This window comes from Salvia miltiorrhiza, chromosome 4 (assembly GCF_028751815.1).
Source record: "Salvia miltiorrhiza cultivar Shanhuang (shh) chromosome 4, IMPLAD_Smil_shh, whole genome shotgun sequence".
Taxonomy (NCBI): domain Eukaryota; kingdom Viridiplantae; phylum Streptophyta; class Magnoliopsida; order Lamiales; family Lamiaceae; genus Salvia; species Salvia miltiorrhiza.
The window spans coordinates 33,444,542-33,516,630 of NC_080390.1; the positions used below are offsets into that span (position 1 = coordinate 33,444,542).

The 72,089-nt window shown below is 37.2% G+C and overlaps 4 protein-coding genes and 4 long non-coding RNA genes across 11 annotated transcripts; 3 read left to right on the top strand and 5 right to left on the bottom strand.

The window, feature by feature from the left end:
* The first annotated feature begins 1,379 nt into the window (after window positions 1–1,379).
* On the top strand, window positions 1,380–2,023 carry LOC131023328 (cyclin-dependent kinase G-2-like). The gene is made up of 2 exons (XM_057952872.1): window positions 1,380–1,613; window positions 1,685–2,023. The coding sequence occupies exons 1-2, from the start codon at window positions 1,380–1,382 to the stop codon at window positions 2,021–2,023; spliced, it is 573 nt and encodes a 190-aa protein (XP_057808855.1).
* A 1,134-nt stretch (window positions 2,024–3,157) lies between these two features.
* LOC131021238 (uncharacterized) lies at window positions 3,158–5,322 on the bottom strand. Its single transcript, XR_009100900.1, has 2 exons — window positions 4,027–5,322; window positions 3,158–3,406 (listed from the first exon to the last, which is right to left on the bottom strand). It is a non-coding gene; the product is annotated as an uncharacterized LOC131021238 (long non-coding RNA).
* Window positions 5,323–14,977: 9,655 nt separating this feature from the next.
* LOC131021239 (uncharacterized) lies at window positions 14,978–18,849 on the bottom strand. The gene is made up of 3 exons (XR_009100901.1): window positions 17,423–18,849; window positions 15,821–15,898; window positions 14,978–15,307 (listed from the first exon to the last, which is right to left on the bottom strand). It is a non-coding gene; the product is annotated as an uncharacterized LOC131021239 (long non-coding RNA).
* Window positions 18,850–23,286: 4,437 nt separating this feature from the next.
* On the bottom strand, window positions 23,287–28,245 carry LOC131021240 (uncharacterized). The gene is made up of 3 exons (XR_009100902.1): window positions 27,454–28,245; window positions 25,858–25,935; window positions 23,287–25,344 (listed from the first exon to the last, which is right to left on the bottom strand). It is a non-coding gene; the product is annotated as an uncharacterized LOC131021240 (long non-coding RNA).
* A 4,340-nt stretch (window positions 28,246–32,585) lies between these two features.
* On the bottom strand, window positions 32,586–34,277 carry LOC131021241 (uncharacterized). The gene is made up of 2 exons (XR_009100903.1): window positions 33,487–34,277; window positions 32,586–32,866 (listed from the first exon to the last, which is right to left on the bottom strand). It is a non-coding gene; the product is annotated as an uncharacterized LOC131021241 (long non-coding RNA).
* A 6,429-nt stretch (window positions 34,278–40,706) lies between these two features.
* Window positions 40,707–41,610, top strand: LOC131023329 (uncharacterized). The gene is made up of 3 exons (XM_057952873.1): window positions 40,707–40,935; window positions 41,099–41,308; window positions 41,408–41,610. Exons 1-3 carry the CDS (start codon window positions 40,707–40,709, stop codon window positions 41,608–41,610), a joined length of 642 nt encoding a protein of 213 aa, XP_057808856.1.
* Window positions 41,611–42,693: 1,083 nt separating this feature from the next.
* On the bottom strand, window positions 42,694–49,742 carry LOC131021242 (uncharacterized). Of its 4 annotated transcripts, none has more exons than XM_057950350.1 (16): window positions 49,571–49,742; window positions 48,602–49,006; window positions 48,372–48,457; window positions 47,920–48,074; window positions 47,596–47,660; window positions 47,250–47,438; window positions 46,385–46,436; window positions 45,654–45,857; window positions 45,400–45,530; window positions 45,073–45,262; window positions 44,854–44,913; window positions 44,521–44,775; window positions 44,096–44,354; window positions 43,822–44,027; window positions 43,314–43,364; window positions 42,694–43,101 (listed from the first exon to the last, which is right to left on the bottom strand). In XM_057950350.1, exons 2-16 carry the CDS (start codon window positions 48,670–48,672, stop codon window positions 42,811–42,813), a joined length of 2,265 nt encoding a protein of 754 aa, XP_057806333.1. In that variant the 5' UTR covers window positions 48,673–49,006; window positions 49,571–49,742; the 3' UTR covers window positions 42,694–42,810. The 4 variants fall into 4 exon arrangements, with proteins under 4 accessions (XP_057806333.1, XP_057806337.1, XP_057806335.1 ...); XM_057950354.1 differs by having other exon boundaries at window positions 48,602–49,040; XM_057950352.1 differs by having other exon boundaries at window positions 49,512–49,742.
* Window positions 49,743–60,556: 10,814 nt separating this feature from the next.
* Window positions 60,557–64,906, top strand: LOC131021243 (uncharacterized). The gene is made up of 4 exons (XM_057950355.1): window positions 60,557–60,748; window positions 61,281–61,457; window positions 62,155–63,381; window positions 64,686–64,906. Exons 1-4 carry the CDS (start codon window positions 60,734–60,736, stop codon window positions 64,719–64,721), a joined length of 1,455 nt encoding a protein of 484 aa, XP_057806338.1. The 5' UTR covers window positions 60,557–60,733; the 3' UTR covers window positions 64,722–64,906.
* The last annotated feature ends 7,183 nt before the right edge of the window (window positions 64,907–72,089 follow it).

A 72,089-nucleotide genomic window follows, 5' to 3' on the forward strand; every position in this document is an offset into this window, starting at 1 on the left:
GTGACATAAAATATTTTTGTGTTATGTTAATTTATAAATTATGTTATGTTCATTTATGTTCTCGGCGAATCGCTTTTATTTTCGTTTCTTCTATGAAATTTGATTTTTTTTTTCATTTTTTTAACATAAAACAATTTGAACACGCTTTAAACAATTACGAACTCTTAAATAAACTATTTGAATTTCTCTTATTAATATAAAATATTTGACATAAAACATTTCGAATAAGCGTAAAAAAATTACGAACACCTAAATAAACTATTTGAATGTTTCTTACTAATATAAAATATTTAACATAAAGTATTTCGAACATGCATGAAAGAATTTCGAACATCTGAATAAAATATCCGAATTTATTTTATTGGCACAAATTTTATATTTTTATTGTCATGAATTATATACAATTCGAAAAGATAAGATATTCTTGAAAAGTCAACTATGTTAATAATAGATTTAGGATTACTTAATTAGGATTTACGATTATATGATTAAACTAAAAATAATAGATTTAGGATTACTTAATTATAGCAACAAAACCGTGTGAATCAAAATGTAAGTTTACGGTAATGTCCTTTTACTCATATAATGCACATGAAATTAGGAAAATTAATGGCCATTAGATGTACAAAAATCAAGGATTGAGATTAATTCTCTATTCTCTACATATTTGTCATTCTCTGTTTAACCTTTCTCTCTCTCTCTCTATATATATATACATCTACAATTAAATATATTTATTAAGATTAATGAATCTTTATATGGAATGTAATAGTTAATTAATTAATAAATGATGAAGAATATATATGGTAAGTTTTTTAAATGGAGCAATTCTAAACATGTCATGTAGATTAAAAAGAGTTGTTATTAGTTGTTATACAATAAAAAGAGTTCTACTCCTAGCATATATAGATATAGAAATATATACCTAGAGATCGAGTACGCAATCAGATCAAGTAAAAGTTGCAACAATGGCCGCTGCCGGCTATTGCAAATCTTCCAAGGTTGTCGTAAATATCACGAGAAAAAAGATAAAAGGGGTGAGAGCATTTGAATCCCCGAGCGTGTGGGGAAGATTGGACAACTACGAGACGCTGAACCCCATCTCCAGCGGCTCGTGTGGCGCCGTCTACTGGGCCCGCGACAAGAGAAGCGGCGAAATTGTGGCGATGAAGGCGGAGTTGGGCGGATTGACCGCGGCCGCAATGACGGAGATCGAGATTATGGCGTCATTGGGACGCCACCCTGCGATCGTGGAGTTGAAGGAGGCGGTGGTGGACGACTCCGGCAGGCTCTACGTGATCATGGAGCACGTCGAGTACGACCTCAACTGGTACATGCACGTGTAGAAGGAGCTGAGCGCCGCCGAGATCAAGAATTTCATGCGCCAGTTATTGATCGGTGTAAAGTTCTTGCACGACAACAAGGTGGTGCATAGGGATTTGAAACCTGATAACATCTTCATCAACACAAAAGGGGAGCTCAAGATTTGTGATTTTGGTCTGTCGCTGTGGATCCATGTGGCGGTAGCGGCCAACAACCCTTGCGCCGGGACGGTTTGGTATATAGCACCTGAGCTGCCTGAGCTGCTGGGTTCGAATCGCCCGCCCACACAGGTGCAATTTTTGTTTGTATTTTGAATTCTTGTGCAAATTAAAGCCCTCATCTTTGTTGTTGGGTTTTGAAGGTGTATCCGGAGGCAGTGGATATGTGGTCCCTTGGGTGCGTGATGGCGGAGATGCTGTTGAAGGATGGCGCCTATTGGTCGGACGAAGTGGCACCGATGGTATATAAGATTGCTGCGAAAGGCGGCGGCTCTGATAGGCTCCGGAGACAGTTCCCCGGAGCGGCGATCAGCGCAGCAGGATTCGATTTGCTGGAGAGGCTGTTGCGTCGGGATCCCAAGTATAGGATCACAGCTGAGTGTGCGTTGTGTCACCCATGGTTTGAGGAGTCTCTTGCTTCAGAATTTGGGGTTCATCCCCCTTGGATCCGCCAGTTGCGCATAGTGAAGAGACAAAGGTAACCATCCAGGGCCGATCCTAAGAAAAATGAGGCCCTGGCGAAATTATAAAAATGGGCCCTCGATATATTAGCGCATCAATATATTGAAAAATAAAATTTTTCATTACTTATGAAAAATGACTTCATCTAGCATTTTTACTTGCAAAATCATCTACAACATCGTTCAAATATATGTTATCTAAAATCTCGTAATCTCTTTTTCTATACATAACTAATATTACTCCCGTGCGATGCACGGTAAAAAATATTTATATTTTTTAGAATATTATATTTAGAAAATAAAAATCTATAAATCACTTATATTATTATATAAAATAGCTCTAATAAAGATAATAGCATTAAAATGAAGATAAAACAATCTTATAATTGGAGGCATATAAAATGAATGACCAAGATCTTGACAAAACCTTTTTAACTAACGATTATTATTATCTATTTAAAAAATTTCCATCAAAATATCTAGATATTTTTCTTTCAAATTTTCTATTAGTTTTGAAAGGGTTTTTGGAACTTTTAATTACTTTTGACTGATTTGCATTTCATAATATTTTTTTTAGGCGTTAATTGGCTGTAAATCCACAAACAATTAGTGAATTTTGCTATTTTTTCAACTATATAAAGTTGCAATATAAATACATAACTTTAGCTCATTCCGGAATTTGCCCTGAATTTTAATTTCATTATACATGACAAAATTAAAGATGATATAATATATACACATTATATTAAAATAACTTATACAAAATTTCTACTGAAATATACACATTACTAATATATATATATATATAGGGGCGCTCCAATGAGACCTCCTAATTTTAGTGAGATCTAGGGCACGATCTGGTGCGTTTATTTTATCAATCCTATGGCTGATATTGTATCTGGAGGGTGATTTTTTTTTCGCAGGGTTCGAATCCTGGAGGGAGCAGAATATTTTAAATTTTGTTATTCATCAGTATATACTGCATTGTTCATCAGTATATACGGCCATGTTCATCAGTATATATGTCTTATTCATTACGAATTTTTTAAATTTTATTTTTCATCTGTCACACCCCAATTCTTGAATGAATAAATATAATCGAGGTGCAACTAATTCATAGAAATAAACAAGGAACAACCTTGTAAAAACCCGAAATAGGATAGAAAGTCGGGCTATGCCCCTTTGGATCACAAGTTTTGTTTCATGCTTCTGACAACCGACATTCATTGGCATAAATTTAGTAGTGAAGAGTCTAAGCTTGGTCAAATATATCATTTGAAATTTAACATGAAGATCTTAAGTTGGGAAAACAAAAGACTGATATGAGTAATTGCTACAGCGGAAGTCTAACATAGGAATTTAACTCTAGCCTCAGCTCCGTCCCGTCAGCACCGGCCAGCCAACCTGAAAACATTTGAAAGTATTTTTGGGCTAAGTACTAATGTACTTAGTGGGCATGCATTTTCTGAAACATTTCATATTTTAATAAAGACAGTTTATCCAATCATACTTGACATGACTTAGAAGGTTTTAAATTGAAATAACTTCTAAGCATGTTAAAACATTTTCTTTCATTTGTGCGCACATGTCACACTCCCTTTCTGTTACTCGCTGTGATCCCGGACCTTTTAGCCACCGACGGATCTCTGTCTCCCGCTTACTTGAACTGAGGGCGTAACCCAGACAAGTTTACTTTGACCTCGGGATGCTACCCAGGCAGGCCTGATATTTCTCATGCTCCGGAACACATCCAGCCGAGCACTCTTATAACGCCTCTGGTTAGAGCCCGATGGAGATCAACCCACCGAGTCAACTAACAAGTGTACACAATTCTCAAACAACGTATTAGGTCATAAGAGAACCTCAATTGATTAACTGCGCGAGCCTTAAACAGAGCAGAGTGCACATAAACATTTTATTGGATAAACAGTTTTCATTACATTAAATAAACAATTTGCATTTCATTGAAACATTTAGAGCTTAATAACTCAATCATACTTTGTACATTTGGAAAGTAAGCCCACCTGGATAGGCAAAGCCTGAAGATCATACACATAAAAACCTGTCTTGGGAAAGCAGCGCTAATCCCCCTGGTCACAAAGCCTACAAGAAATTCTATTCTTAATAGGTCTCGTGAAGCTAATCTTAAGTCATGGTGTAGTGCTTATTATTCTATGATTCACTTAGCCGGGTTTTCAAAATTTAATGAATAAATAATTGAAAACATTTCTTTTGAGTTAAGAACACCAACAATATTCTTACTCGTCTATTTTTAATAATTGGAATTATAAATAAAACCAATTAAATCATAAATATTTTTATTGCAAAATATAATGCAAATCATGTCATGCTTAGCATATAATAAGTAATTACTTAAAATATGCACATAATAATAATATAATATTATTATGAAAATTATCCTTTAAATAAATTAATCAAACTAATAATAGTTTAATTAATTAAAAATAAGAAAGCCCAATTTAATTAATAGGAGGCAGCCCACAATTTTAAATAATTGAAGGTCCAACATTCATTTTAATAAACTGAGCCCAATTGAAAATTAATGGCCCAATTGATTTAATAAGTAAAGGCCCAAACTGAAACAAAAATAAATAAAAACTCGGCCCAACACTCAATTAAAATCGGCCCAAGTCAAGCCCACTGAAAATTAAATTAAGAACCCAGCCCATAAAAAAAAATCGGCCCATCACTCCATCTAAGCCCTAGCCCAACTCAAACCCAACCCCAAAGCCCAACCCTACACTCCACCCCCTTTTCTCCCCCCCCCCCTCAGCCGCTCACACACACACGTAACAATCACAGCAGCACCCTCCTCTCCCTCTCTCGGCTCCCTCTTCCCTCATCTCTCGCTCCCTTCTCTCTCAGCCATCAGTCCCGCCACCGCGCATCCTTCCGGCGAGGCAGCCGTCGACCGGCAGCCGCATCAACTGAAAAGACCAGCCGCCTCCCTCGGCCCCTCTCTCTTCGGCTGGTAACAGCCGCCCACCGTGGAGCTCGCCGGAGGAGCAGCAGCGACGAGCTGCCGCCACCAGCTCTCTCTCTCTGACAGTGGTCGAGCGACAACAGCCAAGGCCGCCGAGCTCTACCTCCCTCCGCTGAACTTTGGCCGACGGCAGCAGCTTCATGCCGCCACCATTGCCGCCCTCTTATCTCCCTCGGAATTCTCTCTATGACTCCCGCCGACGAGCAGCAGCCGGAGCCGCCCGCCGGAGCCCTAACCTCCACCCAGACCAGCTCCGACCAGCCACATGAACTCTCCCTCGTCCGTGGCCGGACGACAACAACAGCAAGGCTGCCGCGCCCTGGCCTCCCTCTTCCACTCTCGCCGATCTCTCGACCCCAGCAGCAGCCTCTCGAACTTCACACACACACACACCATCACACACAAAAGCATCTTATGAAAGAAAAATACTTTGATAGCTCAAGTGCTGAAAATTTCTTTTGTGTATATGTATGTAAAGATTATACTTGAAGTAAAATTTTGTCATATGGTCAGTACATAAAAGTTCATGTGTCTCTGGTATGAGGGATGACTCTTAGTGTATATATGATGCTGGATTATCGATTACCTCCGTGAAAGCAGACTGGTTTTCTCCAATTTACGGATGAGAGAGGATTTCAGATGAAGCTATTGCCTGTTGATTAGAGTTGTTATGTGTGGGTTGTGTCTGCTTGGATTATCATAGATGAAATCAATGCAGGCTTTCTGTAAAAATACAGAAGCAGAAACCTTCCGTGAAAGAAGAAAAATGATGAGCTTGTTGTTGAAAAGCTAATTGAAGAAGGGAAAAGCTCCACGGTGAGAGGTTTGTGTGAAAGATTTGGCTGATTTGCTAAGTGGAATTTTGACAGCATAAAAACAAAAGAAAGTGGAAACAAAAGAGAGTGGACAACTAAAGCAAAAGAATTTGATAAGATATAAGATGATTTGATAAGATATAAGAGGATTTAATTGTGACATGTATGAAAAAAATAATCATGATATAGGGTGGCTATTAGGAACATAAAATACCGGGACTGTAATAATACTTCAGGGTTCACTAAATAAATAGCTCGTGAAAATACTTGAATGCTAAATTAAATAAATATGCAATGCATATAAATTCAATAACTAAATTTACAAATGTTTTTGCAAATCATTTTTGTTGGAATTAAAAATAAATTCTTTTTCTCAATCCGGCGTGAATCATCTTAAATCTAAGTTCGAAAATAAATTCTAAATTTAGCTCGGGGAAACGGGGTATTACATCCCTCCCTCCTTAAAAAAAAATTTCGTCCTCGAAATTACATACCTTGATAATCTAGCTGGGTATACTAGTCTTTCATTTCATTCATCTCTTTTGTGACATTTTCCATCCTGTGATGATTCCACTTCATGATGAGAACAAAATTATTGTCTCATAAAACTTGAACCTTGCGATCAAGTATCTGGACTGGTTTTTCTTCATAACTTAAGTCCTGACTAGGACTACTTTATCTGGCTTAATCAAATGCTTTGGATTAAACACATACTTTCTTAACTGAGAGACATGAAACACATTGTGCACGTCTCCAATACTGGGTGGCAATGCCAACCTATAGGCTACAGGGCCTATCTTATCTAGGATCTCAAAAAGTCCTATATAACGGGGTCGTAACTTGCCCCTTTTTTTCTGAAACGTATAACTCCCTTTGAGGGAGAAACTTTGAGGAAAACTCGATCTCCAACATTGAATTCTAACTCCGATCGGCGTTTATCGGCGTAAGACTTTTGCCTATCTTGAGCTTCTTTGATTCTTTGCTTGATGTGGTCGACCTTCTCAACCATCTGTTGGACCAGTTCAGGACCTAACAGCTTTCTTTCACCCACTTCATCTTAGTAAAGTGATGAACTATATTTTCAGCCATACAAGGCCTCATCTGGATTATTCCAAATGTTGCTTGATAACTATTGTTATAAGCAAATTCTACGAGAGGTAACAAATCCTCCTAACTTCTACCTTTGTCTGCGACAATCGTTCGCAACAAAAATTTTAGAATCTGAATCGTTCTTTCTGACTGTCCGTTAGTCTGAGGATGGTACGTTGTGCTGAAATTCAGGTGAGTGCCCATTGCTTCTTGTAAACTTTTCCAGAAACGTGAGGTGAATCTAGTGTCACGATCTGACGTGATAGATACAGGTACACCGTGGAGGCGTACTATCTCTTTGACATATAACTTTGCAAGTTTCTCCAATCCAAATGTCATTTGAATTGGCAGAAAGTGCGCTGACTTTGATAATCGGTCCACTATGACGCTATATCTCTTTTTATTACTTTCCACCAGAAAATTTTCTTTAAATCCTGGTGCATCTTTGTTCTGCCTGGATGTGCAGTGTAAGGAGTATCATGAGCCTCGCTCATAATCTCGTTCTTTAATTCTTCTTTGTGTGGCACACACAATCTTTCACCAACCATAAGTGCGTTATCCTTTGCTTCAGTGAATCCTTTCGTTTCATTCGTTCTTGCAGCGAGACGCATCTTCTCCAAGAACCAATCTTCTCTTTGTGCTTGCACAATTCTTTCTCTTAAATCAGGTTTAGCTGTCAGCGCAGCTACACAACCCGATACTGAATCTGGGGAATAAATACTCTCTAAACTGAGTGAGGCGAAGTCACGAATCAGTTCCTTCTGCTGGGTGATGAAATACCCTAGCTTAGCCTTCGTCTTTCGACTTCGAGCATCAGCTACTACGTTCACTTTTTCTGGATGGTAACTAACGGTGTTATCATAATCCTTTACTAATTCGAGCCATCTTCAAATCCTTTTGCTCGAATGAGTACTTTAAACTCTTATGATCTGTAAAGATCTCACACTTAACTCCATAGAGGTAGTGTCTCCAAATCTTCAGCGCGTGCACAACGGCTGCTAGTTCTAAATCATGAGTTTGGTAGTTCAACTCATGGGGCTTCAATTGACGAGACGTGTATGCTATCACTTTCTGATTTTGCATCAACACGCAACCCAATCCTAGTTTCGAGGCTTCAGTGTACACCTCAAATTCTTCATTCTCCCCTGGTATTGCTAACACTGGTGCAGTAGTCAACCTAGTCTTGAGCTACTTAAAACTTTGTTTACAAGCTTCGGACCAAACATACTTAGTCCCTTTTCTTAAAAGTCGAGTCATTGGCCTAGCCAATTTCGAGAATCTTTCGATGAACCTTTTGTTGTAATCTGCTAGATCGAGAAAACTTCTGATCTTATTGACATTTGATGGTGCCTTCCATTCCTTGACTGCTTCGACCTTGGCGGGGTCTACTTTGATTCCTTCAGTCGACACTATGTGACCGAGAAACATAACTTCCTTTAACCAAAAATTCACACTTGTTGAATTTGGTAAACCATTTCTTATTGCGCAGGGTTTTAAGTACGATGCATAAGTGCTCTTCATGTTGTTCTTCGGTCTTAGAGTATACGAGGATGTCGTCGATAAACACTAAGACAAAACTATCGAGATACTGATGGAAAACTCTATTCATTAGGTCCATGAAAACTGCTGGGGCATTCGTCACATCGAAGGGCATCACTGTAAACTCGTAAAGTCCATAACGCGTTCGAAACGCTGTCTTTGGGATATCTTCTCTTTTCATCCTGAGTTGGTGGTAACCAGATCTTAGGTCAATTTTGGAAAACACACCGGCTCCTCTCAACTGATTTAACAGGTCGTCTATCCTTGGAAGAGGATATCTATTCTTATGAGCTTGCTTCAACTTCTTATAATCAATACACATCCTTAGTGTATCATCTTTTCTTTGACATCTTGAATTAGTGCTCCCCATAGTGACATACTATGTTGCATGAAATTAGGTCTGGTGAAAATTTGGTAATTCATTTGGGAAAAAATATCTTTGTACTCTCAAATCTGTTGAACTTTCTTAATTGTTTCCTTCGTCCTAAATCACCTTCTCAGATTGACTAGAGAATTCTAACATCAAACTTTTCTCATCGTCTTCGTAACTTTCACTTCGAGGATTAATGGCACTCCTTCTACCATGTAAACTCATTTTCTAATTTCCAAATGGTTATTTAATGGGGGTTTCTAAGTTTCCATTGTGGTGGCGTTCCAACTTTATTCTTGCTGTAGCTTCTGGCACTTTAGCCAAAGCATTCACTCTCTTAGCTTGAGCCTACTAGCCTTGGGGTTGGGTTATACCTTAAGTGTAGTTATAGTGTTTTCCTTCTATTTAAGGGTTTCCTCTATTTCTTTCATTCCATTTCCTTTTTCTTTACCTCCATCTTGAGGTGGTGTACATATCTTGTTTGTGCGTGAACTTTTTACTTCTCCATTTGTTGTAGTGACTTGGTGGTGAAGGTCTCGTTCATTGCTTGTTCCTTCGTAATGTCTCCCTGGTTCAGTAGAGGAATTAAATATCTCATGACGCGATTCATTCACGAACTCCTTTACGCATTTCTTATTATTGTCCGCCATGTGGACCACATATTAACAGCTGGTTGAAAACTAATGATAAACTGAGTAATTCTAATTGCTACTATACTTATCGTAATAAAGGATATTCTATTGTGACAACTATATAGTGCGAGTCTATATATTGTGATGATGCTCTACCTCAAGATCAAAAATCTTAATTGACAATCACCAAGATCTTAGTCATGTGGGCTGGCCAGACCCAACAAAACGAATCACTCAGTCAAATGGGAGCTTCGCCCCTAATCATGTCAACGTCTTATTCATGTAAGGCTTTAGTCAAACTTCTAACTTAAAACACTTACTAACAAGTACTTCATCATAAGTTACTGATACCATGAAAGTCCATTCTATGTCGTTCTAGCAAAGCTATCGCGACTAACATCATAATCATAAGCAACATAAGTTCTTATGTGAAAAACTTAATCTCACCGCTATTGAAATAGCTCAAGTGAATCCTTAGTCTTAAGGCAGTGCCTCTATGTTGTAACATCTCTATGTTAAACATTTCTATCTTACCAGTCTTTACTTAAATCGATCAAGCGGTGCTATCACGATTAACATTCTCAAAACATTCTTGGGTGGTACTCAAACAGTTTGTAAGAGGATCCACCATTCTAATCGTATAGGCAGCTAGCCTAAAACGACAACATAAAGCTTTCTCATTCATTCATTCATACTTACATACATACTTCTGTTTCTTTTGAAACCTTAACATATATGGACATTTAAAGTCCCTTTCATGAAAACTTTGCTTGTGCCGGAAAGATTCAAGGAATCTAACTCGACCATACATACATTGATTCGTTAAGGGCTCGGGTAGTCCCAAACACGAAATAACATTCATTGAGTCGTTATGGGTTCGGGTAGTCCCAAACACGACACTTATCGTTAAGGGTTCGGGTAGTCCCTAACACGATACTTAACTGGTTATATGGGTCGGAGACCCAAAATAACAATATGAAAGCGATTAGCAATTCATAACTTATAGCATATGGAAAGCGGTAAGCAATTCACATAGCATTATTAATTGAAAGCGCACACTTTTTCTTGGAAAGATTCATAACATCTGAAATACATATATGTATATTTTGAAACTATTATCGTACCTTGGTTGCGGCAGTGTGACGGTGAGCTGAGGGCTACTGACATTCTTAGAAGTCTAGAGATACTGTTCTAGACTCGACATTGAAAAGCTTATGGTTATCAGAAACATGAAAGAAAACTCATGCTCTGATACCATTCTGTCACACCCCAATTCTTGAATGAATAAATATAATCGAGGTGCAACTAATTCATAGAAATAAACAAGGAACAACCTTGTAAAAACCCGAAATAGGATAGAAAGTCGGGCTATGCCCCTTTGGATCACAAGTTTTGTTTCATACTTCTGACAACCGACATTCATTGGCATAAATTTAGTAGTGAAGAGTCTAAGCTTGGTCAAATATATCATTTGAAATTTAACATGAAGATCTTAAGTTGGGAAAACAAAAGACTGATATGAGTAATTGCTACAACGGAAGTCTAACATAGGAATTTAACTCTAGCCTCAGCTCCGTCCCGTCAGCACCGGCCAGCCAACCTGAAAACATTTGAAAGTATTTTTGGGCTAAGTACTAATGTACTTAGTGGGCATGCATTTTCTGAAACATTTCATATTTTAATAAAGACAGTTTATCCAATCATACTTGACATAACTTAGAAGGTTTTAAATTGAAATAACTTCTAAGCATGTTAAAACATTTTCTTTCATTTGTGCGCACATGTCACACTCCCTTTCTGTTACTCGTTGTGATCCCGGACCTTTTAGCCACCGACGGATCTCTGTCTCCCGCTTACTTGAACTGAGGGCGTAACCCAGACAAGTTTACTTTGACCTCGGGACGCTACCCAGGCAGGCCTGATATTTCTCATGCTCCGGAAACATCCAGCCGAGCACTCTTATAACGCCTCTGGTTAGAGCCCGATGGAGATCAACCCACCGAGTCAACTAACAAGTGTACACAATTCTCAAACAACGTATTAGGTCATAAGAGAACCTCAATTGATTAACTGCGCGAGCCTTAAACAGAGCAGAGTGCACATAAACATTTTATTGGATAAACAGTTTTCATTACATTAAATAAACAATTTGCATTTCATTGAAACATTTAGAGCTTAATAACTCAATCATACTTTGTACATTTGGAAAGTAAGCCCACCTGGATAGGCAAAGCCTGAAGATCATACACATAAAAACCTGTATTGGGAAAGCAGCGCTAATCCCCCTGGTCACAAAGCCTACAAGAAATTCTATTCTTAATAGGTCTCGTGAAGCTAATCTTAAGTCATGGTGTAGTGCTTATTATTCTATGATTCACTTAGCCGGGTTTTCAAAATTTAATGAATAAATAATTGAAAACATTTCTTTTGAGTTAAGAACACCAACAATATTCTTACTCGTCTATTTTTAATAATTGGAATTATAAATAAAACCAATTAAATCATAAATATTTTTATTGCAAAATATAATGCAAATCATGTCATGCTTAGCATATAATAAGTAATTACTTAAAATATGCACATAATAATAATATAATATTATTATGAAAATTATCCTTTAAATAAATTAATCAAACTAATAATAGTTTAATTAATTAAAAATAAGAAAGCCCAATTTAATTAATAGGAGGCAGCCCACAATTTTAAATAATTGAAGGTCCAACATTCATTTTAATAAACTGAGCCCAATTGAAAATTAATGGCCCAATTGATTTAATAAGTAAAGGCCCAAACTGAAACAAAAATAAATAAAAACTCGGCCCAACACTCAATTAAAATCGGCCCAAGTCAAGCCCACTGAAAATTAAATTAAGAACCCAGCCCATAAAAAAAAATCGGCCCATCACTCCATCTAAGCCCTAGCCCAAGTCAAACCCAACCCCAAAGCCCAACCCTACACTCCACCCCCTTTTCTCCCCCCCCCCCTCAGCCGCTCACACACACACGTAACAATCACAGCAGCACCCTTCTCTCCCTCTCTCGGCTCCCTCTTCCCTCATCTCTCGCTCCCTTCTCTCTCAGCCATCAGTCCCGCCACCGCGCATCCTTCCGGCGAGGCAGCCGTCGACCGGCAGCCGCATCAACCGAAAAGACCAGCCGCCTCCCTCGGCCCCTCTCTCTTCGGCTGGTAACAGCCGCCCACCGTGGAGCTCGCCGGAGGAGCAGCAGCGACGAGCTGCCGCCACCAGCTCTCTCTCTCTGACAGTGGTCGAGCGACAGCAGCCAAGGCCGCCGAGCTCTACCTCCCTCCGCTGAACTTTGGCCGACGACAGCAGCTTCATGCCGCCACCATCGCCGCCCTCTTATCTCCCTCGGAATTCTCTCTATGACTCCCGCCGACGAGCAGCAGCCGGAGCCGCCCGCCGGAGCCCTAACCTCCACCCAGACCAGCTCCGACCAGCCACATGAACTCTCCCTCGTCCGTGGCCGGACGACAACAACAGCAAGGCTGCCGCGCCCTGGCCTCCCTCTTCCACTCTCGCCGATCTCTCGACCCCAGCAGCAGCCTCTCGAACTTCACACACACACACACCATCACACACAAAAGCATCTTATGAAAGAAAAATACTTTGATAGCTCAAGTGCTGAAAATTTCTTTTGTGTATATGTATGTAAAGATTATACTTGAAGTAAAATTTTGTCATATGGTCAGTACATAAAAGTTCATGTGTCTCTGGTATGAGGGATGACTCTTAGTGTATATATGATGCTGGATTATCGATTACCTCCGTGAAAGCAGACTGGTTTTCTCCAATTTACGGATGAGAGAGGATTTCAGATGAAGCTATTGCCTGTTGATTAGAGTTGTTATGTGTGGGTTGTGTCTGCTTGGATTATCATAGATGAAATCAATGCAGGCTTTCTGTAAAAATACAGAAGCAGAAACCTTCCGTGAAAGAAGAAAAATGATGAGCTTGTTGTTGAAAAGCTAATTGAAGAAGGGAAAAGCTCCACGGTGAGAGGTTTGTGTGAAAGATTTGGCTGATTTGCTAAGTGGAATTTTGACAGCATAAAAACAAAAGAAAGTGGAAACAAAAGAGAGTGGACAACTAAAGCAAAAGAATTTGATAAGATATAAGATGATTTGATAAGATATAAGAGGATTTAATTGTGACATGTATGAAAAAAATAATCATGATATAGGGTGGCTATTAGGAACATAAAATACCGGGACTGTAATAATACTTCAGGGTTCACTAAATAAATAGCTCGTGAAAATACTTGAATGCTAAATTAAATAAATATGCAATGCATATAAATTCAATAACTAAATTTACAAATGTTTTTGCAAATCATTTTTGTTGGAATTAAAAATAAATTCTTTTTCTCAATCCGGCGTGAATCATCTTAAATCTAAGTTCGAAAATAAATTCTAAATTTAGCTCGGGGAAACGGGGTATTACATCCCTCCCTCCTTAAAAAAAAATTTCGTCCTCGAAATTACATACCTTGATAATCTAGCTGGGTATACTAGTCTTTCATTTCATTCATCTCTTTTGTGACATTTTCCATCCTGTGATGATTCCACTTCATGATGAGAACAAAATTATTGTCTCATAAAACTTGAACCTTGCGATCAAGTATCTGGACTGGTTTTTCTTCATAACTTAAGTCCTGACTAGGACTACTTTATCTGGCTTAATCAAATGCTTTGGATTAAACACATACTTTCTTAACTGAGAGACATGAAACACATTGTGCACGTCTCCAATACTGGGTGGCAATGCCAACCTATAGGCTACAGGGCCTATCTTATCTAGGATCTCAAAAAGTCCTATATAACGGGGTCGTAACTTGCCCCTTTTTTTCTGAAACGTATAACTCCCTTTGAGGGAGAAACTTTGAGGAAAACTCGATCTCCAACATTGAATTCTAACTCCGATCGGCGTTTATCGGCGTAAGACTTTTGCCTATCTTGAGCTTCTTTGATTCTTTGCTTGATGTGGTCGACCTTCTCAACCATCTGTTGGACCAGTTCAGGACCTAACAGCTTTCTTTCACCCACTTCATCTTAGTAAAGTGATGAACTATATTTTCAGCCATACAAGGCCTCATCTGGATTATTCCAAATGTTGCTTGATAACTATTGTTATAAGCAAATTCTACGAGAGGTAACAAATCCTCCTAACTTCTACCTTTGTCTGCGACAATCGTTCGCAACAAAAATTTTAGAATCTGAATCGTTCTTTCTGACTGTCCGTTAGTCTGAGGATGGTACGTTGTGCTGAAATTCAGCTGAGTGCCCATTGCTTCTTGTAAACTTTTCCAGAAACGTGAGGTGAATCTAGTGTCACGATCTGACGTGATAGATACAGGTACACCGTGGAGGCGTACTATCTCTTTGACATATAACTTTGCAAGTTTCTCCAATCCAAATGTCATTTGAATTGGCAGAAAGTGCGCTGATGTCACAGCCCGCCTTAACTAAGGATAGTTAAGCCGAGTGATCTACGACTAGGGATGGGATTAAAGAATAAGGGGAAGAAAGGGGCATCATTTGGAACCGTAAATCTTACTCAACCTAAGAAAACTCGTCGTATTTACTCATTAATACTCTTTTAAACAGTCTATGAAAGACAGCATAAAACTTAATTAATATCATTAATTAAGTTATACATCATATGAAACCATTCTCTTAAGACTCAAAGTATGACATAACATACTATAACATCAACAACATCTTGCAGCGGAATGTAGCTAGACATATGTATGAAGACATATTCTAGACAGGTTAACTATTTATTAACAACCCTGGAGACTCTGCTCATTGCAGCACTATCATCACATCAGCTCAACCTGCACATTTAGAAAACATATGCAGGGCTGAGTACAAAAGCACTCAGTGGGCACGTATGCCTAGGTATAAAAATACATGCTTCAAAACTGTAAATTGTCATGCCATCATAAACAGTACAGCAAGGGAGTTTTTCGCTAAAAAGGCCCAAGCTTACTAAATTCATTTGTGATTCTTAAAGTTCGTCTGCAGACTAAGTTCTCTTGTAATCTATCATATCTGGAACTTTGTGCCGGAGAGGTGGCCACCTCTCACGGACACTTGACCGGCCAACCCGCTAGATGACTCACGGTCACTGGTGTACACTAGCCCTGGCAGGATAGCTATCAACTGCTCAGGACCCGAATTCGATTTCATAATAACTGGCAAAGCCACATCAGATAGATATCATACCAAACATTGAAACATTTATGGCAAGACAACAGTTGAAATAATTTTCAGTTCAAAGATTTTGCAATGAAATTACTGTTCAAACATAACATTAAACTCATTTGATATATATGAAAGTAACCCACCTGATTAGGCAAAGCCTGAAGATCATAATCACATAACCTGTCTTGGGAAAGCAGCGCTAATCCCCCTGGTCACAAAGCCTACAAGAAATTCTATTCTTAATAGGTCTCGTGAAGCTAATCTTAAGTCATGGTGTAGTGCTTAACATTCTATGATTCACTTAGCCGGGTTTTCAAAATTTAATGAATAAATAATTGAAAACATTTCTCTTGAGTTAAGAACACCAACAATATTCTTACTCATCTTTCTTTAATAATTGGAATTATAATAATAAAACCAATTAAATCATAAATATTTTTATTGCAAAATATAATGCAATTTCATGTCATGCTCAGCATATAATAAGTAATTATTTAAAATATGCACATAATAATAATTTAATATTATTATGAAAACTAGTCTTTGAAAATAATTAATTAAACTAATTAATAGTTCAATTAATAAAATAGGGCAGCCCAATTAATTTAATTAATCAAGGCAGCCCAAAGTTTAAAAAAATTAAAACTGACCCATATGGTATTTAAATAAGGCCCATCTGTTTTAATAAAATAAAGGCCCAACTGAAAATTAACAAAGAAAATCGGCCCACAACCAAGCCCAACACCCAAACCCAACTCTCAAGCCCAACAACCCAAACCTAGCCTAACCCAAACCTCCCTCCCTTCTTCTCCCCCATCAGCCGCACACACACTTACACACACGACACAACTGCAAATCTCACTCTCTCTCTCTCCCAAGGCTCCGCCCGGCTCCCTCTCTTCTCCGGCGAAGCAGCGAACCAACCGCCTTTTCCTTGAAACACCGGCGACGGGCGCTGCCATCAGTCACCATCTTCTCTCACTCGAGGTCACCGGTCGAAGTGGCAGCAAGAAGCAACCACCACCGCCTCATCTCTGTTTTCCGACGACTCAGGGCAGCGACGACGAGGCCGCCGCCGATTCTCCCTCAGCTCTCTCTCAAACCTCGGTCACCACCGCCCACCTTCAGTCGGATATCTCTCTCTCGACTGCTCTTCCGCCAACTAGCAGCAGCGAAAGCCGCTCTTTCTTCTCCGACTCCGGCGAGTAGCAGCGATAAGCTGCTGCTCCACCGTCCGCTCAGACCCTTTCACTGTACACTCCTCTCCTCCTCGGCGACGACGAAAACGCCGCCGCCTCCCTCGGCCCCTCTTTCTCTTGGCCCATTTCCGGCGACTGCAGCAGCAAGCTACCGCCGCCTCTCCCTCAAAACTCCGGCCGACAGCAGCAGGAGGACCACCGCCGCCGACCGCATCCCTCCTCTCGACTCATACAGCCAACAACCACATCAAGGTTCGAAATCAAAGCAAGACAAAGCTCCAAGACTCTATTTTTCTTCTTCTTTTTATTCATTTTCGATTTTCATCATTGTAAAACATTTGATATGTTTGCTTAAACACATATATGAGTATATATATATATATATATATAAATGAATGTATGCATATGTGTTTATCTGTGAATGAACGAAAGGAAACATTTACATCTCCTTGTCTTTATTGTTATGCAAACTCAGTTATAGATGGACATATGAACAAACATAAAGCTGTATATGTGTGTTTTTACTGCTATGAATTGAAGAAAAACCTTGATAGGAAAGGCTGAGCTTTTTCTTGATGTTATGCCCGAGTGTTCTACTAGTTTGAGGAAGGGCTTTGAGTTGGTGTATCTTTTAGATGGCAGCATCGATTGAGCATTGAGGAAGTTGTCAAGATGTGTTATTGTGTATGTGTTTGTTGTATTGTGAGGAGATGAATATAGGTGGGCAAAACTTGGATGGGATGGAAACATGGAGTTGGTAGGTGTTCACTATAATTGTACTAACAGTATGGTTGTGTAGGAGTAGGTGGCTGTGGGAGTAGGTGGGAGTAGGTGGGTGTGGGAGTAGGTGGGAGTAATAAAATAAAATAAAAAAAAAACTTTCGGGTTGTACTATGAAAACTGTAATAATCGATCAGTGTTTGCTTAAATAAATAGCTCGTGTAGATGCTAAATGTTTAATATACAATTTAAATAAATATGAAATGCATAAGAATTTAAATGACTAACATTTACAAAAAGGATTTTGCAAATCATTTGTTGGAATTAAAATAAATTCTTTTTCTCAATCCGGCGTGAATCTTCTTAAATCTAAGTTCAAAAATACTCTAAATGTAGCTACGAGGAAAAGGGGTGTTACATTCCTCCGTCCTTATAAAAATTCCGTCCTCGGAATTGCATATTTGGTATTCTAGTTTGGGATACTAGACTTTCATTATCAGTGTGGCTACATAGCTTGATTGTTATCGCATCTTTCTAATCGTGAGAACACCATGTCTATAGTCTCGAGAACTAGTGACAAACGAACTCATTCTAATCATATTATGCTTATCGTGATAGAAGAAAAATCTTATTGTGGCAACTACATATTGAGAGTCTATACATTGGGATGACACTCTACTCGAGGTCAAAAATCTTAATTGACAAACACTAAGATCTTAGTCATGTGGGCTGTGTGTGCAGCGTGAGTTAAGTGAGATAGAGGGATAGTGGGCGGTTGGGTGGGGTAGTCATGGGTAGGGTAGGTTAGATCTTTTAGGATATTATCCCACTTAGTCGTTAAATATCCCGTTTTGTCTCGTTTTTAACGACTAACTACCCATACTCTTTGTTACTCGCCCTCTCAACCTCTACTCACTTTCATTGCACTCGTAATTCTATATAAATATAGAAAACGCAAGCTCGTTCTCGAAATTCTGATAAACGAGCTCGGTTCGTTTATCGAGAAAATTCGGTTCACTATTCACTCGTCGTCCAAAAATAAAAACTTTCATTATTGAACTCGTATCGAAAAACTAAGAATATTTCTCGACGACGTGCACGTAAAATTTTGAAAGTCAACAAAAAGACGAAATAGCAGTATTTTACTATTCATCGTCAAAAAGTCAAAATTTTCAAAAACGTCTTAACGGACTCAGATCTCACTTCCGAGTTCACCGTTCTCATTCAAATAATTATCTCGAATTATTCGAATACTCAAACTCAATTTCGGATATAAAATCTCACATCATCCAAACATCATCAAAAGAACATCTCAACATCTTTTTTTTTTTTTTTAAAGAAAAAAAAAACTTCATAACTCATCATCTATGTACAAAGTAATCAAACAAGGGATCTATACCCTAATTACTCAAACTTAAGCAATTAAACACGTCATTAAAAGCCCGGGTATTACATACCTTCCCCCTTAAAATAAATTTCGTCCCGAAATTTGTACCTCCTGCAAATGTTTCGGGTACTTCTCTCACACCTTATCCTTAAGCTCTCTTTCCATTTTTTTCTAACTATCATATCTCCATTGGACCTTATCCAATGCAATCGACTTATTACTCAATTGCCGAATTTTATGATTTAGCATCATCTGAGGTCTCTCTTCATAACTCAAGTCTGGTTCTAAGATCACTTCTTCTTAGTAAACCACATAGTTTGGGTCGAAAAAAAAAATATATATATATCCTCTCAATTGTGACACGTGAAACACGTTATGCACATTTCCAAAGTTAGGTGGCAAAGCCAACCTATACGCTATTAGACCTATCTTTTGCAATATCTCGTAAGGACTTATAACTCTGGGTCTAAGCTGTCCTTTAACTCCAAATCTATTCATCCCCTTTGAGGGTGAAACCTTCAAGAAAACTTTGTCTCCTATCTCGAAACTTTGTCTCACGTCTTATAGGCAAACTCAATTAGTGGCAACACATTCTCCCGATTTACTCCTCTATCAAGGATAATAGTTCTTATCATATCTTCTATCGTCTGCTATGCTAAAATTCATCCTTGTACCCAACTCTTTCTGTAACTCATCCAAAACGTGATGTAATTTTTTTTTTTTTTTTGAGGTGATCTACACTGGTACTCAATGCAATCTTATAATGTCACAAACATACAATTGTGCTAACTTATCTGGTCCATACGCGATTAGGATCGGTATGAAATGTGCAGATTTTGTTAGTCGATCTACAATCACCCAAATTGCTGTATTTCCTCTTTGACTTTTCGGTAAAGCTATCACAAAATCCATCGCTATGTGATCCCATTTCCACTCGGGAATCTCCAACGGTTTTAACTTCCCATAGGGTCGTTGGTGTAATGCTTTCACTTGCTGACAAGCTAAGCATCGCTCTACAAACGAAGCTATGTCTCATTTCATTCCGTCCCACAAAAATCTATTTTTCACAACCTGATACATCTTTGTACCTCCTGGGTGGGTGGTGTAAGGCGTGTCATGAGTCCCACTCATGATCGTATTCTTAAGTTCATCATCGCGGGGAATGCATATTCTTCCCTCAAATAAGATAGCATTGTCTGATGCTTTTTGGTAACTCTTGAGATCTCATGCTCTTATCCTTTCTCGTAACTTGTTCATTGTCTCATCTTTCCTTGTGCTTCAATCACCATTTTCCTCAAACTAGGCATCGTCGCAACAATACTCGCTATCGTCCCTGGTGGTTTTATCATCTCTATCCTCATCTTGTCAAAGTCCTTTATATGCTCATCCTCTCTCGTAAGAAGACATCCTAACTTTGACGAGACCTTTTTGGCTCAATGCATCGGCTACTACATTGGTCTTGCCAGGGTGATAGTTAATGTTGCAGTTAACATTCTTTACTAATTCGAGCCATCTCCTTTGCCTCATGTTAATATCCTTATGCTTGAAAAAGTATTTCAAAGTTTTGTGGTCCGTGAAAATCTCACATCTAACTCCGTAGAGATGATGTCTCCAAATTTTCAGGGCATGCACAACGGCTGCAAGCTCTAAATCATGCGTTGAATAATTTATCTCGTGGGGTCTAAGTTGTCGTGATGCATAGACTATAACTCTTCCTTCTTGCATCAAAACACATCCTAGCCCATTCTCTAACGCATCTGTGTAGATGGTATACTCTTTATCTATTTCCGAGACTAGCGGCACTGGTGCTGTAGTCAATTTCCTTTAAGCTCTTAAAACTCTCTTCACACTCCTTTTTCCAATTGTTCTTAGCTTCTTTTCTCGGTCTTGCTATCATGGAAAATCCTTCAATAAACCTCTGATAGTATCCTGCTAAGCCTAAAAAGTTGTGAATCTCGTTAGGCGTAGTTGGTGATCTCCACTCATGTACAGCTTGTACCTTGGCGGGGTCAACTTTAATTCCTTCGGATGATACAATATGTCCTAGAAAAGTTACTTCGTTCAACCAAAACTCGCACTTGGTGAATTTGGCAAAAAGCTTCTCAACTCTTAGCGTTTCCAACATCGTTCTCAAATGTTTTGGCGCTCCTGCTCATTCTTCGAATAGATGAGAATATCATCTATGAAAACTAGGACAAATTTATCCAGTTATTGATGAAAACTCGATTCATGTGATCCATGAAAACTACTGGTGCCTTTGTCAAACCGAATGGCATAACTATGAACTCATAGTGCTCATACCTCATTTGAAAAGCTGTCTTAGATATATCATTTTGTCAAAGTTTCAACTAGTGGTAATCTGATCTCAAGCCAACTTTCAAGAAAAAGCTCGCTCCTCGTAATTGATCAAACAAGTCATCTATCCTCGGTAAAGGATATTTGTTCTTGAGTGTCAATTTATTCAGCTCTCGATAATCTATGCACATTCTCAACATACCATCCTTTTTTTTTACAAAAAGGACTGGTGCTCCCCAAGGGAATACACTAGGGCTAATAAAACCTAACTCAAGAAATTCTGGTAGCTGAATCTTCAGCTCTTATAGCTCCTTAGGCGCCATTTTATAGGGTGCCTTCGACACTAGTGCTGATCCAGGTTCTAGGTCGATAGTGAACTCCAACTGTCTTGTTGTTGGCAATCCTGGTAAGACATCGGGAAGTACATCTCTATATTCCTTTACCACTGCTACATCCTCCAAGTTTTTTTTTTTTTTTACTTGATTCTCCTTCATCATTCAAGTAAACTAGGTAAGCTTGTGCTCCTTTCTTCTTTACCAATTTCGACGCCTGAAGTGCCGAAATGATTGGAACTCTCTTCTTTCTATCAATGCCGTGAAAACATGTCTGTTCCTTCCCAGGTGGTTGGAAAGTTATCTGTCTCTTCTTACAATCAATCGGGGCAAAGTTCTCTGCTAACCAGTCCATCCTTAGAATAATGTCTACGTTCCACATAGGCATTAAGTGCAAGGTTCTTGTTTTCATCTTTAGTGATCCTAACTGAAGCTCTAAGTTAGAAATCATGTGAGAAACTGTAGTAGCTCTTCCTACAGGAGTGATTACTCTCAACTCGGGACTAGCTTGTTTTGGTTCGAGTTTGAAGGTAACATGCTTCAAACACTTAAAGAATGCGAGGCTCCTGTATTAAACAGGATTCTAACTGGTGCATCCAATAACTTGCCCATACTACCTTAAAGTCCTGCCTAAAACCAGCACTTAAAACTCAGACATCTCTTCATCAGTATCCATCTTCTGATGAGCGAACGTGATAACTCACATAATTCTCAACTATACTCTACAACCGATTTCTTTCCTTGCATCAAACTTCGATAATCAGCCTCTCGCTGCTTACTGTACTCCTCGGTATATACTTCTCAAGAGTAGCCTTGAATTGTTCTCAGGTATAGTTTACCAGTTGCTCGGGTGTTAGAGTCTTCTGACGTGTCTCTCACTAGTTTTATACATCAAAAGAATCTACTAGGATAACTCAAAAGTTGTAAGGGTTCAACCCTAGAATGACATCAAAACAAATTGTTCAAGAGACTCAAATGAATGACCAGAGGGTAGAATAAAGTAACTACCAGGTCGAACAAAATGACCTACAGTAAGAACCCATCTGGCTTTTCAACCGAAAGTTGAAACACATGGGTTTATAAACCCAAAACACGTCTACTGAGATTTAGATCATGCGGACTGGCCAGGTCCAACATAATCACTCCCCAGTCACACGGGATATACTATCCCGAACTTGGAAATTCTGTGTCTTCTAAACCCTCAACATACTATACATAACAAAACTTAAGTTCACTCCAGCAAGCTAAAAGCTTAAACTCAGGGTCCTATATTCTAGACTCTTGTTTCGAAAGTTCAATATTTTTCGACTCTCCTCTCATGTTGCGGTGGTGGTGGCGGAGTATTATCCCGTCTATCCTTCACATCACACTCTTGATGACATCTTTGAGGCATTTTTGAAATCACAAAAGGAAAACTCAACTCGACCAACGCTCTAAGCATCCTCGAAACTCAAGTTCAATTTACTAACTCAACTTTAAGGAAACCCTCACGGTTACCTTAACATTCCTCTGTAAGGCAATAAGCACTCACTAAATGCTAACAAAAAGACCACTCTGGTCAACCTAATATATCCTTCAGTAAAATGGCTTTTTTTTTTTTTTTTTTTTTTGAGGACTTACATAAAGGGGTTATATAAACCCTACAAAAACCATAGTATCTATCGTAATGTCCCTTCTAAACCGACACCATTAATAGTACTATGTCTCGGTCGGGACCTCCTACGGTAATTGCTACCAGTTAACTCATCTAGTTGCTACTTTAGCACACTAGGAACATCCATCTATTTAACATCAGTAGGGTACTTTATTCGTATGCTTATCTATCAGCATGTCAAAAGCTCAAGTACCAGTATCTCCTAAGTAAGTTATATACATCGCAATGTAATTGAAACTAATCAAAAACGAGGGTGTACCGCTCATACTCTCAAGATCATCCTTAGCTCTAGTCTACATCGACTTCTCTTCTCATCCTCATCAACTCTAGCCCTCCTCGGCTACTTCTCATCCTCATTATCGTTTATCATTTATCATCTTTGGTAACTGATACTCAAGGATCGACTCGATATCTACTACACTCTTCTAGAGTCCCTGGTAGAAAACAGGCATCCGGTCAGTAGATCCGCATAGAAAATCTGGGCATCTGTAATAAATCTGGGCATCTGTAATCTGGTAGCACGGGGACTAGGTGCACGATGCCATCCAGTCCAGTAACAACCATAAGGCTTTCATCCTTTCATAGTCTATGAACATGTGTTTGAAAATCTGCTAGGGTATCTCTGTACCACATACTGTACGCCTCGTCCTCGTATCCGATCTTCCCTGAGTTCGATCTCACAACAGTCCACTTTCGTGCAGTGCCAACAGTCCTGGCCAACCTATAAGGAGAACTTAAAGGTGCCTCTAGGAACTAACTCTACTTGGCTCCAGCAACAGAAATAAACAAAACATAACTTAGCAAAACTCCTACTAAGTAGTACTGTTATCTTAAAACTCAAGCTCAAAACATCTAAATTCTCATCTCTTCCCATCTTTACTCAGTAGGGAATCTCTCTAAACAATGATATTAGATCTCTTAATCTAAATCATCGTGACTCAGTAAGACAACTCAACAATTCTCTCTCAAAGCCATCTCCAAAGACTATGGCTCATGATACCTCCTCAAGTACCATTAAGGTTGCGTGAGCAAAACTCGCGTCATAAAACATCTCAAACATATCGTACAATATCTCATTGCAGCATGTTAATAACTCATCATTAATCATGCTATCATACTCAAGCTCATAACTCAAACTCATAACTCATACAAACAAGTACTTAAAGCAATTGCTAATTCTCTCAAACTTTAGCTCTAAGTTCTCATTTCATCCTTCTACTTAGTAGAAAATCTCTCTTAACAATGACATTAGTTCCTTCATCTAAATCATCGTGACTTATCACAACTGTTCAAACAATTCTCATCACAAAACATCTCAAATACATCACATCATAACTCATAATTATGCATCCTCAATCATATAACATCATATGATATAAACGCTCTCATAATTCATCATGTAACGTCAACATATGCTCTTACAACATAATAACTCATTATTAATCATGTTGTCATCCTCAAACTCAAACTATGCACCTTCAAAGTGTAACATCATAACTCATCATATAACTTCAACATCATGCTCTTCAAAATTTAACGTCAAATAAACTTTGAAATTTTACATACCTCGTTGAGCCTGGTGTGATGGTGCGCTGAGCTCACGGTTGTTAATAACTATTAGTCTAGTGACTCATTCTAGACTAAACTCAAGACTTCTAATTCAGAGCTTTCCTTCGCTCTGATACCACTCTGTCACAGCCCGCCTTAACTAAGGATAGTTAAGCCGAGTGATCTACGACTAGGGATGGGATTAAAGAATAAGGGGAAGAAAGGGGCATCATTTGGAACCGTAAATCTTACTCAACCTAAGAAAACTCGTCGTATTTACTCATTAATACTCTTTTAAACAGTCTATGAAAGACAGCATAAAACTTAATTAATATCATTAATTAAGTTATACATCATATGAAACCATTCTCTTAAGACTCAAAGTATGACATAACATACTATAACATCAACAACATCTTGCAGCGGAATGTAGCTAGACATATGTATGAAGACATATTCTAGACAGGTTAACTATTTATTAACAACCCTGGAGACTCTGCTCATTGCAGCACTATCATCACATCAGCTCAACCTGCACATTTAGAAAACATATGCAGGGCTGAGTACAAAAGCACTCAGTGGGCACGTATGCCTAGGTATAAAAATACATGCTTCAAAACTGTAAATTGTCATGCCATCATAAACAGTACAGCAAGGGAGTTTTTCGCTAAAAAGGCCCAAGCTTACTAAATTCATTTGTGATTCTTAAAGTTCGTCTGCAGACTAAGTTCTCTTGTAATCTATCATATCTGGAACTTTGTGCCGGAGAGGTGGCCACCTCTCACGGACACTTGACCGGCCAACCCGCTAGATGACTCACGGTCACTGGTGTACACTAGCCCTGGCAGGATAGCTATCAACTGCTCAGGACCCGAATTCGATTTCATAATAACTGGCAAAGCCACATCAGATAGATATCATACCAAACATTGAAACATTTATGGCAAGACAACAGTTGAAATAATTTTCAGTTCAAAGATTTTGCAATGAAATTACTGTTCAAACATAACATTAAACTCATTTGATATATATGAAAGTAACCCACCTGATTAGGCAAAGCCTGAAGATCATAATCACATAACCTGTCTTGGGAAAGCAGCGCTAATCCCCCTGGTCACAAAGCCTACAAGAAATTCTATTCTTAATAGGTCTCGTGAAGCTAATCTTAAGTCATGGTGTAGTGCTTAACATTCTATGATTCACTTAGCCGGGTTTTCAAAATTTAATGAATAAATAATTGAAAACATTTCTCTTGAGTTAAGAACACCAACAATATTCTTACTCATCTTTCTTTAATAATTGGAATTATAATAATAAAACCAATTAAATCATAAATATTTTTATTGCAAAATATAATGCAATTTCATGTCATGCTCAGCATATAATAAGTAATTATTTAAAATATGCACATAATAATAATTTAATATTATTATGAAAACTAGTCTTTGAAAATAATTAATTAAACTAATTAATAGTTCAATTAATAAAATAGGGCAGCCCAATTAATTTAATTAATCAAGGCAGCCCAAAGTTTAAAAAAATTAAAACTGACCCATATGGTATTTAAATAAGGCCCATCTGTTTTAATAAAATAAAGGCCCAACTGAAAATTAACAAAGAAAATCGGCCCACAACCAAGCCCAACACCCAAACCCAACTCTCAAGCCCAACAACCCAAACCTAGCCTAACCCAAACCTCCCTCCCTTCTTCTCCCCCATCAGCCGCACACACACTTACACACACGACACAACTGCAAATCTCACTCTCTCTCTCTCCCAAGGCTCCGCCCGGCTCCCTCTCTTCTCCGGCGAAGCAGCGAACCAACCGCCTTTTCCTTGAAACACCGGCGACGGGCGCTGCCATCAGTCACCATCTTCTCTCACTCGAGGTCACCGGTCGAAGTGGCAGCAAGAAGCAACCACCACCGCCTCATCTCTGTTTTCCGGCGACTCAGGGCAGCGATGACGAGGCCGCCGCCGATTCTCCCTCAGCTCTCTCTCAAACCTCGGTCACCACCGCCCACCTTCAGTCGGATATCTCTCTCTCGACTGCTCTTCCGCCAACTAGCAGCAGCGAAAGCCGCTCTTTCTTCTCCGACTCCGGCGAGTAGCAGCGATAAGCTGCTGCTCCACCGTCCGCTCAGACCCTTTCACTGTACACTCCTCTCCTCCTCGGCGACGATGAAAACGCCGCCGCCTCCCTCGGCCCCTCTTTCTCTTGGCCCATTTTCGGCGACTGCAGCAGCAAGCTACCGCCGCCTCTCCCTCAAAACTCCGGCCGACAGCAGCAGGAGGACCACCGCCGCCGACTGCATCCCTCCTCTCGACTCATACAGCCAACAACCACATCAAGGTTCGAAATCAAAGCAAGACAAAGCTCCAAGACTCTATTTTTCTTCTTCTTTTTATTCATTTTCGATTTTCATCATTGTAAAACATTTGATATGTTTGCTTAAACACATATATGAGTATATATATATATATAAATGAATGTATGCATATGTGTTTATCTGTGAATGAACGAAAGGAAACATTTACATCTCCTTGTCTTTATTGTTATGCAAACTCAGTTATAGATGGACATATGAACAAACATAAAGCTGTATATGTGTGTTTTTACTGCTATGAATTGAAGAAAAACCTTGATAGGAAAGGCTGAGCTTTTTCTTGATGTTATGCCCGAGTGTTCTACTAGTTTGAGGAAGGGCTTTGAGTTGGTGTATCTTTTAGATGGCAGCATCGATTGAGCATTGAGGAAGTTGTCAAGATGTGTTATTGTGTATGTGTTTGTTGTATTGTGAGGAGATGAATATAGGTGGGCAAAACTTGGATGGGATGGAAACATGGAGTTGGTAGGTGTTCACTATAATTGTACTAACAGTATGGTTGTGTAGGAGTAGGTGGCTGTGGGAGTAGGTGGGAGTAGGTGGGTGTGGGAGTAGGTGGGAGTAATAAAATAAAATAAAAAAAAAACTTTCGGGTTGTACTATGAAAACTGTAATAATCGATCAGTGTTTGCTTAAATAAATAGCTCGTGTAGATGCTAAATGTTTAATATACAATTTAAATAAATATGAAATGCATAAGAATTTAAATGACTAACATTTACAAAAAGGATTTTGCAAATCATTTGTTGGAATTAAAATAAATTCTTTTTCTCAATCCGGCGTGAATCTTCTTAAATCTAAGTTCAAAAATACTCTAAATGTAGCTACGAGGAAAAGGGGTGTTACATTCCTCCGTCCTTATAAAAATTCCGTCCTCGGAATTGCATATTTGGTATTCTAGTTTGGGATACTAGACTTTCATTATCAGTGTGGCTACATAGCTTGATTGTTATCGCATCTTTCTAATCGTGAGAACACCATGTCTATAGTCTCGAGAACTAGTGACAAACGAACTCATTCTAATCATATTATGCTTATCGTGATAGAAGAAAAATCTTATTGTGGCAACTACATATTGAGAGTCTATACATTGGGATCACACTCTACTCGAGGTCAAAAATCTTAATTGACAAACACTAAGATCTTAGTCATGTGGGCTGTGTGTGCAGCGTGAGTTAAGTGAGATAGAGGGATAGTGGGCGGTTGGGTGGGGTAGTCATGGGTAGGGTAGGTTAGATCTTTTAGGATATTATCCCACTTAGTCGTTAAATATCCCGTTTTGTCTCGTTTTTAACGACTAACTACCCATACTCTTTGTTACTCGCCCTCTCAACCTCTACTCACTTTCATTGCACTCGTAATTCTATATAAATATAGAAAACGCAAGCTCGTTCTCGAAATTCTGATAAACGAGCTCGGTTCGTTTATCGAGAAAATTCAGTTCACTATTCACTCGTCGTCCAAAAATAAAAACTTTCATTATTGGACTCGTATCGAAAAACTAAGAATATTTCTCGACGACGTGCACGTAAAATTTTGAAAGTCAACAAAAAGACGAAATAGCAGTATTTTACTATTCATCGTCAAAAAGTCAAAATTTTCAAAAACGTCTTAACGGACTCAGATCTCACTTCCGAGTTCACCGTTCTCATTCAAATAATTATCTCGAATTATTCGAATACTCAAACTCAATTTCGGATATAAAATCTCACATCATCCAAACATCATCAAAAGAACATCTCAACATCTTTTTTTTTTTTTTTAAAAGAAAAAAAAAACTTCATAACTCATCATCTATGTACAAAGTAATCAAACAAGGGATCTATACCCTAATTACTCAAACTTAAGCAATTAAACACGTCATTAAAAGCCCGGGTATTACAGCTGACTTTGATAATCGGTCCACTATGACGCTATATCTCTTTTTATTACTTTCCACCAGAAAATTTTCTTTAAATCCTGGTGCATCTTTGTACTGCCTGGATGTGCAGTGTAAGGAGTATCATGAGCCTCGCTCATAATCTCGTTCTTTAATTCTTCTTTGTGTGGCACACACAATCTTTCACCAACCATAAGTGCGTTATCATTTGCTTCAGTGAATCCTTTCGTTTCATTCGTTCTTGCAGCGAGACGCATCTTCTCCAAGAACCAATCTTCTCTTTGTGCTTGCACAATTCTTTCTCTTAAATCAGGTTTAGCTGTCAGCGCAGCTACACAACCTGATACTGAATCTGGGGAATAAATACTCTCTAAACTGAGTGAGGCGAAGTCACGAATCAGTTCCTTCTGCTGGGTGATGAAATACCCTAGCTTAGCCTTCGTCTTTCGACTTCGAGCATCAGCTACTACGTTCACTTTTTCTGGATGGTAACTAACGGTGTTATCATAATCCTTTACTAATTCGAGCCATCTTCAAATCCTTTTGCTCGAATGAGTACTTTAAACTCTTATGATCTGTAAAGATCTCACACTTAACTCCATAGAGGTAGTGTCTCCAAATCTTCAGCGCGTGCACAACGGCTGCTAGTTCTAAATCATGAGTTTGGTAGTTCAACTCATGGGGCTTCAATTGACGAGACGTGTATGCTATCACTTTCTGATTTTGCATCAACACGCAACCCAATCCTAGTTTCGAGGCTTCAGTGTACACCTCAAATTCTTCATTCTCCCCTGGTATTGCTAACACTGGTGCAGTAGTCAACCTAGTCTTGAGCTACTTAAAACTTTGTTTACAAGCTTCGGACCAAACATACTTAGTCCCTTTTCTTAAAAGTCGAGTCATTGGCCTAGCCTAATTTCGAGAATCTTTCGATGAACCTTTTGTTGTAATCTGCTAGATCGAGAAAACTTCTGATCTTATTGACATTTGATGGTGCCTTCCATTCCTTGACTGCTTCGACCTTGGCGGGGTCTACTTTGATTCCTTCAGTCGACACTATGTGACCGAGAAACATAACTTCCTTTAACCAAAAATTCACACTTGTTGAATTTGGTAAACCATTTCTTATTGCGCAGGGTTTTAAGTACGATGCATAAGTGCTCTTCATGTTGTTCTTCGGTCTTAGAGTATACGAGGATGTCGTCGATAAACACTAAGACAAAACTATCGAGATACTGATGGAAAACTCTATTCATTAGGTCCATGAAAACTGCTGGGGCATTCGTCACATCGAAGGGCATCACTGTAAACTCGTAAAGTCCATAACGCGTTCGAAACGCTGTCTTTGGGATATCTTCTCTTTTCATCCTGAGTTGGTGGTAACCAGATCTTAGGTCAATTTTGGAAAACACACCGGCTCCTCTCAACTGATTTAACAGGTCGTCTATCCTTGGAAGAGGATATCTATTCTTATGAGCTTGCTTCAACTTCTTATAATCAATACACATCCTTAGTGTATCATCTTTTCTTTGACATCTTGAATTAGTGCTCCCCATAGTGACATACTATGTTGCATGAAATTAGGTCTGGTGAAAATTTGGTAATTCATTTGGGAAAAAATATCTTTGTACTCTCAAATCTGTTGAACTTTCTTAATTGTTTCCTTCGTCCTAAATCACCTTCTCAGATTGACTAGAGAATTCTAACATCAAACTTTTCTCATCGTCTTCGTAACTTTCACTTCGAGGATTAATGGCACTCCTTCTACCATGTAAACTCATTTTCTAATTTCCAAATGGTTATTTAATGGGGGTTTCTAAGTTTCCATTGTGGTGGCGTTCCAACTTTATTCTTGCTGTAGCTTCTGGCACTTTAGCCAAAGCATTCACTCTCTTAGCTTGAGCCTACTAGCCTTGGGGTTGGGTTATACCTTAAGTGTAGTTATAGTGTTTTCCTTCTATTTAAGGGTTTCCTCTATTTCTTTCATTCCATTTCCTTTTTCTTTACCTCCATCTTGAGGTGGTGTACATATCTTGTTTGTGCGTGAACTTTTTACTTCTCCATTTGTTGTAGTGACTTGGTGGTGAAGGTCTCGTTCATTGCTTGTTCCTTCGTAATGTCTCCCTGGTTCAGTAGGGGAATTAAATATCTCATGACGCGATTCATTCACGAACTCCTTTACGCATTTCTTATTATTGTCCACCATGTGGACCACATATTAACAGCTGGTTGAAAACTAATGATAAACTGAGTAATTCTAATTGCTACTATACTTATCGTAATAAAGGATATTCTATTGTGACAACTATATAGTGCGAGTCTATATATTGTGATGATGCTCTACCTCAAGATCAAAAATCTTAATTGACAATCACCAAGATCTTAGTCATGTGGGCTGGCCAGACCCAACAAAACGAATCACTCAGTCAAATGGGAGCTTCGCCCCTAATCATGTCAACGTCTTATTCATGTAAGGCTTTAGTCAAACTTCTAACTTAAAACACTTACTAACAAGTACTTCATCATAAGTTACTGATACCATGAAAGTCCATTCTATGTCGTTCTAGCAAAGCTATCGCGACTAACATCATAATCATAAGCAACATAAGTTCTTATGTGAAAAACTTAATCTCACCGCTATTGAAATAGCTCAAGTGAATCCTTAGTCTTAAGGCAGTGCCTCTATGTTGTAACATCTCTATGTTAAACATTTCTATCTTACCAGTCTTTACTTAAATCGATCAAGCGGTGCTATCACGATTAACATTCTCAAAACATTCTTGGGTGGTACTCAAACAGTTTGTAAGAGGATCCACCATTCTAATCGTATAGGCAGCTAGCCTAAAACGACAACATAAAGCTTTCTCATTCATTCATTCATACTTACATACATACTTCTGTTTCTTTTGAAACCTTAACATATATGGACATTTAAAGTCCCTTTCATGAAAACTTTGCTTGTGCCGGAAAGATTCAAGGAATCTAACTCGACCATACATACATTGATTCGTTAAGGGCTCGGGTAGTCCCAAACACGAAATAACATTCATTGAGTCGTTATGGGTTCGGGTAGTCCCAAACACGACACTTATCGTTAAGGGTTCGGGTAGTCCCTAACACGATACTTAACTGGTTATATGGGTCGGAGACCCAAAATAACAATATGAAAGCGATTAGCAATTCATAACTTATAGCATATGGAAAGCGGTAAGCAATTCACATAGCATTATTAATTGAAAGCGCACACTTTTTCTTGGAAAGATTCATAACATCTGAAATACATATATGTATATTTTGAAACTATTATCGTACCTTGGTTGCGGCAGTGTGACGGTGAGCTGAGGGCTACTGACATTCTTAGAAGTCTAGAGATACTATTCTAGACTCGACATTGAAAAGCTTATGGTTATCAGAAACATGAAAGAAAACTCATGCTCTGATACCATTCTGTCACACCCCAATTCTTGAATGAATAAATATAATCGAGGTGCAACTAATTCATAGAAATAAACAAGGAACAACCTTGTAAAAACCCGAAATAGGATAGAAAGTCGGGCTATGCCCCTTTGGATCACAAGTTTTGTTTCATGCTTCTGACAACCGACATTCATTGGCATAAATTTAGTAGTGAAGAGTCTAAGCTTGGTCAAATATATCATTTGAAATTTAACATGAAGATCTTAAGTTGGAAAAACAAAAGACTGATATGAGTAATTGCTACAGCGGAAGTCTAACATAGGAATTTAACTCTAGCCTCAGCTCCGTCCCGTCAGCACCGGCCAGCCAACCTGAAAACATTTGAAAGTATTTTTGGGCTAAGTAATAATGTACTTAGTGGGCATGCATTTTCTGAAACATTTCATATTTTAATAAAGACAGTTTATCCAATCATACTTGACATGACTTAGAAGGTTTTAAATTGAAATAACTTCTAAGCATGTTAAAACATTTTCTTTCATTTGTGCGCACATGTCACACTCCCTTTCTGTTACTCGCTGTGATCCCGGACCTTTTAGCCACCGACGGATCTCTGTCTCCCGCTTACTTGAACTGAGGGCGTAACCCAGACAAGTTTACTTTGACCTCGGGACGCTACCCAGGCAGGCCTGATATTTCTCATGCTCCGGAACACATCCAGCCGAGCACTCTTATAACGCCTCTGGTTAGAGCCCGATGGAGATCAACCCACCGAGTCAACTAACAAGTGTACACAATTCTCAAACAACGTATTAGGTCATAAGAGAACCTCAATTGATTAACTGCGCGAGCCTTAAACAGAGCAGAGTGCACATAAACATTTTATTGGATAAACAGTTTTCATTACATTAAATAAACAATTTGCATTTCATTGAAACATTTAGAGCTTAATAACTCAATCATACTTTGTACATTTGGAAAGTAAGCCCACCTGGATAGGCAAAGCCTGAAGATCATACACATAAAAACCTGTCTTGGGAAAGCAGCGCTAATCCCCCTGGTCACAAAGCCTACAAGAAATTCTATTCTTAATAGGTCTCGTGAAGCTAATCTTAAGTCATGGTGTAGTGCTTATTATTCTATGATTCACTTAGCCGGGTTTTCAAAATTTAATGAATAAATAATTGAAAACATTTCTTTTGAGTTAAGAACACCAACAATATTCTTACTCGTCTATTTTTAATAATTGGAATTATAAATAAAACCAATTAAATCATAAATATTTTTATTGCAAAATATAATGCAAATCATGTCATGCTTAGCATATAATAAGTAATTACTTAAAATATGCACATAATAATAATATAATATTATTATGAAAATTATCCTTTAAATAAATTAATCAAACTAATAATAGTTTAATTAATTAAAAATAAGAAAGCCCAATTTAATTAATAGGAGGCAGCCCACAATTTTAAATAATTGAAGGTCCAACATTCATTTTAATAAACTGAGCCCAATTGAAAATTAATGGCCCAATTGATTTAATAAGTAAAGGCCCAAACTGAAACAAAAATAAATAAAAACTCGGCCCAACACTCAATTAAAATCGGCCCAAGTCAAGCCCACTGAAAATTAAATTAAGAACCCAGCCCATAAAAAAAAATCGGCCCATCACTCCATCTAAGCCCTAGCCCAACTCAAACCCAACCCCAAAGCCCAACCCTACACTCCACCCCCTTTTCTCCCCCCCCCCCTCAGCCGCTCACACACACACGTAACAATCACAGCAGCACCCTTCTCTCCCTCTCTCGGCTCCCTCTTCCCTCATCTCTCGCTCCCTTCTCTCTCAGCCATCAGTCCCGCCACCGCGCATCCTTCCGGCAAGGCAGCTGTCGACCGGCAGCCGCATCAACCGAAAAGACCAGCCGCCTCCCTCGGCCCCTCTCTCTTCGGCTGGTAACAGCCGCCCACCGTGGAGCTCGCCGGAGGAGCAGCAGCGACGAGCTGCCGCCACCAGCTCTCTCTCTCCGACAGTGGTCGAGCGACAGCAGCCAAGGCCGCCGAGCTCTACCTCCCTCCGCTGAACTTTGGCCGACGGCAGCAGCTTCATGCCGCCACCATCGCCGCCCTCTTATCTCCCTCGGAATTCTCTCTATGACTCCCGCCGACGAGCAGCAGCCGGAGCCGCCCGCCGGAGCCCTAACCTCCACCCAGACCAGCTCCGACCAGCCACATGAACTCTCCCTCGTCCGTGGCCGGACGACAACAACAGCAAGGCTGCCGCGCCCTGGCCTCCCTCTTCCACTCTCGCCGATCTCTCGACCCCAGCAGCAGCCTCTCGAACTTCACACACACACACACCATCACACACAAAAGCATCTTATGAAAGAAAAATACTTTGATAGCTCAAGTGCTGAAAATTTCTTTTGTGTATATGTATGTAAAGATTATACTTGAAGTAAAATTTTGTCATATGGTCAGTACATAAAAGTTCATGTGTCTCTGGTATGAGGGATGACTCTTAGTGTATATGATGCTGGATTATCGATTACCTCCGTGAAAGCAGACTGGTTTTCTCCAATTTACGGATGAGAGAGGATTTCAGATGAAGCTATTGCCTGTTGATTAGAGTTGTTATGTGTGGGTTGTGTCTGCTTGGATTATCATAGATGAAATCAATGCAGGCTTTCTGTAAAAATACAGAAGCAGAAACCTTCCGTGAAAGAAGAAAAATGATGAGCTTGTTGTTGAAAAGCTAATTGAAGAAGGGAAAAGCTCCACGGTGAGAGGTTTGTGTGAAAGATTTGGCTGATTTGCTAAGTGGAATTTTGACAGCATAAAAACAAAAGAAAGTGGAAACAAAAGAGAGTGGACAACTAAAGCAAAAGAATTTGATAAGATATAAGATGATTTGATAAGATATAAGAGGATTTAATTGTGACATGTATGAAAAAAATAATCATGATATAGGATGGCTATTAGGAACATAAAATACCGGGACTGTAATAATACTTCAGGGTTCACTAAATAAATAGCTCGTGAAAATACTTGAATGCTAAATTAAATAAATATGCAATGCATATAAATTCAATAACTAAATTTACAAATGTTTTTGTAAATCATTTTTGTTGGAATTAAAAATAAATTCTTTTTCTCAATCCGGCGTGAATCATCTTAAATCTAAGTTCGAAAATAAATTCTAAATTTAGCTCGGGGAAACGGGGTATTACATCATCAGTATATACATCTTGTTCATTAGTATTACTAGTATAACTCCCGCGCGATGCGCAGTGATTATAATTTTAATAGTAACATTTTGTTATATTAACAATTTTTTAATGTAAATAAATAGGACAACATAATACGAAAAATCGAAATGTCATAAATAAAAAATAACGATGAGAAAAATTACAAAATATTAAAAAGATGCTTAAGTGGCTCAATACACTCAACTTTCAAGAATTTAATTAATTATAAAATTAATTAAAAAACTAATATATATATATATATATTTATATATATATAAAGGTTTTATTGAGAAATTGTATATATAGAGAAATTATTAATAGTCATTACTTACTCATTTTAAATTGATTTATACCTTTCATGTATCAAATTAAACGATTTTCATGATCTTTTGTTTAAGACATATAATTACATATTGCATATTTTATTTTTAAAAAAAAATATACAAAAATAGAAAGTAAATTTCAATTGAGAGAAAAACATACAATACATTAAGACATAATTGTCCACAAGTAACAAAAAGAATATATATTTTTTTCTTCAAAACTTGAATTTTTTAAGTAAAGCATTTATAGTTATTTTAGAATATTAATTATTTTAATAACAAATTATTCATTGTTCATTTTTATATAGAGTAAAATAGTAACAAATTTTTTATGATTATAATATGGAAGTAATTTTAAAATATGTGAAATTTTTATAACTACTTTCAAATTTGAAATTCTTATTAATAATTTAATGAGCCGGAAATTTAAACTATTACAAATATTCAGTTTAAATTCAATTTATACATATCATATATCAATTGAAACTTCTTTTCATAAATTTTCATCTAATAAACATATTGAATATTTTATTTAAAACTCATTTACACGCAAAGAAGAAAATTATCTATGAAAATAAAAAGAAGAAGAAAAACGATAGGTTAAAGTGGCTTCGTTTAAAGTTGGATGAGTGAATTTTTTTCCTTTAAAAACAAAAAAACACGTGAATTTAGTTTGACGGAGTATTTGTATTGTGTGTATGATGATATAAAATTATTGGCTATTTGTGTATTAGATAATTTAATTGTAAATGTCCAATTATATGTTTAATTAATTAATTATAAACTTTCAATTATATCCTTTTAGTTGATTTTATTTTCTTTAAAAATGAATCTGTTAACACATTCTTCCGTTTATATATATATATATATATATATATATAGGGGAGGGCTATTCAGAAAACTCTTCTTAGACTATAATATAAGAACTAATTTAAACCATAGATCTGTAGTAGTTGGACGGCCAAGATCTTGATTTACCAATTAATTTAATTCGAAGCTATTTAACCAATAATTCATACGTTTCTATTAGCAAAGGGCATCTTTGTGATTTTGTTTCTGACGCTATCTATCCAACTACTCTTCTCCGAAAATTGCGCACAGTCAATAAGGAAACTTAATTCTTGTTATGATTACAATTGGTTGGCTGGATATTCGTAGGCATCATAGTTATATTTAAATATGTTGTGAATTATTAATATATATAAATCTATTGATATATGTTGTGAATTATCAATATGGCAGTATGAATTACTAACTTGATTGCATGAATTATTAAAACACATTCTGATTGTACGAATTAATTTTGATTTTCATACGAATTATTTTTGATTTACGTACGAATTATTTTGGTTTTCGTACGAATTATTTTAACTCTCTGATTGTATGAATTATTTTTTATTTTCGTACGAATTATTTTTATTTACGTACGAATTATTTTTTGTTTACGTATGAATTATTTTAACGTTAAGTTGATATTATCAAATTGATATCTTGAATTATCTTTATAAAATTGATATTATGTTTCTAACGTTAATTTTGAAGAAATTAAAAATGAAACATATCCTAAAATTAATCATGCAATCTCTTAAAATTTGGAATCATTGATTACATTAAAAGAATGTTATGTATATATGTATGTAATTAATTCAGATTTGGCTGAAACGTAATTCCCTTATTTAAGGAAAAGATAGTTATTAAAATTCAGAAATTACTTGTCTACCCTAATACATAATATTGCGTTAATTACATAAGGAAATAATGATGAAGATTTGTCCGCTAATTAAAGAAAATCCAAGGGCCTACAATGATTCTTATTTTATAGCCTAATTTTGATTTTTATTTTAGCCTCGCCCTATATTATATATATATATATATATATATATATATATATATATATATAGGGGGCCGCTCCAATGAGACCCCCTAATTTTAGTGAGATCTAGGGCACGATCTGATGCGTTTATTTTATCAATCCTATGGTTGATATTGTATCTGGAGGGTGATTTTTTTTTCGCAGGGTTCGAATCCTGGAGGGAGCAGAATATTTTAAATTTTGTTATTCATTAGTATATACTGCATTGTTCATCAGTATATACGACACTGTTCATCAGTATATATGTCTTATTCATTACGAATTTTTAAAATTTTATTTTTCATCATTATATACATCTTGTTCATTAGATATACGTTTTGTTCATTAGTATTATATGTTTTATTCATTGTACTCATGTTACACGAAAAATAGAGGGTCTCACTGGAGCGCGCCCCTATATATATATATATATATATATATATATATATATCACATAACCACATGCGTGATGCACATGGAGTATGGATTTAAGATATAATAATATTAAAAGTTAACTTTTAATATTTATCAATTTAAAATAATACTAATAAACAACATAATATTTACAATATTATCATTTTAAAAAATATTTACAACATCTCTTGTTATAATGTATGATTGTTTTCTGATTTCCATCATAACATAAACTACAAATATATAATTCGATGTCTTTTGATAGTAATGTTATTTGTTTTATTAATAAATTTTATATATTAAATAAATATAAATGCATAATAATATAATCAAAATATCAGGAAAAAAAAGACAAAATTATAAGAAGAAAAAAAGTTTTCTGAAAAGTTTAAACACGTTCGATTTTAGATAAAAATATATAAATAAACAGACATTTAATTTGTTGAATTTATATCATTATATTTTATATATTTATTTATTTCAGATTCAATATATATTGTATTAAATAAATTTCCTTGATCTTTAATTTAATATATATATATATATATATGTGTGTGTGTGTGTGTGTGTATATTATCTTAGATGAAACCACACAAAAATAATAAGATGTGTTTTGTGTAAAGAATAAAGAAATAAAAATTTAAAAATTACATACTCCACATATTTTTCAAAAATAAATATAAATGAACAGTTTAAAAAATTAAAATACTATGATTAAGAAAATAATAAAATTTGAAAAGCACAAAATTATCCTATTTCATTTCATTCATGAATGGAAATTTTCATTTGACAGATCATGCTAAAATGTAGTTCCGAATTTTAAATTGCTTTGATTTCATTATAAGTGAGTTTCCAAATGACAGCGAAAAAATTGGATAGTAATAAACTTTATTCAGTTTTTTTTGCCCCCCCATTATTTTCGGCAGTTAGTATTAGTGGATGTATTTTTTTCCAATTCCAATTATATCCTTGCAATTGAATTAAATTACATTTACTTTGCTTTTTATATATATAAAGATATGTCTTATTTATTGTACTCATGTTACACGAAAAATAGGGGGTCTCACTGGAGCGCGCCCCTATATATATATATGTATGTGTGTGTGTGAGTGTGTTAATATATTATATCTATATATATTTTTTTTATATTTAATGAATATATATATATATATATATATATATATATATATATGTATGTGTGTGTATTGGAAAAGGCTGCCCAACAGGCAAAAAAGTGCGTAGCTACTGACTGGTTGGGGGTTCCTCATATGGACGTTGTGGTGCAAGTAGTTCATGAGCTCTTTCTTCATATTTTTTAGCTCATTTGGATCTTTTGGTTTGAGTTTTGGGAATTTGTGGGAGAGCTTATGTGTATAAGGGTGAAATTATGCATGTCCTAGCTGTGCTTGGTTGGTTGGAAAATGCTGGATTGGAAAACAAACTGTACATATATATATTCCTTTTGAGAATGAGCAATTTCAGTACATTCTCTTTTGCTTTGCCTTGCATGTGTCGTTCCATTATTTTTTAGCGATGTTATTAACGAAACAAAGGAAAAGAAAAAACTAACAAACTCATAAAAGCATAGAAACACATACTAAAACCTTACTAGCTAAAACACACAGAAAAACTAACCACTTAAAAAACAGAATACTCGTCTATGAGGAACCTTCCTTATTGACTAAAACCCAAAGGGAAAAAAACTCTTGAGTTGGAGTAATTAGTTGACTTAGAGCATCCGCAGCGGTGGGTGCGATGGCCGGATCGAACCCGGCCTATCGCACCCACTGCCGTTGCCGCTCCCGGGTGTGATGGGGGGGGGGGGGGCGTTGCTTCGCACTCGTGGTTTGTGGGAGCGAAGGAGGGGGCGTGTAAACACGCGCCCCTTTCCGAAATTAAAAAAAAAAAAAAAAAAATTAACGGTCATTTGACCGTTGCCTTCAACGGTCTTTCGGCCGATTTTTTTTTTTTCTTTTTTTTTTCCTTTTTCACCTATATATATCCCCTTCCCTCAATCACAAACACATCCACCAATTCTCTTCCACTCTTAAAAAAAATGTCTTCATCCACCAATTCTTCCAACAATAATTCTTCCTCAAATTCTTCATCCGACGAAGAAGTTCATGTTGATCCCGCACAACTTCCTCCTCTTCCCGATCCTACTCAAGCCCCCGATTTATTTTTTATGAGATGTGCTGTGAATTTTATGCAAGTGGCAAGTTCATATCGGTTCGATCCACCTCCACCACGCCCGACGAAAAAGCGGGCAGTGGTTCGTCGTGACCGTGAAGGTGGTGGCGAGCGCCTCCATCGCGATTATTTTGCCGTCGATCCTGTTTATGGGCCACAATTCTTTCGCCGTCGATTTCGCATGAGCCGGGAGTTGTTTCTACGCATTGTCAATGCGCTAGAAGTCGATCCTTACTTCCAACAACGTCAGGATGCTGTTGGCCGCTTAAGCTTCTCCCCGATCCAGAAGTGCACTGCCGCTGTTCGACAATTGGCATACGGAACTTCTGCTGATTGTTGTGACGAATATCTCCGTATAGGAGAGTCGACGGCGTTGGAATGCTTGAAGAAATTCTGCAAGGCCGTCGTTCGTATCTTTGGCGGCACGTATTTGAGGCGGCCAACAACTGCCGATGTGCAACGCATCACTGCAATGCACGAAGCCCGCCATGGGTTCCCGGGAATGTTGGGGAGCCTAGTCCAACAACGACATCAACGTGCTCCACCAGTCCACGCTATTCAACGATGTTTTAGCGGGGCATGAAGTGGCTGTGCACTTCCTCGCCAACAATTCTCACCACACTCGAGGATACTACTTAACAGACGGCATCTATCCGGATTGGCCGGTGTTCGTGAAAAGCTTCCAGTTTTCGAACGATGAGAAGAAGCGGAGGTTCAAGGAGATGCAAGAAGCTGCAAGGAAGGATGTGGAACGAGCTTTCGGTGTTCTTCAGGCTCGGTGGGGTATAATTAAAGGACCGTCGCGTTTGTGGAAGGCGGAGCAAATGAGTTCGATCATGTTTGCATGCATCATATTGCACAACATGATCATTGAGGAAGAAGGTGGAAATGCAAGTAATTTTGACGGTGACGACGGCGAGGGACCAAGTTCTACTCCTCAAACACAATTCAATTCCGGAGCACCACCGGAGTTCGCCGCCTATTTGGCACGGAATGCAAGCTTGAAGGATGCACGATTGCATGCTCGCCTCCGCGACGATTTGGTTGAGCATATATGGGCACGCTTTGGTCCGGTTGACCCGTAGTTCGACGGCTTTAAATTTTTCGAAAGTTGGATGTTTTAAATATTTGTTGTTTTTTTAATTTTATTTGTAATGTTTGGATTTTTAGTTGAATGAATTTTATGTTGTTAAAATTGAAGTTGTTTAATTTAAATTGAAAAAAGAATAAAAGTAAAGAGAAAATGAAATTAAAATCTATTGCACCCGGGTGGATGCAATACCATTGTTGGAGTGAGTGCAATAGAAGTGGGACCTATTCTATTGCACCCACTATGGGTGCAAGCATTGTGGATGCTGTTACTAATACTAATATCAAAGCAATGTATAATAGAAATACAAGCGAATCACTTTACGAAATATGTTTACGAGATTCGAATACATAGTAACATAGATACTAGAAAAGTTGAGCTAATGTATAAATCAATTGTCAGAATTCTTATTTCTGATTGTAGCCTCTGACCGCCGGTTATTTAAGTAAAATATTTTCTTTTGACGTTTTTGTACATAAATTTTGACTTCTTTCTTTAAGCTTCTCATTGTTTTCAACCCGTAAACTCCACAACTAATATTTCAATCTTATCTACAAAGATAATATTTTTTAAAGGTATTTAAATATTTGTTAATTAAATCTAAGACGTATAATACTTCCTCTGTCCATAATATCGTTTTCGCTTACGTGAGATATTTTCAGAAAAAAGCTCAAACGATAAGTCCAAAAATTATATTTATTTTATAATCAATATGGGTTAACTTTCGCCAATAAAAATGAAGAAGAAATTGTTCCTAACTAAATTCACTTCCTTTACATGCCTACATATTCATATATCATATACTTAAATTATTCTCTAATAATGTAATAGAATATCAAGGAATTGAAGATATATCTTATAGAAATTAATTAATTTAATTTCTTAATGAGATAATTAAACAAACATTCAATAATAGCTACAAAATCAAAACAATTCAAACTATTAAATTATAAATTTCAATAAAAAGAATAAGAAAATTCGAACCATGATTATATATAGCCACTATAATATGAACTATTAATCAAAATTCAATCTTACACTGAACAGTAAATATATCAACAAAATGAAAAGGATGTGGTGAACTCAAAAATGACTGCGTGCAAATCTAAATAATAGTGTAGCCTTTCCGATGCTTTTTTTGTACGTTTACCACTGATGGTAGTGTAGGGAGACAGAGACAACAACAACCTGGTGATCATCGAAACAATTCTGGGAAGGACCACATTATAAACTTGGCAAAGATGTCGGAATCCAGGAACTCAATATGAGCAGCACGGCCGATTATGGTATCGATGGTCTTCCCTTGCGCGGACAGATCGAAGTTGACGTCGCAGCGCATGAACACTCGAGGCTCTGAGGACCTTGCTCGTATTTGGTCTAAGCATTCGTTTAGCATGTCCAAGAAAACCTTCCCCTTTTTCGACTGGTCTCCTGAAGATGCTGGGCACATCTCAATTCTAGCAGAGTGATATGGAACGTAGCGATCCTGTCAAAATTGCAATCCTACATTATACAGATTTTGCAATGAAAAATATACTCTTCTTTCCTTTTCCACATATCTCTTATACCAAAATCAATGATTGTTTCACGCATACGAGCAGGCATGCGAAACTATGTCTAACATAAACTAAACATTTGCGAAGATGGATGCACGAAATCAAGAGGTCGGGTTGTAAATTTGCGGAGTGGGAGAACTACCTGAGGTGAAGACAACAGAATAACATTCCTGAAATTCTCCAAAGTCCTTTTCTGAAAGCAAGGGGAAAAAAGTGTCAGAACACTGAAGAATGAGATTTTGATGCATAAAATAATTTGTTTCAGACATCATAACAAGCAGAACCAGGTTGATTTAATGTGAAGTTCTTCCATTGATAGCTTGTGAACTTTATATTCGAGATTCAGAGCACATGCATAACAAATACGACACTAAAATGACGTGCTGGAGTTCCTTTGCCCCATATATATTGTAATCACGAATGCTGCCTTTGCAACCAAGCACAACTCAAGGATAGGACGAGCATCTGAAAAGCTGTAGCAGTCAGACAGCTATAACTTAAGGCAGCCTATACTCGACTATTAAGTATCATCATGTACTGACGGGCGTTAAATGTCCCATGTAAAGCACAAAAATTTCAGATAACTCGTTGCTCTTGGATGAAAAGGCAGTAAGAATATACCAAACAGGAAGTTAGAGTTGAACTGGCACCTTGCATAGTTTGTACAAGAACGTATTTTCGAGATCAGGATCATCAGTAAAAGTGAGCTGGTGGATACATGGTGTGCCCTTGAGTTTCTTCATGAGCCACAAACCCCCATTAAATAACGAGTTCGAGCAGTAAAGATAACCAAGATGTGGGCCAGAGACAGAGAGATATGTGTGCAAGTATGTCAGATATGGTTCCATAATGCTATCTGCTAGAGAGTACAATAACAGTAAGAAATGTGAAGTAATAGGTAAGAGTAAGGTTTCAAGTGTTAACCAGTTAGTGCAGTTCTCAAAATTATGTTTCCAATCGAATGCCCGACAAAGCTGAGTTTGATTGTTCCCAAGACACCAGATCGAGTCACTTTATCCATTTTCTTCTTCACAAATGATACAACTTCTTCTGCTAGCCTCTGCCCCATTTCTCTAAAATCTCCAGATGTTTTCTCCTCATTAATTTCTGACATAAGAAACTCCACCTTGGGGTCTATCAAGAGCCATTGATTGCGAATAAGACGCAAGTCCAGATGGTGTCCCTGTCCATATGAAGAGAGTTTGCAGTGAGCAATTATTTATGATATACATGAAACAATAAACATATGTCAAAGGGAGAAAAGTGAAGAGGCAACGGTTTTTTGTTTATGCTAGAGTAATATACTAAGAAGCATTTACTAGTTTCATAGTAGGTAGCATAGGACGTGCCTGGAATCCATGGACAAAAACTACAATCTTCAGGGCGCGGCCATTTGGGCGAGTGCTGACACCAGATAATGCGTTTTCCGGGTCAGTGTCAAACCCAGGAAATAAACCATTCCTATCATTCTGGTCCACTCGGCTGAAGTAAGAGTTTCTACGCATTGCACGCATAGGTGCATTGACAGCTTCTTCTACAATTACAATAGGGACGTGTAATGGATCTCCATATATATGCATGTCTTGAATAGACCTATTCTCAATCTGCACTGAAGCAATGCTTGCATGTTCAATATCCAACCAATAAAGTGAGAGTACGTAGCACTATTGAATAGGACTGACCATCATCGTTGCAATACTCTGCCTAAGAAGCTCTGCTTGATTGGCAGCAGTCTGTGCAGGCTGCACATAGCACAAACAAACATATATTTATATAGATATATATGTATGTATATATATAACATAACAAAAAAGTGTATTATGCTTTAAGAGGAAAAACTGACATCTCTAGTTTATGGAACAAAAATATCATGCAGCGGGATAAAGGGGTGGCACAATTACATCACCAGTTATCTTCTGTGGAATGGCAGGTCTACCCTGCACAGGCTGGTAAGAAGACTCATCAACCCAACAGCCTATATATTGCTCGGGCATCTTAACCTTAGTGCGAACTATCCACATTGACCATTCAGATTTCCGGTCGATAGCCCACTGGGTGTGGAGAAATTCAAGAATCTTCCTTTTGTTAGCCCTGGAAAGGTAAAGAGCATCACTTGATGAATTAATAGCCTGACACATTAGCCAGTCTAGGTGATGGAATTAGAGGTAGTGTTGCATAGCAAGAATCAGAAACAATATTGTTCAAATAACTAGGAATAAATGGCAAACCTGTGAAATTTCAAAAATATGCTCCATAAGTATGAGACTTGATCGCCCAGCAAATCAATTAATTCAAGTAATTTAACCTCAGATAGCTGAAAAGTTTTGTTATTATAAAAGTCACCTTCACCATCTAGTTTCTGTTCAAGGAATAGAACACTGGTTTATGAAGGTTCCAAATGTAAACATATAAGCATTTTGAGATGAATGAAGCAGAATCGTAGTGTAGGAAAAGATTTGTTAGCCTTAAATCATTGAAAAACCTCAGAAAATTTTCTGATTTTGCTTGAAATATGTCCTGAAACTTCAGCATCAGGAATTTCTTGATCTGATCTGGGTGAGGAACCAAATAATTCGCTAGAAGTAATATCTTCCATATCAACTGGTTGATTGATGGCCTGGCCAAGCATTTGTAAATCTTCCAATAGTATGCCACTAGAACATGATAGTGCATGTACAAGCATCACCTGTTCAGAACAAATAACAAAAACTAACAACAATGTTACAAGAACAAACTAACCAGAAGACCTATGATGTTATATGCAGTAGAAATGGTATTGGCGTATAATGGCAACTGCAAATTAAAGGGTTATAGAGTTAATGTTGCATGTCAACAGGAAATATTAACACCTCAAATTGTTTGATTAATGTTCTATAATAGCATCACCAGCTATCATCAAAAGCACTCTGTATAGGACAAATTCAAAGGAAAAGTATAATCTTAAAACAATGAGTATAGGGCTGATATCAAGGACCTAGATAGTTAATCTACAAAACCAACATGTTCGCTACAACATATGACCTTATGCTAGAAAAAGAACCATATGTATACATAACCTGCTTCTAGATGATGGCAAGACAAATTATAGAAAATTAATGCATAAAAGGAGTCTTATATTATAGTTGTGTTGAAAAGAAACGAAAAAATGATAGTAGAAGAGAGTGAAAGAAAATCCAACATGAATCATGGGATCAAGGATAGGCCAAAACATGCCTGCTTTGTATTGTCATACTCCCTGATATCCTCTTTGATAGCAGTGGGATCACTGAAAGAAGAAAATAAGATTTGTAATTCTAAAAATTGTTTAGCAATATCATAAGACCAAACCTGGAGAAAGACTGGAAGAGTTTTTCTTTTTGAAATGCAAAGAATCCCATAAGTAATAATGAACAAATACGAAATCTCATCATTATGCCGCTACAGTTTCCAGAGTGCAATTCTTCCTTGCTTTTTTCATACTTATTTGTGGATATTAAATAAGTTACCTTATTCATCCAGGTCCTAGACCAAAAAGACAATGATGGTATGGTGATGGTCACCATAACAATAACTATAATAATAGACAAATAAATAATACATTTTGTAGCATATTGTGAGAAGATATAAAGATTTTTAAGAAAAATTAAATTTGGTGGAGTTGCAACAACACTAGCAACGGATTAGCAAGAATGAGTTTCCTACTTCAGTTTTGCAGAGAACAATTACAGCCGTACAGGGTCATGTTAGGATTTATTCTTTAGTTTTGTATTCTTCCTGATTGCTCGCATTTGGAGATTCTAGTTCACTTTAGTTATAGAATCAATTGACAGAAGTGATGAATAGCCTTCAGCCTTGCTTTCTCCTGCATTTTTTGTATTCTACTTCCCCAGTGAGTGAGAAGTTTTGAGAAAATTATCCTGAAACACCTCTGGAAATCAAGAGATTTGCAGACAATTATTCTTATTTTGTCTTGTTCACACCAAGCCACCTGGGTTCCTGATACATACACCGATACCAACTTCTTTTGCTAGAAACAAGACTGTCTTTTAATCAATAGCAGGACATGTCCTATTTCAAGAAAATGGATATTCCAACAAACCTGGGTACCTTCGGTGAGGAAGTGCAATCCATTTTCAGCAGGCTCACATGTACAGTAGCATCAACTAACACAGAATGAAAAGCATCAAAATGAACTGGGCAATAGGCATGCAAACCCAAAAGAGCTTTAGGGGGGAGCCTAAATTCATGCACTGAAGCAGTATTATCCAGAGAATCTTGAAGATAACCCCTACAAACGCCCAGAAAATGATAGAAACTAAAACCTTGGTAGAGTTCACTGAATGTAAGTATTCCAGCTCCTTCTTTCAGCATATACTAAGAGAAGATAGATTTCATGTCTTATGACATTTCATAAAATACTAGAATCACAAATTATGTCTGCTAACCTGCTCTCCAGCACAGGAGTGTACAGCAGCTCAAAAGTCAGAATAACAGCTGATGTGGATGGAACCTGGCAATGTAAAATAATAAAATAAAAACTTCTTTCACAGATATTCTTGAAGCTATTCCATGAAAGTGGTAACTGAAATTGTTCACATCCAAGTTAAATCTCCTTCAAGACATAATTACTACTGGCATCTTTTACTAAAGTAAAATAAACTTCCACAAATAGGTCAATGCAATTGCTTGTTATTATTTTCTTCTAAGTCTGTTTCCCATAAAGTAGTAAGCCTACTCTAAAAACACCCACAAAATGATGAAAATAATACCTCCAATGTACTAGGTGATAAGTTGAATGTGACCATCATTGACAGCGGAACATCCTGCTTTGCATATTTAATTCGAAAAGGGTGTGTTGAGAAGCTGTGGTCCACATCATCAATTCTCCATATTCCATGCACATATTCAGAATCCAAATCAGGAGCTGTTCAGATAAAGAAACTATATCATTCTCACTTCCTCTTATTTCGGTAAACATTAAACTGCAAAAGCATGAGTATTGCTGCAGTTACTCAAAAAGGAGAAAAGACTTAAACACTACTCAAAAAGAGAAGTTGCACAGTAACTCAGTTTTGGCAAGATGTGAGGTTGAAGTTTTACTCCATAAAATGGCATGTTGATTGCCATCCAAGCAAAAGACAGAACAAGTTAGGCAGGATAAGATTCTTGTTTAGTGAAACAAAATCACTCAATTAACTGAATAAGTTCTTAGCATTTTTACCTTCATATTGAATAACTCTTGCTGGAGTACCCACAGAACCATAATCTTCATCCTCCCATCTCATTGTGACCTTGATTTGATACCATCTAATGAACGGGAGAAGAGAAAAAAAAGGAACATACAGACATAAGAAAGGGTGTGTGAGTCCTTAACAAATGTAGCCAAAAGAATCTTGAAAAAAAAAAAAAAAAAAACAAAGTGAACAAGAAATCAGGAGATGCCATACTAACCCTTGCTGAAACAAGTCGAGGTTGTGAAATCGGTGAATGTAAATGGCAATCTCATGTACAGCTTCCAACATTGGCCGTTAAAAATTATCATACAGAGAGTCCCAAGATTGGTGGGATCAACTGTTTGCTGCTTCCACTGCTCAGCAAACTTGAGGAGACAAAGGCTTCGCATCAGGAAAGTCCAAATTCAGGGTTCGTTGATGCTGATAACAGAAACAGGAGTATGTGCACTAGTGATACTGCAGTAACACTGGCGTTTATGGTGACTTTTTGTACTGGGGATCTGCATTCTTCCAATTCCTTGAACCCAAACCATAATCTTTTATTGATGCAGGCTTGGTTTCTGAAGAAAAGATATTTGCAGTGTCTCAACACAGAGCAGCATACTTCCTATAAGAGGAGACTCTGCACCAAAAGTAGCACTTTCACCACAAGGCTTCTAGACAATCAAACATAATGCTTCATCAGAACCATAGCAACATAATAACAGTTTGATTAATAAAGCATAACTATTCTGCTGCAAAAGATACAATAACTATAATGTCAAACCATTTTCAATCATGTGACATACGGGGAGCATCAGTCCAAATGTTCCTAATTCTTTTAAAAAAGCTAATTAATGTATGAAGCCCGGATCGCTTGACAAGAGCTGGAATCCAAAAGCAACAATAAGGCGCTCTAAATGATAAATAGTTAATGATTACAAAAGCTCTTTCGACATGACGAAATTTAATCCCCAAATAAACCAGCCGTGGAAGATAATTATTGCGTTTCTCCTGCTTTATATATGAAATTAAATAGAACAAAGAATGCACCTTTTCAAGCCAACAATTTATGCCTTGTCCACAATTATTTGCAAGGTTGAGAAAGAAAAGAGAGCAAGAGCAAAAGCATACATCCAAATACTCACATTTCTGTCAGATAACGCTGATCTTAATGATCGAAAAATAATGATAATCCGTTCAAAACCTGGCAATGTGAGGGTTGCCTTCCACCGTATTGCTGCTACGATTTCAATGTCCGGAGGCGATGGTCTGATCTCGGCGGCGCGTGGAGGAGGAGACGAGAGTCCAAGAGTCGTAATAGCACGTAGTGTTTGATTTCAGTTTGGAAGAAAATCGTGTTCCTTCCATGCAAATTTGTTTATATTATTAACTAGTAAACGACATGTTTAAATAAATATAAATATCCAACATAATCAAAACATAAAAAAATGATAAATATATTTTATAAATAAAAAATAATAACAAACATCAATTACTCAATAAAAATTCAAATTTAAAAACCTAAATTTTCAATTTTATATAAACTGTAGTGGTAATTATAGTTATTAAAGAATTGAAAATTATTTGATAAAATTAGCAGTACTTATTATTATTATTATTATTATTATTATTATTATTATTATTATTATTATTATTATTATTATTATTATTATCATTATTATTATTACACGTCATAATAAATAAATAAATCATTCCATACACAAACATAAATGAAAAAATATATTTGAAATTATATTTTTAATATATATATATAATAAATTATTCATCTACAAAGTTATATTAAAATTAATACAAAAAAATTATTTTAAAAAAGAGGTATATAATGAACCAATATATTTTCCTTCACCTTTGTTACATTCTAAATTATTATAATTAAAGAACATGTAAAACACAAAACATGATACCTACTTATTTCTCTTTCAATACACAAAAATAAAAATAAATGCATGAGTATATTTTAAATTTAAAAAATATTGTTTTAAAAAAATTAAATTAACATAGCTTATTTATTCTATTTTTTAATTTTAAAAGTTCTAAAAAAATCTATGAAATCATAGCAAAAAAAGATACAATTATATCTATGAAATCTTACTTAAACATGTTATGCACAAAAAAGAATAAGATAAAATCAAAAAACAAAAAACAGGTAAAGTAAAGAAAATAAAATAAAATCTAAATTGAAAAAAATAAATAAAGTATATAACGAAAATAAAATAGAATCAATCAAATGAAATAAGATCATTTAAGAAAAATAAGTAGAGAGATGAGAGAGAAAATAATGTAGTTTGAAACTTTAAATTTCAATATCTGTATTATCTTAAAAATATTTTATACCTATTATATACTCCCTCCGTCCCACGAATCTTGACACGTTTTTTTTTTTTTGGTCGTCCCACAAATCTTGACACGTTTCTATTTTGGGTAATAATTATTATCTTCTCTCTCCTACTTTATCACATTTATTACATTCTCTCTCCTACTTTATTACTTTTATTACCTTATTTCTCCTACTTTATCACTTTTATACTTTATTAATTACACACTTAAAATACTAATCTACAACTCCTTAATTCCCGTGCCGAAACCAAACGTGTTAAGATTCGTGGGACGGAGGGAGTATCAAATTAAAGGTAATCTCGTAATCTTTAATTTGATATACATATTGAATATTTTATCATTACTCAAATTGCATGATTTTCAAAAAGAGAGGAAAAAAGTAAAAAAAGAAAAAAAAGAAGAAGTTTAGTTTGAAAAAATAAAAACTGCTCTTCACGAATATGTAGTAGAAATAAGATGAAATGTAGTTAATAACTAAAATTTAAAAAATAATTGTAAATTTAAATTATAGCGGGAAAAAGTAGCCGTTGAACTCCTCTTTTATATTATACTCCCTCCGTCCACAATTTAAAGCCACACTTTAGATATAGATTTCTTTGAGGGGATTGTTTATAAGAATGTTGATTATCTTTAAAGAAGCATTTTGTTATTTGCAAAAATAATTTTTTTTGAGGATATGGTTTGCTGACACGTCATTTTTTCTATACGGGGACGAATCCAACTGCGTGCGAGCATCCGCGTCGCTTACACGAAGTGGCCTACTTGTGTAAGGCCGCTATCATGTAAGCCGATGCAGCCACTTGTTACACGAGGGTTACACGTTCTAACGTGTAGCCCTTTTGCCCATTGATGAAAGGACGCGCCATTTAAAAAAAATAGAAAATCCAAATTTTGAATTTTGAAGGCAGCTTTGACTGCTTCGGTTTGCGTGCCATTTCGACCGTTCGAATTTTTTTTCTTTTTCTTTTTTTCTTATCTTTATATTCTCTTTTCCTCCTTCTTCTTCCTCACTTTCTTCACTCAACAATTCTCCTCTTTCACTCTTTCAATATACACCTTTCAATATTTTCTTCTTTTTTCCTTCCGATAATGGCGGAATCCGACCACGATACTTCATCTGATTCATCCGACGGTGTAGCTCACGCGATCATGGAGAAAATAGAGTTGCAGAAACAATTGCTTGCTCACATCTACGCTCAGTCGGCACTGGGATGTGTGAAACGTCCCCAGTCTTACGTTCACCATGATCGTGAGAATGTCCATCTACGTCTTATGCAAGACTACTTCAACGACAATCCGACGTATGGACCTACATTTTTCTGACGGCGTTTTCGAATGCAGAAGGAGCTGTTCTTGCTCATCGTCGAGGATGTTCAAGGTGAAGATACTTACTTCCAGATGAACACTGATGCAATAGGTCGGGACTCTCTCTCCCCTTTGTAGAAATGCACATCGGCTATCCGACAATTAGCCATCGGCGTCAGTGCGGATACTTTTTACGAGTATCTCAAAGTTGCCGACTCGACCGGGCGTGTATGCCTCAAGAAGTTCTACAAAGTTGTCATCTGGGCTTTCGAAGCCCATTAGCTGCGCCGTCCAACGCCGGAGGACATCACACGCCTTACTCAGATGCACGAGGCGCGACATGGATTTCCCGGGATGCTCGGGAGTCTTGATTGTATGCACTAGGGGTGGAAGAATTGCCCTAAGGCGTGACATGGCGCATATACTCGTGGTGATCAAGGGGAGCCAACCTTGATCTTGGAGGCCGTTGCATCCCACGATCTGTGGATTTGGCATGCCTTCTTTGGTGTCGCTAGTTCGAACAACGACATCAACGTTCTCAACCAGTCGCCTCTATTCGCTGACGTGTTGGAGGGAACGGCGTCGCCCGTGCTCTTTCGGGCGAACCATCGCTACTACCAGATGGGCTACTACTTGTGCGACGACATATATCCAGAATGGCGTTGTTTCGTCAAGAGTCCATCGATGGCGACCAATCAGAAGGAGACGAGGTTCAAGAAGATGCAAGAATCGGCACGGAAGGATATCGAAAGTGCCTTTGGATTCTTTCAAGCTCGATGGAAAATCATTCGCAGTCCGGCGCGTAATTGGTACATGGAGCAGCTCAGGGACATCATGTTGTGTTGCATCATTCTCCACAACATGATTATGGAACACGAATGTGAAGGAGCAACCATTTGGAGAGATGACGACGCGGGACATGGGGGATCTAGCAGTGACTCAACGGAGAGTGGTCGAGCAACCCCAGTTTCCTTCGAGGAATATGTGCAAAAAGATACCCTTCTCCGAGATAGGCAGTTGCACGCCGCGCTCCAATATGATTTGATGGAGCATGTTTGGGCACGTTTCGGACCTCTAGGGCCGGAATAATTATTTGTAGGATTTGTTTTTATTTTATTAAGTTTTATGTAATTTTTAGGATTTGTTTTTATTTTATTAAGTTTTATGTACTTTTTAGGATTTCAAAATTAATGCAATTTAAATTTGAAGTAAATTGTATGATTTAAATTTATGCAATTAAACTTAAATGAAAAATGGATAAATCAAAACTAAAAAAATCATGTAGGCTATCATGTAACCCCTATGCAGCCTCTTTACACCATGTGGTCCCCCCCTCATAAAGTAAGTTATCATGTAACACCAATTAACACTTAAGCTGATGATCAAATCTGAGATCTCTAATTCTAGAAACCACTATCTTGTCAATTGTACCACAAAGTCTTAGCCCATGTTTGGTTGAGTGTTTTTGGAGGTTGGAAAGAGAATCAATTAATTGAATCCATTACTCATTATTTGGTTTGGAATCTTTGGATAATAAGGTAACCATTACCCTTACTTAGGGGTAATTCAATCACCCAATTTGTTACCCCTCATAATAGAGGGGAAATAAAAGAAAGGGAATCTCTTACTAATGATTCATTTTCATTGTTAAACCAAACACTCAATAAAAGTAATGCTTATTATTACTATTCCACCCCTTTATTTGATTTCATTCCCTTTCCATTCCTCAACTCGAACCAAACGACCACTTAATTGATTTTATGTTTTTCTTTCGAGGATATATTTTGGTGACGCGTCATTTTATTTCATATTGAGACACACTTGCATTTCAAATATATTTTATATATTTGGAAAAGGGAAAGAATATGAAAAAATATTATTGGCATTTAAGTAAACGTCTCATTTACAAATAAAAAGTCTTAAATTCTTATCTGATTTTATGAAAAAATATTATTTATATTCAAGCAAAAGTCTTAAAATTTTATTTTCTATCAAGATAATTTTTACTTGATTTTATAAAAAAATATTATTTATTTCAAGCAAAAGTTTCATTTACAAATAAAACATCTTAAAGTACTTGCTCTTGAAAAAAATCTTGTTAGAGTCAATATTGATTCCGACAATATTGGGACCAATGTTGATAACATACGTGTTTTCAATGTTGGGTGGAATGTTGATAACATTCATGGTGTCAGCATTTTTGGGTTGCAACCAACATTCCAGAGTCTGTCTTGACTCATACTTTGACTTTCCATTGGTAATTGTATATATTTAATCTTTACCTTTCTTTTACGTTTTATTATTCTTTGGTTGTGGAATAAAGGTTTTATGCTTGTTGACCACGTTTTCAATAAGTGGAAAGACGATGATTCATGGTCCAAAGTAGTGGGGTGTTTGTTCCTACTTTTAAGGAGCCATGATCTTTCAACCAACATTCCAGACTGATCGACTAGCAGTTTTTGAAGATGGATTGCAGCGGTTATAGGAAGGTTCTGGAAGTGGGAAGTGGATGAAACTAACCACGACATGAAGGCCTATAAAAGCAGCAAGAAGCTTCATTCATCCTTACGTTTTGGAAGTGCATTTTCACCGACCTAACATTCGCTCACAACCAACTCGTCACTTTGTCTTGCTACAAACATGACACCAGTTCTTCAAACCTTACTTTGACGGAGGAGTCTTAGGCAGCCAATCTGTAAAGGCTCACTCTGTATTGACGGAAGGTCAAGGGTAAGGGTTGAAGATCGAGGACATTGGAGCGTAGCAGACTGTTTTGTCCGAGTATTTCGGCTGTGTTGTTTCAACATTCCTGCTGCAAACGTGATACAGGTTCTTCAAGGATTGCTTTGGCGAAGGGGGACTTAGGCAGCTAATCTGTAAAGTCTCACTTTGTATTGACAGGAGGTCAAGGGCAAGAGTTGAAGTACAAGGCCATTGGAGTGTAGCATGGTGTTGTGGTTCTGTGTTGATTCGACATTCTAGTGCAGAAAGTAGATAAGTTGATTTGTCTTAGGCAAAAATTCTGTAAAGATAGATCTCCAAGAGATCCAAATCTGTATTTTTCTTTGTTGGTTCAAAATAGTATTTTTAGCCTTGAGGCACTCATGGGTTATTTATATAATCCGTGAAAAAGTATTCCTGTGTGTTATTATTTTCCGCTGCGTGTTGGTGTCAATGTTATTAACATTCTGTTGATAACATTCTTCCCAACATTATTCTTTTAATTACACAGTTATACTTTGTTGGTAATTTTGGGCACTAAACTTTTTCAAATCTTATTTGATTTACATATGAAATAAAGTCTCATTTACTTGCCAAAAATCAAATCTTATTTGATTTTATGAAAAATCTATTTACGTTTAAGCAAAGTCTCAGTTATAATTAATAAAATGTCTTAAAGTTTTATTTACTCTAAATTAAAGTAGGAGTGAGCAAAATATCCGAAATCTGAATATTCGATCCGAACCAAACCAAAATTTAAAATTAGGTTCGGATTAAACATGTACTCCCTCCGTCCCACGAATCTTGACACGTTTTCCTTTTTGGGCCATCCCATGAATCTTGACACGTTTCCATTTTGGGTAATAATTATTACATTCTCTCTCCTATTTTATCAATTTTATTACATTCTCTCTCCTACTTTATCACTTTTATATTTTATTAGCTACACACGTAAAACACTAATCTACAACTCCTTAATTCTCGTGCCAAATCCAAATGTGTCAAGATTCGTGGGACGGAGGGAGTACAATAATATATAACATGTCATAATATAAATAGATATAAAACATGTCATAATGTAAAATAATATAAAACATGTCATAATGTAAAATACCACAATTAATATGCTTGACTTGTCGAGCAACTGTTGTTGTTCTATATCGCTCAGCTTGCAAACTTTGCTCGACATGAGACTTGTCGAGCATGTCGAGTAATTGTCGTTGTTCTACATCGCTCGACTTACAAACGTTGCTCGACATGCTAGATAAGTCAAGCATGTCGAGCAATAGTTCTAAATGCTTAATGCTCGACATGTTCGACTCCAAGTGGTCGAGCATGTCATGTATTTGTTCATATCCCATTTATGCTCGACATGCTTGACATGTCGAGCATGCCGAACGAAGTTCGCGATTCGAGCAATGTAGAACAAACACACGAATCTTCGAAATATATCAACTGCAATTCAAAAATGTTGTTCATAAACCATAAAAATAGTTTTAATAACAATAACTATTGTATAGAAGACCTTAATATACCTTTCAAACCACCGGATTAAGTACGAATTAAAGAAACCCAATATTGAAGAAGAAACTTTCTAGGTTTTGAAGATAAATATTTTGTGTTTGATTTTCAATTTGCAGAGGCAGGAGGCTGCGGCGGAAGCACGGTGCAGCTGGGCAGAGGGGGGAATCGGTGGAGGGGAAGCGAGAGAGAGAGGAAGAGGCTGCAATTTGGAGGAGGGAAAGGGTGCTTGTTTGGGAATTCTTTTTTCTGTAAGGGTATAAGTGTCAAGTTTTTCAAAAAATGAGTATTATTTATATGTTTTAGTTTGTATGGCTATTTTTTTGTTTTTATCTTTGAGAATGAGTATTTTCTACCACGAACCCATTCTTAAAACCGGGACCGTCCCATACTAGCACATTTTTATGGGACGAAGGAAGTATTATTTAACAAGTTGACCCGTAATCTATCTATTATATGAAAACACAGTTTGTGGCAATTTAGAAAATAAAATAACATACAAAGGGCAAATCTATATATCTATTACACCGCTAAATCTTCTCTTTCTTATTCAGTTTTTCCACGCCGCATTATACCAAGTTTCCATCGTATTTTTATCCCTTCTGCATTCCATAACCACCATGTTTCTTGAATGAACAACCCACGCCAATTAGCAAATAACTGCAGCAACCCACTACTAAAAAGTGGTAACAAACTGCTACAAACAAAACATCCGGATTGACAATTTATAAATACCAAATCACATTCATTTACCATTTCATACTTCTCTAACTTATTTTAGGAAAAATTACACAATGAGCGATATGCCCCATGGAGGAGCCACGGAGGCAGAGTGGCAGACTTCAGTGTTGCAGTTGCTGATGTAGAAGGCAGGAATGAGCGATAGGCAAGAGAGATGCGATGCTATGATCAAGAAGGTGTCTTCTGGGAAGAAGCATGAAAAATGGTTGGAGGGTGGTGGCCGGAAGCTGCAGGTAAAATGGCTGAGACGCCTTAATCCCTGAAGCTCTTTTTGCAACCTCCTATTCTCTTCTCTCAGTGTCTCACAACACCTTTTTAAATCCACCTCTATCTGCTTCAATTTGGTCCTGTCAATGATTGTCACATTTAATTCCTCCACACGAGAATTCGGAGTGAAGAAGAAGAAGAAGAAGAAGAAGGTGCCGCCTAAAATTTGGGCGTATAGATGGATTTAGATTAGGGATTCTTTCTTATTGTTATACATAGTTTATACTTAAATTAATTGTTAGATTATTTAATTATTCCTTTTTTTTTAATTGTTGAGTTTATCGTTTATGGTTGTATTCTTTCTTTTTGGTCCAAATTAATTCTTTAGCAAATAATTTTATTTTATAAATTATTATATCAGCTCGAATTATTTAATTCGGCCATTTTAATTTTTCATCATAATCAAGAGATTCACGCCCAACAATTTTATTTTCTATAATAATGCCCATCTATCTATATTTTATATAGACTTTACTATAGTATAGTCGATCTATCCATATCACCTTCTTTTACATGAGGTGTGTATTAAATAAATTTTTCTTCGTATATAATATTATTTTTGTTTCATTAAAATACTTTTTAATATTTTACATAAATATTAAAATATAACTTATATATAATTACTCTATTTAATCCTTATTATTACTTATTTTTAAAAATATTCAATAAAATTATTTCAGTAATAGAATTTTCTTTTAAAAAAGAAATATTGATGCGGCAGTGAAGCGGAATTTTGGAGAGACACCTTTTCCAACAGTAGGTAGAAAAACTCTACTGTGATAAATCTTTATTAAATAAGTGTATTTTGTTTTATTCTTTTTTTTTATATGCATATAATTTTATTTCAATGACTACCGATTTAAAATATTTTAATATATAGTCGATCGTGGATTTTGTTGTCTACTTTTGTATTTCAATTACTTTGGCTGATGGTAGTTTACAATTAATTTTAGTGATTTATTTGATAATCTTGCTGAGATGTAATAATGCTTCTTGTGACTCACTTGAATTAAATATTTTAGATAATCTTAGTGTTAAATGCTTCTTCTTGCGATTTATTTTAATTAGTTAACCGTTGATGTACCAACTTTCAGAAAATAAAAGAGTTTGCTGATATATAAATGTTTCTTTCTGTAATTTATACTATAATTTATACGTACAAATAATTTGCTATAATTTTTAAGGTTTGTCTTGCTATCATGAATCTGATTCGCTTGAATATTATTTTTCTTAATCGAATGTTTTGGAATTTCATGTTTTTCTTAGTTTTTTAGAGACACGATTGAGGATGTATGCTGCTTTTGAGTCTAGAAGCTCTGTGTATGTATCTATTTCATTTATATATTTACTCTCCAAAATTTACAAAACTTATCAACATTTGTATATGTATATATCTATTTTTTAATATAAAATATTTGGTCACTCTTTTCGATTCAGGTGCTTTTTTCGGCTAATTCAAATTCTTTCCTTCTATTTTTTCTCTAATAGAAAACTTTTTGCTAACAACCTATATTTAATTTTGTAACCACAGGTATTCTATTCTTATTTTTACTAAGCTTCTCATACACTTTCATCTTTTCTCTTTAGTTTGCTTCTTTTCTTATTAATGTTTACTAGCACGAAGGACACGAAGTTGAAGAAGAGGGAATGAAAGAGCAATTAATGGGAAAAAGACAATGTGCATTACTGGAAAATAGTTAGAGAATCATCTATGTATTTCGTAATTTTTAAATCTTTTGCAAGTCCATATTTTGGACGCGTGGAAAATTGTTGACATTTTTTCGATATCTCTAATGAGAAATAGATTAAATATAAGAACATTTGAGTAGATTTAATTAGTGGAAATACTTTAAATATACTTTATTCTAATCAGTTCATTAATTGGGTTATTGAACTCAAGAATAGTTGTTGGGTCTAGAAAATCTAAAAATGAAAAAAATAGACAAACACATGAGTTTATGGCTATAAAGACCTTTTTTATTTTATGCGTGATGATTAGAGAAGGTTGCATCGCATGCTATATTTGCTTTATTTGTATATGATATTTGTAGATTTTATTTACGATGTGTTTATTTTGATGGATAAATTTATCATTAAAATAGGATGAATAACAAAAATTGATGTTTTCAAAATGTCTCATTTCTTTTTTCAACATTTGACATAAAAGATAAGTTCACAATTTTTCTTTCCTTATTTTCATTTAAAGGATAGATAATATTATCCACTCAAAAATGGAGGAATAATATTATCCATTGTTGAAGTGAAAATAAGGAAAGAAAAATTGTGAACTTATCTTTTATGTCAAATATTGTAAAAGAAATGAGACATTTAAAAGCATAAATTTTTGTTATTCATCATTTTTCAATGATAAATTTATCCATCAAATTAAACACAATTTTAGGAGCTGAAAATATATGTATTTTTAGTTGTGTGTAAAATCTTATGGGTTGGGGCGTTTCTCATGCTTCTTGAACAATTTTTTATTTTTGATTTTGGAGTTTGAGAAAATTGACTATTCACAAGATGATGAAATTGAGTTTGATTACACACGAATAAGTTGTATTTAAGCATAATTAATAAATCATGATGACTATTTTAAATTTAACTGAAAATTATGTCTCCGTGCATTGCACGGGTGAGCGTACTAGTATATAATTAAATGACTCACCTTATTTTACTATTTCACCTTGATCTCATATTATTTATCCTAAGCTAAATAAATAGCTATTTTTTCATATTATTAATCTTAAATTATTAATCACATTATTTCTAAATATGAATATCAAACATACCCTAATAATATTTTAATGTACAAAAAATACAACATCAAAATCAATCATATGAGACCTTTACAACGAGCTTGACGCCTACGTACAAACAACCCATCGGCCATCGCCAACTTTACATAATATTTAGCTTGTATAAATACGATTTAAAAAAAAACAAACTTATTCGATAATAGTAATAAGATATTAGCTGAATCACTGATGTCCATCTCTCATAAAAATTGAGTGGAAATTCTTTTCTTTTCTTTTTTTCGGAAAAAAAGACACAAAGAAGATGATGGAGTGGAGGCCTGAAATAGCGAATTAGTCGACGATATGATGTGAACAAATAAATCACGTTCCATTTATTTTTTAGTTTTCCCTCCAAAACAGCCGCGTGAATACCACGTGCCAGTTGCACCTGGCAAAGCCGGACGCCGCCACGTGGGATGAAGGAACCACAGGCTGCTGCGCGCCCATAGAGCCCAAAACTGCCTGGGCGTTCCCGTAATTAAGCGGATTCCTTAGGGGTAATATGGAGATTTCATATCCAGCAGAAGATTCAGTTCGTAACAGACAGCCCTGCTGAGGAGACCAGTTAATACAGAGAGTCTCTTCGGACCGAAAAACCTCTGCAAAAACGAATTATTATTATTTTCCTCCGAATCTTTTTGAGGAATCGGAGACAAATGGACGCCAAAGAGGTAATCTCTGCCGCCGATTCCGGCTCGAATGCCGCCGCGGCGCACCCACTTTTTTGTGTTTCAACAGCCGCACCAACTACCGAATTGATTCCTTTACCCGTTTTTTATGCTCCTGCATTTGTTTGTTGATTGCTCTGAAGTTCGATCCTTTTGTGTTTGCTAATTTTCTTGACCTTGATGCTTTTGCTTTTGCCGTTTTCGGTGTTTTTTTCGTTTTCGTTTTGCTTATTTTCATTGTCAGGAAATGCAGTGGTGTTTCGATTATCCTTTTTTTTTTCTTTTCACGGTGTGAACAAGTTATTCTTGATTTTTCACTACAATTGATTGAGTTTGTGTCTTTTTCCTTTCCTTGTATTTATTTGATTCAATAGCTCATTTCTGAATTTTCAAAATGGGGTTTATGTTTTGATGATTTTCTGTAGGTTTCTTGTAATGGTTTATTGAATCTTTGAGGTGTATGTATTGAAACCAGCATTTTTGCTCTTTTGGATTAAGTTTAAGTTGTCTTCATTGGTTGGTAATTCTTGTGCAGAAAGTGATAGCACTGCAGAAGGCGTATGCTGATATAATATTGAACATATCGAAGGAGGCAGCAGCTCGGGTTATGTCCTCCGAGAGGAGGGCCATGCTGTATCAGCACGAGCTGAAGGGGGCAAAGGAGGAGGCGCTGCGGATGCTGTTGCACCTCAAGAAAATGATGGATGCTAGGGTGAACTATTTGATTTGATGTTTCCGATTTTTTAGTGGATTTTCTATGCTTTTCATGTGTATCGAAAATTTGTACATCGCTTATTGAGTGTTACGTTTCTGTTTCTTGAAATGATTTTCTGATAGGAGATGCTTGATCACCCTTATTTATTTATTTATTTTGTGGATTGATTTATGATGCTTACCTATTCTCTTGCCTCTAACGTAGTTTTCTGGTAAGCTTCAGTTGGTACTCGCCAGGAGTTTATAAGCGGGGTAGTGATTGTGTATCGCTTTCTTTTGTTTCTTGAAGTTTGCTTCTTTTGCTTATGTTTTTTCTTGATTCTTTGTTACTTCAGTGGCTAAAAATGTTTTATTTGGCATTATGATGCCTGATATGAAAAAGTTTGTAGGACGGCTGTATTATCTAAAAGTTGGTGTTTTTATCTGTTTTAAGTTCTAACCATGGTGGAAATGTAACGAGTGAAATGCTTTTCTCTCCTTGAATTCTATTGATCGGCATTGGGTTAGAGAAATACTAACATGTTTTTCTCTTGTTACATAACTAGACATATTTACAATATCTGTTAGTTTCTTGTTTGTTTTGGTACTTTTTCATCTAGTGTGTTCTCATTTTGCTATCAAGTGTCACCTAGCCCCTAAATACATAATACAGACAAAATTTCCATCATTCTACTCATATTTCCAACACTTTTCAGACTAGTGAGGCGGAAGCTGCTGCACTGAATCAGCAGAAGAAGATTGAAGAACTAGAAGCTCAACTTCAGGAAGCTGAAGATATCGTCAGAGATCTCAGGGAAGAATTGGGAGAGGTACAGGCTGAGTTGGAAAGGTTAAAGAAAAGCAATTTGCAGAATGTAAATGAACCCGACAATGATAGTTCACGGGAGGTGCCTACTACAATCTATTCATATGAATCTAGTAAATTTCATCATCCAAACTCACGAGATGAATCTGCTGTAGCTTCTGAAATAACGATGTCGAATCCAAGTCCGCAAAGTGAATGTTCAAAGTGTTATTATGGCAAGAACAATTGCATGTGCAGTTCACATATTAGGAATCAGAATTTGCCTTCAATAGTATTGAGAGACAACTACAAAGAGCCCGGGCTATATAGAAATGGCTGTACACAGAGAATCCATGCATGTGAGAGGAATCTGTTGGACAAGGAATTGTGTCTTCCTGGGGAAACTGATAGCCTAAAGGACAAGAACATCAGTGAAGAGCGGGAAAAAGGTGGATACACCATCAAAGCACCATCATTTGGGGCTACAACTCGGAGTGAACTTGAGAACAAATTGTTGGCGGATGTTAAGCTAAGTAGTTTCCAACCTTTTCGTCGGAAAAGAAAGAGGGCTACTAAACAAAGAGAAACTGTAACATGTTTGACTAAGAAGCTAAGTGATCCTCTCCAGAAACCTGATCAGTTGCCAGAACTTTCGTCAAGACATATTCTTGCTTCAGTCAAAGACGATGTTCACTCTAGTGAGAGTCCTTCGACAGTAGCTCCAATACTATCCCCAGTTGAAGTTGAAAAAAAATGGATTGGCCAGGGATGTGAAGGATTGAAGGAAAAGATGGTGCCTTTAGGGGAGGAAACTGGATTTGCAGAAAGTGATTTGCCTCCTGTTTGTAAAGGGGCTGTCGAAAAGGATGATATGCCATCAAACAGTTTGGACTGGACTTTATCTGACACAACTAAAGGACTTCCTAGCCAACCCACAAGGGAAAGAATAATCAAATACACATTTCAAAGGAAGCGCAAGAGAGGCGCTCCGAGTGAATCAGAAATGACAGTGTCACCTGAGATGGAAAAGAGAAATGAGGATAGTAAAAGTGCTCATAAAAACCAGAAGCCATCCAAGGCTAGCTTGTTGTCAGAGTCATCCCGAGACAGTAGGCGATTGGCGCAAGTTGCTCGTCAGGTTAGTGAATGAAAACCTCTAACTACATGTGAACGTTGCTCGTTTCTTGTTTATGCATTCACTTGCCTGTTCATGGGGATATATATTTTGCTACGATGCATTCAGTTCTTTTATGTTTTGTCAAGCTTAGTTCTCTTCTTTTTCTGATGAGTTCTGCTTTGTTACTTTCAATGACTAGATCTCTTTAATATAGAGGAGCATGCTATTTTTGAGTATTTCATGCACTGTAATGCTACTTCTGATTACAAAAAGAAATGTACAGTAGGAAAATTAGTCCACTTATTTGATATTCCGTTGGATATTTCATATACTGTGTTTGCCATATTAGTTGGTGTGAATTTTTCTTTTGTTATTCATGTGGTATATCACTATCCTTTTTAGTGATGGTTTTTTGTTAACAATCTTTTACACCTCACTTCAATCTATTCCTTCATTTTGAAGTTCAAGTACCTTTTTTGTACCAATATTGCTACTTTAAATCAGTCCTATTCAAGCCTACATAGGATGTACGAATCATTTTGGGATAGTAGAGTAAAGTCCTTAAGTAGTGATGGTTGAAATCTAAAGAAGACAGAAAAATGAGTTGCTTTTTGGTAAACTTGTTGACTAGAACTAGTGAAAATATGGTCTGTTATGCCCTGAAAACATCTTAATGACAAAGCGCATAATGGAAATAAAACAGAGATCTTTTGTTGTTATGTTCACTAAGTTAGTCTCAACCTCGTCTTTGGATATGCCTGAGTGGGAGAGGGAGAGGAGGTGTTACATATTTTAACACTCAACGAGTATGTATTCTCATAAATACTCTAGGGGGTTCTTTACTTATTTAGATTTGAGAATTTAACCTTGACTAGTTATCGCCTTTTCATATTGGTTAGATTCTTTATTTCTGTGTCTGCAAGTCTTTTTCAAGAATCAGTTTTGCTCATGAAACTTCAAGCTTATAAGCTAGACACAAGTCCTTAAGTTTTTGGTTGAGATGAAATATAGCCTGAGAAAGTAAAGATATTTAATTTCAAGAAATGATAGAAAAAATATTAGGTAAATAGCCTTGTCCTATATAAGTAAGTTTTAAAAAATGAAGTATAAGGTAAATGCAATACAGCCATCTGTGAAATTGGAATTCTTCAAAGAATAATGCAAGGTTCATATGACTACATTACCATATTCTAACTCTTTCATATCAAAATGTTCTTGTATCAAACACTAAACATCTTCTATGTGTATTGTACCATGTCATGTTACCTCTACTTTTTCTTCTCTTTTTCTTGCCACATGCTTATTACTTTGTATTCATTTGGCAGCTTATATCCTTGTCTGAGAAGAAGTGGTGGCATTGAGGGGGCCGTTTCATCATATCAGTGTGTATTATTACAATCATTTGTTATCTTAGAGTAGTAAGTTGCAAATTCAGACAAAGACGTGATATATATAATCTGGTTTTTACAAATTATCAAGCACCTTGTCCCAAGAAGTTTTAGTTAAATAGTCTCCTTATCTTAAGGGGAATATTTTCAAGTTTAAATTCAATATTGTAAAATCGTGTTAGAATTTGATGTTTTTAGATATAAGGATTTTTTTCGAGAAGGTAAAAATTCGTGTACACTGGGATGTACGTTGTATCTAACACAATTGAAATTTACTAATTTTAACTAGTACTAGTATTGATTGAAGTGTGAGATCAGCCCAAGACTAAGGCCGAGCAACTAGCTGCTGCAAGATTGGACGTCTATCTATCTCACCACGCCCCCTACTCCTATAAGGTATAAGGGCCGGTGGAAGGAATGCTCTGCTCATCTTTCTTACGGCTCGTTACCGCAGCGCTCGTTCGCCCCTTCGGCTTTTTCAATTCAAAAAGGTAGTGTCTTTTTCCTGGTAAATAGCGTCTTGAAGCAAAGGCATTATTGAAGGAAAGAGATGGCGGGCCGGTCAATTGCATTAGGTAGGAGATGCAGGACCTGTCTTAACCGCAAGTGCATTCGCTATTCGATTCCATCCTCGATCCCACAAAATTTGGATTCCTTTGTATCTCTTCTTTACTTTTAAGTGAGAAGGGGGGGTGACAAAGGGTATACTTTCTTCTCTCTATGTCGCCGTCTCATCAATGAGCGTAGATTAATTAATAGATATGAGATATAGCTTTTGTGCTTGTCAATCTCTATCCCATTCTTTAGCTTATACGCGTGAGAAACAATTTATTAATGTCAAAATACCAAATGCTAACGGTAGTGTTTTTATGAGTGTTGGGCTTGGTTTAGCTATTGTAATATTACTATCATCAGGTGTTCCACCAACCATAGATTTGAATGTTATTACAGCATAAAATGATGATTATGAGAACAGGATTCTACAATGAAAGTCGTTTAGTTTATACTAAGTCATATTCTTCTTGTACTAATCTAATACTATTTCAAAGAATAAATTTTTCTACTAATAGATTAGTATGTGATATTAATAGTTTAATATATGAAATAGAAAAGGCTTATGCTTCTATAAAAGAGAGTGATAGTAGTTATGAACTAACATATAATGATTTGGATGTTATTAAAAAGAAACTTATCTCAGGAAATTATACCTTATCTCCACTTAAGTTAGTGTTGAATAACAGCTCTCCTACAGGTTTTGAACCTTTTTATAGATATTGAGGCTTCTCTTGAAGATTATTGTCTTAGTATACTAATAACTGGTGAATTACGCCAATCTTCATATTTTTGTAAATCCAACTATAGTACATATTCTGTGAGTAAATGGTTGCCACATTTTTTTAGTGATATAGAATATATCAGTGGTTTAGATACTATTATTTATATTAATTGCAGCGATTCTGTTAATCATTTCTCTAAGGAGAGACTACTAGATAAAGTCAAACCAATAGTTGGAAGTGTGTGCCTCATTCTGATGGAAATCCACCGATTACTAAGGCGTATGTTAGGAGGAATAAAAATACAGCAGGTGTTGCGCAAGAGGAAGGCTGAGGAGTATGATTATATTAGTATTTATTATTTAATCTTAGTAGATTCCTTATGATATTAGGACTTTATTATTTCACAGGATTCTTATTAGAGGTTACCTTTTGCTAGTAGGACTCTGTTATTTATTTTATTTAAACCCCTTGGTTCAGTTGGCAGGGGGACTTTTGGACTCTTATTTTATGAAACAGCGTTAAATCGCTTACTAGGTTAATTCAAGAGTTTCTTCTTGAGTTGCTAGGGTTTATCTCGTAGAATATTTCATCAATTGGCACCAGAGCTAGGTTGTGATCACGTTACTGCGCTTCCGACGATGGTTTCGAATTGGCAAAGGTTTGAAAACATTGAATCTTCAATTGAGAAACTGAACGCCACAGTACATAATATTTCACTTCAACTTGACAATCAAGTAGGTGATCGTCGACGACGTGAGCAGAGGGCTCAACCGAGCCGGCGACACGATGAAGGTAACAGGCAATTTAGAGCAGGCCAGTGGGGACATCGCAGTAACGGAGGACGTTCCGGTCGCGACAACTCAGGGGGTCAAGAGCAGGGAAGTCACCGTTGGAACGACAACAATGAAACTAGGAGACGTCGACACCACGAACAACTACGAGAGAATTCATGGGAGAGGGACAATCTGTTTGCAATGTACCCAAATCCGTTTCATAGGGATGGTTCTGAATCGGAGCATGAGGAAGAGGAAGATGAAAATTCACACAATGATTCAGAAATTGAATCCGAGGAATCAGTTTATAGTAGACGAGCAGAACGTCCGAATGACCATCGACCGAAAGGGATTCGCCTAGAATTCCCTAAATTCACATGTGCCGACCCACTTAATTGGCTTGACAAGGCAGAGCAATACTTTGAATTAAATGATATATGAGTGAAGCATTGTGTTCAAATTGCCTCGTATTACTTGGAGGGTGAGGCTCGACAATGGTGGCGTTGGTTTTAACAGGTTCATGGCAGCTCCCAAGTGAATTGGCTTCAATTCAAGAAAGGTGTACAACTTAGGTTTGGAACTGCTCAAGGCGAAGATGCAAATGAGTCCATGAATAAATTGAGCCAAATTGGGAGTTTTCGCGATTATTTGCGAGAATTTGAGATATTAATGAATAGAGTTCCCCATTGGCCACCGAGTGCGTTACTTGGAGCATTTATGGCTGGATTGAAACCGGAAATAGCCATGGAGTTGAAGATGTGGAGGCCTCATGATCTTCAAGAAGCCATCGAATTAGCGATAAGAAAAGATGAACAGTTGCAAATGTCGAAGGCACTGTCTGCGTCGTCGAGTAGTCCAGCCACCATAAGTCAAAATTTTAACCACAAACCTTTCGTCACTACTACCTCAAAACCTCCATCCAACACGCCAACAATTGGTAAAGGGCGAATTCAGCTTCCAAATGACGAAATCATAAAAAGAAGGCGAGTTGGGCAGTGTTTCATATACGATGAGAAATATACGTGGAACCATGTGTGTCCTAACGCTAAGGCAATGAGTTTGATAGTGGAAGAAACCGCACCAGAAACAACAACAGAGGGAGAAATTGCCACTCCAAAATATGACGAAGCTCCTGAAGACGTGATAGTGGAAGGTGGTGGAAATGTGATGACGGAGTTTAATCTATTGGGAATGGAAGAAGCAAAGAAAAATGCAGTAATTTCTTTCAATCAACTAAACGAAAATGGAGGAGCACGAGCGCTAAAATTTGAAGGACATGTTGGGAGATGCCCTGTCCTAATACTAGTGGATAGCGGCGCGACTCTTAATTTCATATCCACCCCGCTAGTTGAATATTTGAAACTTCCGGCAACACGTGGAGGGTCATTTTTTGTCACTACTGGAAGTGGTCACTCTTTGACCTGCCATATGAGATACGATCAGGTACCAATCATCATTCAAGGGATTTGTTTTCACGTGACATTATTTGCATTGCCTTTGCCTAAGATGGATATTGTATTTGGGATGCCTTGGATGGAAACGGCGAGTCCTTTCCTGGTTGATTGCAAGGAGCTATCATTGAACTTTTGGTGTGGTGACGAAATGGTTTTGTTGAAGGGTATTGGGTACACACCCCCTGGACCTCTTGACTTAGATATGTTGCAGCGAGAGTTGGCTTCAGGAGGAGAGATTTATTTATAAATATCTCCAGAACTTAATTGCGAAGATCGGATAGAAGAGGAGCAGAACGACGAAATTGCAAAACTTTTAAGCGAATTCAAAGGTGTGTCGAGTGCTTCTGTTGCATTGCCCCCTAAAAGAGAATTCGGTCACCGCATCAGACTGGTTGATGAATCGAAGCCTGTAAATGTAGCACCATACCGCTACGCTCATTTCCAGAAGAACGAGATTGAAAAACAGGTCGAATGAATGATGGCAGCAGGCTTAGTCAGATACAGCACTAGTCCGTTCCCCTCTCCGATTTTATTGGTAAAGAAAAAGGACAAAACTTGGAGGTTCTACACCGACTATCGAGCCCTAAACGAGGCCACCATCAAGGATAGATTTCCAATTTCCAATTCGAAGAAATAGCTAGACCATTACATCAGTTGACTAAGAAAAATAAGTTTAAATGGTCAGACACAGCTGAACATGCATTTGAAGAGCTAAAAGAGGCGATGAGTTCAACCATTATCTTAGCTTTGCCTAATTTTGAGGAGGAATTCGTAATTGAGACTAATGCATCAGGGGGTGGAATTGGAGCAGTTCTTTCCCAGAATGGGCGACCAATTGCATATCTGATTAAGGGGATCGCAGAATCTAAAAAGTCATGGTCCATTTACGAGAAAGAGATGTTGGCTATACTGGAGGCTATCCGATGTTGGCGACCTTATCTATTGAGAAGAAGATTTAAGATAATTACAGATCAGCGTAGTTTACGCTATTTGCTGGAGCAAATAATTACTACACCGGAGCGACAAAAGTGGATTGCCAAGTTGGTTGGGTTTGATTATGAAATTATCTATAGGCCTGGAAAAGAGAATAACGTCGTTGATGCTCTATCTAGATGAAATACAGGCAACGATTCATCGTTAATGGCCTTGTCTGCACCGATCGTTGGTATTTAGGAGGAGATTGCTACCGCAACCAAGGTAGATGATGAACTTGGTCCCTTATTGCAGCAAGTAAAGGATGGGCATCAAGGTCAAGAAGGTTATGCAATTCGTCATGGGTGCTTGGTGAGAAATGGGTGTGTGTGGGTTCCAAAAGGAGAGTTAAGAGAACGTTTAATCCAAGAATTTCACACTTCCGTGTTTGGCGGACATTCTGGGATTTTGCGTTCTTTCAAGAGAATTTCAAAATTATTCTTTTGGCTTGGATTAAGAAAGACATTGTGAAATTCATACAAGCTTGTGATGTGTGTCAACGGAACAAAGCAGACAGTCGAAGTCCCGCAGGGTTGATGGCACCACTACCAATCCCTGAGCAAGTATGGGTGGATATATCGATGGACTTTATTACATGATTGCCCCATACAAAGAGAAAAGATACCATTTTGGTGGTGGTCGATAGATTGTCCAAATATGCGCATTTCATTGCTCTAAGTCATCCTTACTCTGCCAAAGACGTTGCTGAAATATTTGTTCGAAATGTGGTAAAACTACATGGAATCCCAAAATCAATCGTGTCCGACAGGGATCGTATTTTTATAAGCTCTTTTTGGCGTGAGTTATTTAAGTTGCAAGGGACTCAGCTGAAGATGAGTTCATCTTATCATCCTCAAACCGATGGACAAACAGAGGTGGTGAATCGATGCTTGGAGCAATATATTCGTTGTTTTTCCTCTAATCAGCCAAAGGCATGGGAAAAGTATTTGGCATGGGCAGAGTACTGGTATAACACCACTTATCAACGGTCAATTAACATGACGCCATTTGAAGTCATGTACGGGAGGGCTGCCGTTCCAATTCATGTACATGAGCCCGGATCCACAGGTGTACATGAGGTTGACGTGCAGTTACGTGAGTGAGATGCTTTGTTGAAAGAATTGCGATTTAATCTCGAAATCGCCCAAAATCATATGAAGCAGTACGCAGACACTAAGCGTTGGCCTAAGGAATTTGAAGTTCAGTTTTTAAAAGGGTAAATACTAAATTGGCTAGCAAGTTCTACGGACCTTTTCAGGTCAGTGAGTGAATTGGGACGGTCACTTATCGTTTGGAGTTACCAATGGAATCCAAAATTCACCCAATTTTTCACGTTTCATTGCTGCGGAGAAAGGTAGGGCTAGCTGAAGCTATTCGTTCAACTTTGCCGCCGTATTCAGCTGAGGGGCTGCCAGCACTTGAGCCGGACCGCGTGATTGAGTACAGGTGGAACATACAACGTGGAGGGCCAATGCGCGAAGTTTTGATTCAGTGGAAGGCACTTGGGTTGGAGGATGCAACGTGGGAATCAGTTGCAGAAGTTCGAGCTCAGTTTCCAATCTTTAACCTTGAGGACAAGGTTCATTTTGATGGAGGGGAGTTGATGGAAATTCACCAATTACTAAGGTGTATGTTAGGAGGAATAAAAATATAGCAGGTTCTGCGCAAGAGGAAGGCTGAGAAGCAGGATTTTATTAGTATTTATTATTTAATCTTAGTAGATTCCTTATGATATTAGGACTTTATTATTTCACAGGATTCTTATTAGAGGTTTCCTTTTGCTAATAGGACTCTATTATTTATTTTAGGGTTAAGTACCAAATTCCCCCCCCCCCCCAACGTTGGAGCCTCTATCGCGTATAGGACCCTATAGTCAGGGTAAGCGTTGTTTACTACCTCAACGTGGCTAAACCTAAGCAAATTCCCCCCGCGTTTTAACGATGTTAAAACGCCGTTAGAAAAATATTTTTTTATTATTATTTTAATGATGGCGGTAGCCCCAACCGCATCGCCGCCTCTGAAACTCCGGCCACCGCATCGCCGCCTCCTCCCTTGGCGACGGCAAAGGCGCTGCAGCCTCCCTCTTAAGCGCCCTAGTCCCCAACCCCCAGACACTACTCCGGCGAACACGCCGCCTTTGCTACCTTACCCCAATTCCAGCCAGCCTTTCTCCAAATCCCAGCGAGAACGGTTCATCGTTGGGGAAGGAGAGGCGGCGGACCTGGCGTCCGTGAGTTTTCTGACCGAGTGTGGTATTTGGGGGTGAGGCAGAGCGGTGGCGGTGCCGTCTTCCCAGATCTGAGAGGACAGGGGCCGAGGGAGGTCAAGCGGCGCGAAGGCGCGTTTGCTGGAGTCGAGCGGCGTCAATGTGTTGCATTAAAAAAACCAGCAATGGTGATGGAGTTTTTCTGAAATTGGAGGTTTTGGGGGAGGAATTTGTATGACTTGAAGAAGAACGAAGATGGCGATGGAGGAATTTGGTGAGATCGGCAGCTGCTTTGTCGGAACTCAAGGAGAGGGAGACGACGGCCGTGGGCCGGAGAAGAAGCACGCGACGATGGGGACAACCTCGGCCGCCCTGTTCCGAGCAAGAGGCCGAGAGGTGGAGATCGAGTCGTGGCTTTGGCCGTTCGGACGAACGGAGAAGAAGGCGGCGACAGAAATAGTGGACGAAGGGGAGAGAGAGCTGAACCGCACCCACCTGAATTAAAAATTTAAAAATATTATTTTTCTAACGGTGTTTTAACACCGTTAAAACGCGGAGGGGGGGGGGGGATTTGCTTAGGTTTAGCCATGTTGAGGTAGTAAACAACATTTACCCTGACTATAGGGTCCTATATGTGATAGGGGCCCCAACGTTGGGGG

Bases quoted from the DNA above. Each gene is read 5' to 3' on its own strand.
- LOC131021242 (XM_057950350.1), bottom strand. From the start codon at position 48,672: ATGTTGGAAGCTGTACATGAGATTGCCATTTACATTCACCGATTTCAC. The intron at 45,263-45,399 runs GTTTGCCATTTA...TTACCTTTCCAG, and splicing joins ATATTTTTGAAATTTCACAG to GGCTAACAAAAGGAAGATTC. The intron at 44,028-44,095 runs GTTAACACTTGA...ACTCTCTAGCAG, and splicing joins TTTGAGAACTGCACTAACTG to ATAGCATTATGGAACCATAT.
- LOC131021243 (XM_057950355.1), top strand. The intron at 61,458-62,154 runs GTGAACTATTTG...AACACTTTTCAG, and splicing joins AGAAAATGATGGATGCTAGG to ACTAGTGAGGCGGAAGCTGC. The intron at 63,382-64,685 runs GTTAGTGAATGA...TTCATTTGGCAG, and splicing joins TGGCGCAAGTTGCTCGTCAG to CTTATATCCTTGTCTGAGAA.
- LOC131023329 (XM_057952873.1), top strand. From the start codon at position 40,707: ATGAGCCGGGAGTTGTTTCTACGCATTGTCAATGCGCTAGAAGTCGAT. The intron at 40,936-41,098 runs GTATCTTTGGCG...ACGATGTTTTAG, and splicing joins ATTCTGCAAGGCCGTCGTTC to CGGGGCATGAAGTGGCTGTG. The intron at 41,309-41,407 runs GTATAATTAAAG...TTGAGGAAGAAG, and splicing joins TGTTCTTCAGGCTCGGTGGG to GTGGAAATGCAAGTAATTTT.
- LOC131023328 (XM_057952872.1), top strand. From the start codon at position 1,380: ATGCGCCAGTTATTGATCGGTGTAAAGTTCTTGCACGACAACAAGGTG. The intron at 1,614-1,684 runs GTGCAATTTTTG...TGGGTTTTGAAG, and splicing joins CGAATCGCCCGCCCACACAG to GTGTATCCGGAGGCAGTGGA.